Raw genomic sequence first — 60,948 nt, 5'->3', positions numbered from 1 at the left:
GGGTCTTAATAATAAAGTTCAGTGGTTACGGAAACTTGCTAATTGACTGCATTGCATAAACTATGGAATTAATCTAAACTTAAAAAAGGTTATTTTATTTGCGTAAAATATGTCAACATCATCACTTCGGTCACACCAGTAAAAGAGTGTTCTCACCCACGTCCGCAGAAGACACCTATGAAAAGCTTTCAAATTAAGCTTTTTTCTGAAATGTATATATATTGGTGGGGTGGGGACAGAGGACACGTAATAAATGCAGTGGTACCTGTTTTACATCTCATCAGAAATCTGAGAGTCAAGAAATAGCAGTCAGAACACAGACAAGAACAGAAGGATGAAGTTCAACAGCGCTTTGAGTGTTGCTGGAGTCACACTTCTCTACATAACAAGTAAGATCTTACAAAAAGCCTATAACATGACAAAAGCTGATAAAAATGTAAAAATATTTAAGTTGTTTATCTGACAAACCTTTTTTTCCCTTAGGACCTTTGTAAGCACACTTGACAACTTATGTTTCTCATGATTATAACCTTTGGATCTAAAGTGTGACAGTTAAATGCTTACATTTGGTTTTGTCTTTACAAATGCATAATGGATGAGTTTAATTCATTCCAGGATGCAGCCTGCAGTGACTGTGAAGAAGCTAAAAGATAGTCAAAAAAAAATTCACTACATTAATCCCATTCTTTTAGTTATGTTATTTACAGATTTGATGACTTTAATATTATTTTAAAATGTGGAAAATAATAATTATTGTCCAAACTTTTATGAAACAAATTACTTGTCATATACTGAAAAATACTGCAAATACGCTCTAAAACAGGGCTCCAGACTAACTGTGTTTACTAATTTTTTTAGGAGCACAAGCAGAAATTTTAAATAAGACACACCTTAAATCAGCTTGTAAATACAGCCATTCACACATTTTCCCAATTTTAACTGTATTACTGACAAATGCTCTGAAAATAAATTATATTAACTCAAAAATTATAATGTGCAGTATTCTTTTAATTTCAGAGGGATATGACAAATACATAGATACAGAGTGCACAGCACAAAGCAGTACACCCTCTCTGACTAAATATAAAAGATGTATTTTCTTAATGATCACTAATATAATTCATAGACAGATGGTGAAATTGAAATGTATTAAACATATTCTTAATTATATATATATATATATATATATATATATATATATATATATATATATATATATATGCCATTAATATCTGTAAAATAAGAAACTTTTGGCCAATTTTGTTTAAATGAAGGATTGCAGAAATGAGTACACCCTAGATTTAAATCAACAAAGTGTAATATTGAACTACTTAATATGTCCTTCATAACACTAAATACAGTGCTCTGACCCTTCTTGCCAGTGTAACTCTCGTTTAACTCCTGGAGAATGACCTTCTTAAATATTCTGAGCTGTATTTATCAAGCCTTTAAGAATTACTCTTAAGAACACTGCTAAGAATTGACTTAAGTGTAAAAAAATTCTTGGTTCAAAGCTGCGCTTAAAAGTTAGTTATCAAACATCTCAGTCCTAAATCTTAAGTGTCAGCCGCAGAGATGATTCACGACACTTTGCTGTGCCATAAACAGGATTTTGGAAGATCAAATACACACGGAATAGATGTCCATATTTAAGAATATTCTCAGATAAATTTATAATGAATGGTTAAATTCCTCATTGGAGTATACATTCTGCACGTGTTGCTCAGCTCGTCTCTACAGAATCCCCCACAGCTGCTCAAGAGCGATAAGATTGGGTGAAATACATATTCGCTGAAGGACTTTCACCATGGGAGAATGAATATCTTCATTCCCAGTCAAAAATTTGATCTCACACTGATCTCACCATAAATCTCCCAGGATAATCGTGATGTGGTCACAATGTGAGGTAACAGTGAGCTAAAAGTGTAACCTCACAGCGCCCTCAGTGTGCTCTCACACTATGATCACAATGTGAGGTCAAAGTGCACTCACTGCACACCCTTACCAAAAAGAAGTATACTTAAAGTTTCTTTTATTAAGTATACTTCAGTAAAGTTCAAGTATATTTTGAAGTATACTTTATGTAGTTAGTTTACAAATATCAGCATACGAGTAGTATACTTTTCAGTGTACTACTTTAATACTCCTTGGGACTAAATTGGCCCACTTTGTAGTATTTAAAAGTATACTTTTAAGTATACTTTAAGTACAACAGTAGTAAACTTTGAGTGCACAACTAGTTTACATCTATGTTTTAGTTTGTACTGCACGTGTACTAAAAGTGAACTTATACGTATACTGATAGTTTACTAAATAAATACTTTATGCATTTTTTAGTACACTTTGAAGTATAGTCTACTAGATTAGTAGTTTTATACTGCAAGTATAAATTTTCTTTAAGTGAACTTTATATCATACTTTGAGTATACTATTACGTCTCTGTTTAGGTATTAATTTGTATATATTTTGTTATATGAATATTTGAAGATATTCATATAATTACGGATAACTTAGTCTAATATGTAGACAACATTGTCTTTGTTTGTAAAGCATTTTACAAGATTAAGATTCCATATATGGACATAAACGGTTGAAAGTATCTAGGCCTCAAAACTGGATACACAATCCTCAAGAACGGTAGCAATCAGCAAATATTAAAAAGATGAGATCTTTATGTCACAGTACAACAAATAACTAACAATAATGACAAAACAACAACAAAAAGTTTTATGAAGTCAGCAAACAGCAAAACAATAATTCTATAACATTAACTGGATAATTTATTCATACCACAATGAATGCTGAGAACTTACAAAGCCTTGATATTTAAACAATATGAAATTCTTTGTTCAGACAACTGTGTTTGACTAGTTGGGACAATATTTGCAGTAATTTTGTTGGTCTGACAAGGGTTTTTATATAGTTTCAAGAAAATAGCAGTTTTTAGTATTTGAGACTTAAAATGTTTTGTAAAATGGAAAATATGTATTTGCATTTTTTGCAGTGTGGAAGCATCTGTTTCGGTTTCTTCTTCACTTGTGTTTTGGAAATTTTGTACAGAAGATGTGTAATAGCATCTGTCATGTATAACATTGAAAACAGATTCTCAGAGCACAAGTATAGCTTAAATATATTTAGACTTTTTCTGAGTAGAAGTCAAGTACGCTTAAATGTAATTTTAAGTATATTGCTGGTAAGTATATAAAGCACATTTCTGAGAAGAACATAAAAAGTAGACTGAAAGTATACTTTCCAATTTTTAGTTTAAAAGAAGTACACTAATAGCGCACTTGAATTAACTTCTTTTTCGTAAGGGCAGAGACTAGTTACCCAGCATGCATTGCAGCAGGAAGCTTTTGATTGTCAGCATTGTTGGGATTCATACACTGATTCTTGATGTTTCTTTTTGTTTTTACGTGACACAGCAGTTCAAAATGTTTGTGACTTATCATGAATTTAAAATCGTTCATAAATTATTACACTGTTGCATCTCACACTGTATAACCAAAGAACTATTATATTTTTAAATTTTAGATTAATAACACCTCACAAAGACTTCATACTTAATCTAGATGATGATTGTGTTGTTACCAAACAAAAACTAAAGCAAACACTAAATCACCTTGATGATAACGTCAAACAAAACAATAAAACATCTAAATCTCATTTATTGAGTTAATTCTCAATAAGCACTTTTGTAGACGTCTGACAAAGTCAGAGTGTGGTTAGTAATATTTGAAGCTGGTAATGTTGTTTGTGGAGTTGTTTAATCATTCTCTGCTGAGATCATGAGAGATTTAATGTCTTCTTTTATTTCAGTTGATTTCATCTAAGGCTGTGGCTGGAAGTCAGTTGTACAGTACTGTGCAAAAGTCTCAGGCCACTGGTATTTTCATCAGATAAAAAATGGTTTAAAGTCAGTTAAAGTCGGTCTTTTGCTGTAGGGCAGGCAGCGAATCAGGGAAAACTGGGAAACTACGCTACGATCAAGACAAGGGTAAAGAGACTATGAATAAGTATTGACAAGTCTCAGCAAACTAGTCAGAGTGGCTCCATAATGTTGCTATCGCTGAATAAGGCATAAACTCTGCAATCAGAAAGAGGAAGTCCATGGGTTATAGAGTGTGTTTGATTGGTTGCAGCTGTGTGTGTTTAATCAGAGCAGTAGATGACGGGAAATGCCTGTGTAGTGTGAGAGTCAATGTAACTAGCTACATGTTACAGAATTACGGAATTCAATTACAAAATAAATGTAACTGTAATTAGGTAAAGTTAATGGGAAAAATAAGTGTAATTAAATTACAGTTACTTTTGAAAATATTAATGATTACAAAGGGGGTTACATCTGTATTTTTTACACACCCACATATAGATTTAATTTTCTTTCAGAAATTGCATTGACTACTCTAAAATGAGACACCAATGTTTCAGGAGTTGAGGACCCAGAATAGGACACATGCTTATTTCCTGTTTGGGTTTATGCATATACTTTATTTTTTAAGATTTTCTTTTTCCAAGGCATTGTTTGATGCCAGTGTTTCCTGTCATAACTATGCAAACATTTGATTTCAAAACAATTATCACAGCTATTAAACTATTTCTTGTTATGATATGAATTTAAATCTGTATTTTACCAAAGAATGATCTCAAAGTAAGTAAGAAGTCTGAATTTGTGCTGTCTTGTGGCAGCTGCTTGCCACATAAGTCAATAATTAGACACGAAACACTGATCTGAGTTTAAATATTTGAACGCAAAGCTTCCATGAAGAAATCAATTGCTAGCAAGCGGCAAGTTCAAAAAAGTGCAGACCACTTTTATAACACAACATTTTACCACATAATTAAGTACTAGTACTTACAGTACTAGCTTGTTAGTCATCTTATAATTTATTACAGTGTACAAAACAAAATGGCAGCAGCTGTGTTTGTATGAAACAGAGCAAGTCCACGATATCAAGATGACAGAATTAAGAAATTGTACACATAATACTGAATTCAGTTTTAATATTTTATTAGCTAACCTAACGCAAAGCTTCCACCAAGAAAAGCTATCAAACGTATTGCGCTGACTTAAGTTGCCTGGATGAGTCTGTGTTATTTGCTTTTACCAGTTGTTATCGTGGAATAACATAACTTGGAATGTCATGACTGACCAATCAGAATCGAGCATTCCACAGAGCCGTGTAATAATTTAGTTTAAAGCACAGTCACCACAAATTCAGACTTAACACCTCTTATTTACTTTGAGATCATTCTGAGGTTAAATACAGATTTAAAATCATAACAAGAAATAGTTTAAAAGCTATGATACTGGTTTTGAAATTAAATATTTGCATAGTTATGACAGGAAACACTGGCATCTAGCAATGCCTTGGAAAAAAAAATCTTAAAAGATAAAGTATATGCATAAGCCCAAACTGGAAATAAAACAGTTATTGAATGAGCATGTGTCCTATTCTGTGTCCTAAACTCTTAAAAACATTGGTGTCTCATTTTAGATCAGTCAATGCAACTTATGAAAGAAGTCAATTAAATTTGTATGTGTGTGTAAAAAAATTCTGATGTAATATATATATATATATATATATCTACATATGTATAGATGGATAGATAGATAGATAAATACATGGATATAGATATACAGATACAGAAATAGCTATAGACAGATATATATACATACAGGTGCATCTAAAAAAAATAGAATATCGTAAAAAAGTTCATTTTTTGTTTGTAATTAATTTAAAAAACTGACATTTTCATATATTTTAGATTCATTAGATGTAAAGTAAAACATTAAAAAAAAATGTTTTCATTTTGATTACAGCTTACAGCTCATGAAAGTCAAAAATCCAGTATATTCAATATCTCAAAATATTAGGATATTTACATTTGCGTTTCATTAAATGTTCATCCCTACAGTATAAATTCTGGATATCTCTTGTTCTTTGAAACCACAATAAATGCTGAAAAAAACTTTCAAAATGTTTTACTTTACATGTAATGAATCTAGAATATTTGAAAGTTTCGGTTTTTGAAATAAGTTACAAACAAATGTAGGGGATCTACAGAAGTCAATTTAGCTCGAAGGGAATCATTTAAGATTGAACAGAATCTCCGTTTTACAGCGGATCAATGAACCGGCCAGTGATTCATTGAGCGAGCCGTATAACATCAATTCTGTACTGGATACTAATATCCAAAATATAGTGAAAACACTATTTCATAGCACGGTAACAAGGTCGGCAGTTTAAGACATTAATTTATAAGCACAAAACACAAGATACTTCTCTTTTCAATATGAATAGGAATTTATTGGAAAAACCTAAGACACATAAACTAATCTAACACATAGACGCACATTCACACATTCATACAAGTTGCAGAAAGAGAGAGAGAGATGAGGAAAGAATGAGTTTCGAAGAGTGAAAATGTGAAATCCCAAGTTTATAGCATAAGTATATGCAATCGCTTAGACCTGAACAACCATCAATCATTTAATTAACCCTCGCGTTGAGTTTCTCAATGAGGTTATTAAACTTTATATTAAATGCACCAGTTCAGCTAGAATCTGGAGGTTGTACTTGCGTTGCCTTTGTGTTAAGGGGTTTCCTTTGATGACGTCGTTGCAGAAAGGGGTTCCCCAAGGTTGCTGATTGGTTGGAAGTCCGTGGTCGTTGGAAGTGATGTCTTGGGCGTTGGCTGGAGGATGGAGTCGTGTACGCTGGTTGAAGTTTTGAGGCGGGCACGAAGTCTGAGACACGACTTAGCGGCAAAACTTAACTTAGAACACGAAACTCTCAACGGAAAGGAAAGATTAAAGTAAAAGAAAGAAATGTGACGATCTTCTCATGTTTTCGTTTAGAGGAGTGGCTGGCGTGCAAGCCAGAAAGCGTTCAAAGAACGCAAAAAGCAGCGGCGATTTATGGCAAAAAGCATGGCTAAAAGAGATGGCACGAAGCACAAACTAAAAGCCTGACTAAAAGCAAGGGTTAAACCAATAGCTAAAAGCTAAAAGCAACGGCTAAAAGCATGGCTAGGAGCGATGGAAATAGCTAAAAGCAAAAATTGATGGTGTCCTGTGGTTTTAAACTCAGCTTTGGACACATCCCAAAATGGTGTCTTGACCAATTAGATGTTGTCTTAACTCGGGATATTGCTATGTTTCTCCTCCCAAAACATAAATCGGCATGTTATCTTATCAGTCACATGGTCAGAATTTTCCCGCTCTTGCAGAGTATAATTTGGCCATGATTCCTATAACATGAATACAATGCATTTGACAATGAATTGATCGGTGGAAACATTCAAAGCATGAATTTTCAAACTCATACATACCAAACACGAATATAAACCCTTAAGCTATTCAATAGTTATTAAAAAGGACATACACAACGAGTGATTAGAACATAATAGACAAATGTGTGGGTGACATACATAGTAGGGAGTTATGCAATGGTCTGATGTTCATTTATAAGTCCTTTTAAGCATCGTTTTGGTGCATATTTAGGTAAAATGGACAGTCTCTGCCATTCTGTGAACTAAGGGCATGTTCCAAGGAACAAAGGAATTTAGAAGGAACTTGGTCTGGTTCTTGTCTTGGGTGGGGGAGCACCACCCAACAAAGTTTCCTCATGTGATGGTCCTGATGTGCTGCATCTTTGACCATTAATCTTGGGTTTCTCGCCCCAATATTGACAATCTCCTTCCTGAGTTGGGATTATCAATAATTGTGTTCTTTTGTTTTAATGTTGCAAGTTGTTCAAAGCTGTGAAAGTTGGTTGGTTAGGCTTACTTCAGGATGGCTGGCGCCAGGGTATCCTGGACAGATTTATGACGTGGTTCTGGGCCCCTTTGTGGAATTTGGCTCTTTGGTTTCAATCAAATGTTCTGATCGAATCTTCCATTTGTCTGATTCGTTCTGATACCCTACACAAAAGTGAACTTTTTCACAATATTCTAATTTTTTGAGATGCACCTGTGTGTACTGCCATGCAAAGGCAAAAGACTGTAACGTTGATTTTGGTCAAAAATGAGTTATTGATATTTTTGGAACATTCAATACATCCTTTATCATGTGCATAAGTATCTTGAGTCAATTTAGTTGTTTTCTGAGAAAATAATGGGTTGTCTTAACTGTAACTTCGAAATCCCCTAGAGAGACACCAAGGCAGAACACTGTATAACACCAGTTACTGCTCTTTCACTTTGTTTGGAACACTCAACAATTGAGTTACGCATTCTGCCTTTGATAAACATGCGTCAGTATGAAGTTATGGTGCCAGCTTTGAGTTATACAGTGTTCTTCCTTTGTTTTACTGTCCATTAAAGTCTGCCGCATTTTAATTATGGTGTAACTTGTATACTTCCATACATCTGATCTGTCACTGAACCAATAGACAAACAGCTCCATATAACCAAGTACTGTAAAGAGATACCTTGGCAAAAATATGTAATTGTGAATAAGATTTTTCCTTTTTATAATGCAGATTATTTCAGCAGGCAGTCACTTCTAGTTGGACGCGTGTGGACTCGAATGCCATAGCATGTAGCATGATCAATTATTAAATCAGTAGGCTACTACTAGCAGTTTGCAATTACATCCATATCCTTCCTTTTCTTGTAACCCGAAAAAATCATTGATGAACATCATCAGAGATGTTTAATCCACAAGCATTCTGAGCATTCCTGCTTGCTGGCATTCACATCAATCCACAAGTGCTTCTTTTAGGTTAGGCTATTTCATTAAAGTCAATATAAAAGCAATTATGTTATGTCTAGCATTCTCTTACGTTACTGAGCATAGCAAATAAATTGGTTGCAAAACGACATCCACTCACAAACTGTGTATTTACAATGTTAAAGTGGCTGACAACAATAAATATTCTTATTAGGAATAAAACAGCCTCATGTTTGAACTGTGCAGATCTGTAGCTGAATAGTTAGGCATACTATGCTACTGTATTTTAATGCTGGTCATTATGGTGGTACTTGGAGAGCCAATTATTTTCTGAGGTGATACTTGGTATAAACTGTTTGAGAATCACTGCAATAGCCTATGAGAGAGCTCATGGTCACTAGATTTTATACAGGTGTTACTATAACAATTTTGTAAATGGTGACCAGCAGCCAGATATTGATAATGTGGAAGTTACAGCCTTTTGCCTTGGTGTGACTTCTCACTTTTTGCAGAGTACAGTAACATCAAATTAGGAGTAAAAATCAAGTTTGATCTCACATTTGTTTAATGTAGATAATTTTCATTACTAAAACATCTAATTGCCAAATGTCCAGTGTCCTACCTATAATTAATTTGGCTGGACAAATAAAAAACTTTAAAGTAATTTTTCTCAGTTTCACACTCTAGCGAGGTAAGGTCTTTCGTCTTTTCTTGGGCAGTATGGATCAGAGGTTGTGTTAACCGAAAATTGTCTGTTGTTGACAGATTTTTTTCTTTTTTTTTAATCAGTGACGGAAAAATCTGAAGGCCGTCCGTCACTTTGACAGATTAAACTGAGGGTGATCTATTGTAAATTGCAACTGTAATTCCCACATCTGTCCAGTTGGTGGTGAGTGCTCCAGTGTAGCAGCAGAGCACTGGATCCAGAACAAAAACGAAACTGTCACGAACGTTTGCTATGTGTTTGATTACGCACAGGTGAGGTACGCAGTTTAAGCAATCTATCTTGCCACATTAAAGAGTGCCAAAACGTTTCTTTAATGAAATAGACAGAATTTGAAATCTGAGACTTTGTTTCATATCAAAAGTAACACAAACTTAGCCTAGTGCGATTTATTGTATGGGAGGCACACTATGTACTGTTCATTCATCAGCTGAAAACAGCACACCCACACACACACACGTCATGAAAAAGTTCATTTTTTATTGTAACTTACTAAAAAAAAAAAACTTTCATATATTCTAGATTCATTACATGTAAAGCTAAACATTTTAAAAGTTGTTTTTTTGTTTTAATTTTGATGATTGGAGCTTACAGCTTATGAAATTCAAAAATCCAGTATCATCCAGTAAAATCCAATTTCATTAAATGTCCATCCCTACAGTATAAATTCCAGGTATCTCTTGTTCTTTGAAACCACAATAATGGGGAAGACTGCTGACATTGCAATGGTCCAGAAGACAATCATTGACACCCTCCAAAAAGAGAGTAAGTCACAGAAGTTTTTTTTAGAAATTCTGTTTGGTTTCATAAGCTAATTTGTATTATTTGGTTGAAGCATATTAAATGCAAAGTTGACTGGAAGGAAGAAATTAGGTAGGAAAAGGTGCACGAGCAACAGGGTTGACCACAAGCTTGACAAAACTGTTAAGTAAAGCTGATCTTGGGCGAACACTTGGGAGAACTTAACAAGGAGTAAAATGAAGCTGGAGTTGGCACATCAAGAATCACTACCTTCAGACGTCTTCAGGAAAAGGGCTACCAAGCCACTTTGGAAACAGAAACAACATCAAAATCATCTTACCTGGATTAAGGAGAAAATTAACTGGACTGTTGCTTAGTGGTCCAAGGTCCTCTTTTCAGATAAAAGTAAATTTTGCATTTCATGTTGAAATCATGATCCCAGAATCTGACCCAGGAAGACTGGAGAGGCACAGAATCCAAGCTGCTTCAAGTCCAGTGTGAAGTTTCAGAAGTCAGTGATGATTTGGGGTGTCGTGTCGTCTGCTGGTGTTGGTCCACTGTGTTTTATCAAGTCCACAGCCAATGCAGCCATCTAGTTTTATGGAGATGCTGATTTCCTTTTCCAGCAGGACTTTAGCCCCTGCCCACAGTGCAAAAAAAAACACTTCCAAATGGTTTCCTGATAATGATATTACTGTGCTTGATTGGCCAGCCTGAACCCCACAGAGAATCTATGGGATATTTTCAAAAGAAATCTGAGAAACGATTCAACAATATATAGACGATCTGAAGGCTCAGTAGTGCCTCAGCAGTGCCACAGGCTGATCGCTTCCATGCCACACTTCACTGATGCTGTCATTTGTGCTAGGAGCAAGTCATTTGCTGTAATATGTGCTGACGACCAAGTATTGAGTGCATAAATTAAAATACTTTAAAGAACTTGAACATTTCTGCTTTGCAAATCCGTTTTTGATTGATCTTAGGAAATATTTTAATATTTTGAAATACTGGATTTTTGACTTTTATGAGCTGTAGGCTCTAATCATCAAAATTAAAACAAAAACACTTTAGAAATATTTTACTTTTAGAATATATAAAAGTTTCAGTTTTTAAAATAGGTTACAATAAAAAAATGAACTTTTTCATGATATTCTATTTTTTTGAGATGCACCTGTATAAATAAGTGCAGTTACTAATAATATTCCATGTTCAATTCTTGTTTATTTTTGATGTTTATGATCATTAGAAATATGTGCCTCTATATACATTTCTGCAACATTGCAATAATGTAGCTTACTGCACGTTTTGGTGAAGTTTCAATGTAGAATGTCCAGAGAGTGTCAATAAAACACACGTTTAATATGTAACCGTATCACGTTTATTATGTTGGTACGGGCACTTATTGCTGCCTTTTTATTACTCTGCTTGAGGTACATACTGCGAGTGTTCAGAATTCAAATATTAGCGGAGTGTCGCTAAAGGTTAACACTCTACCGTGTTGGAAATATCCCCTACACCAAACCCAACCCTAAACCTGCCTGATAGTGTTAACAAATACAAAAGTAATATAACAAAGTATACCGGGCAAACCTACCGAATTAGAAAACTCACGCATTTCAAGCTGTATATGTAATGACAACGTTCAAACCTGTAAGTTTTCAAGTCGTGCAGAATGTTAAATTAGTTCCCTATCTGTCGTACACTCCGAGTTGTGTCGAGTAGTGTACGACACTAGGGGTCGCTCTTGGGAGCCCAAACACCTCTGACAGTATAGAAACAGGCCAATGAAAATTGGGTGTGCAGATTTGCATAGCTGGCCACGCCCCGTTCATCTGGGTATAAATAGGGCAGCGTGTGCATCTGCTCACTCGTTCTGTTTTTCGGAGCCGAATGCAGCGTCTCTGCGTGAGAAGCGGCAACATTCACCTCTTCGTCGTTAGACCTACGGCACAGACAGCAGTCTCTCCCTTCTCTCTAGCACGCCTGGGTGTGTGAGAGTCCCCTGGGTGCGTCGACGGCGATCTTCAAGAGAAACTTCTCCTCTAAAAAGAGCAAATTTCTCTAAAAGAGCTAGCACAAACGGTTTGTGTGTTCACTATGCCTTTCCGTTTGTGCCCTTCTGGTTGCGGATTCTACCTCTCCCCTAACGATCGGCACGATCGCTGTGTTCAATGCCTGGAGCGTGGGCATGCGGAAGCAGCGTTCGCTGATGGTGGTTGCCAAGCTTGCGAGGAACTGTCATTAAGCACGCTTCGTTCGAGACTCGGTTTCTTTACGAAGAAGCCGCAGCTCACCCCAGCTGTTTCCCGCTCCGGTCCTTCTACCCCCGGGTATGAGGCCGCGGCGGGCACTGGGGATGAACGAGAGGAATCGAGCGATGTTTTGCCGGGTGCTTCCCCGAAAACCGCTCGCTCCGAGTGTTTACCGACGGAGTGTCCGGATGACTTTGAAAACTCGTCTCAGTATGGGTTGGATTTGTTATTCGGCGCTCCTGCTGGGGAAAAGGAGGATGCTGCTGCATCGGAGGGAGAGCGCGAGCCGTCAGAGGTTGACGTCATGGCTGAATTCGCCGCTCCGGCGGCCGGATCTCAGTCAATGGCGGATGCCGAAATGGCCGCTGCACTTCAGCGGGCAGCCAGAGAGATTGGGGTCGCGTGGGCTCCCCCGCCCGGCCTGGAGCCTTCTAGGCTGGATGATTGGTTCCTGGGGAAGGGGCGTGACCCCCGGCCGCGCTCCTCCCCGGTTCCGTTCTTCCCGGAAGTGCATGAGGAGTTGACGAGATCGTGGAAAGCCCCTCTGTCAGCTCGTTCACGGTATGCCAACTCCCCATCCCTCACCACCCTCGATGGCGGTCCGGCGAGGGGGTACACGGAGGTCCCCCAGGTGGAGAGAGCGATTGCGATGCACTTGTGCCCACAAAACGCCGCCTCCTGGAGGGGCCAACCGAAACTCCCGTCCAGGGCCTGTAAGTTTTCGTCTACTCTCGTAGCGAAGGCTTATTCGGCCTCTGGGCAAGCCGCGTCCGCCCTGCACGCCATGGCAATCCTGCAGGTCTACCAAGCCAAGGTTTTAAAAGATCTGCACGAGGGTGTTCCCGACCCAGAGCTGGTGCAGGAACTGCGCTCGGCGACTGACTATGCTCTACGAGCTACGAAGGTCACGGCGCAGGCTCTGGGGAGGGCGATGTCCACTATGGTGGTCCAGGAGCGCCACCTGTGGCTAAACCTGGCAGAGATGCGAGATGCCGAGAAGGTTCGCTTTCTCGACGCTCCCATTTCCCAGGCTGGTCTCTTTGGCGAAACCGTGGAGGAATTTGCACTACAATTTTCCACGGTGAAGAAGCAGACGGAGGCCATCAAGCACATCCTGCCTCGGCGTGTGGCGAGCTCCAGCCCAGCTCCGTCGAGGCAGCAACCCCCGCCTAGAACCCCGATAGAAACTGTCCCCTCAGCCGAGATGAGGAAAGGGTTTTACAGCCCCTACTTCATTGTACCCAAGAAGGGTGGTGGGCTCAGGCCAATTCTGGACCTGAGGATTTTGAATCGGACCCTACACAAGCGCCCGTTCAAAATGCTAACCCTCAAGCACCTTTTCACGTGCGTCAGGGCTCAGGATTGGTTTGTGGCGATAGACTTAAAGGACGCGTACTTTCATGTCTCGATTCTTCCAAGACACAGGCTGTTCCTGCGGTTTGCCTTCGAAGGACGGGCGTATCAGTACAGAGTTCTTCCCTTCGGCCTCTCCCTGTCTCCCCTCATCTTTACGAAGATAGCGGAGGCTGCCCTAACCCCTCTCAGGGAAATGGGCATCCGCGTCTGCAACTATCTCAATGACTGGCTAATCCTAGCTCACTCGTTGGAGTTAGTGTGCACGCAGAGGGAGGTGGTTCTCAACCACTTGGCTCAGTTGGGACTCCGGGTCAACTGGGAAAAGAGCAAACTCTCCCCAGTGCAGAGGATCTCTTTTCTCGGTGTGGAACTGGACTCAATCAGTATGTCGGCACGTCTCTCCCCGGAACGTGCACAGTCAGTGCTGAGGTGTGCGGCGACACTCAGATGCAGGTCTATGGTCCCCCTAAAACAGGTTCAGAGGCTTCTAGGGCACATGGCATCCGCAGCCGCGGTCACGCCGCTGGGTTTGATGCACATGAGACCACTGCAACACTGGCTACATACTCGAGTCCCGAGATGGGCATGGCGCAGAGGCACGCTCCGTGTGGGCATCACACCGTCGTGTCGCAAAACTCTCAGCCCTTGGACGGACCTTGCATTCCTACGGTCAGGAGTACCCTTGGAACAAGTGTCCAGACGCATCGTTGTCACCACAGATGCCTCCAAGACAGGCTGGGGCGCCGTTTGCAACGGGCAAGCAGCTTCCGGGGTCTGGATGGGCCCCCGACTGCTTTGGCACATCAACTGCCTAGAGTTGTTGGCAGTGCTCTTGGCCCTGAAGAGGTTCCGACCTTTGGTTCAGGGCAAGCATGTGTTGGTCCGGTCAGACAACACAGCGACTGTAGCCTACATCAACCACCAGGGCGGTGTACGCTCCTTTCGCATGTCACGACTCGCCCGCCATCTCTGGTTATGGAGCCAACACAGACTCAGGTCTCTTCGGGCCACTCACATTCCGGGCGAAGCCAACCGTGTGGCCGATTCTCTGTCACGCCAAGTTTCGCTCGGAGGCGAGTGGAGGCTCCACCCCCAGGCGGTCCAGCTGATTTGGGATCGATTCGGCCAGGCACAAGTAGATCTCTTTGCCTCACCGGAATCCACCCACTGCCAGTTGTGGTACGGGCTATCCGAGGCTCCCCTCGGGATAGACGCACTGGCACACAGCTGGCCAAAGAACCGGCTCAAGTATGCGTTTCCCCCAGTGAGCCTCATCGCACAGACCCTGTGCAAAGTCAGGGAGGACAGGGAACAGATTCTCTTGGTGGCTCCTTTCTGGCCCCACAGAACCTGGTTCTCAGACCTGGTGCTCCTGGCATCAGCCCCTCCCTGGCGCATTCCCCTGAGGAAGGACCTCCTCTCTCAGGGGAAGGGCACAATTTGGCACCCGCGCCCAGATCTCTGGAACCTCCATCTATGGTCCCTGGACGCGACCAAGAGGACTTCAGAGACCTTTCACCATCAGTGGTAAACACTCTCCTACAGGCAAGAGCTCCCTCCACCAGGCGGCTGTATGACCTGAAATGGCGCATATTTGTGAACTGGTGTTCCTCTCGAGGGGAGGACCCACGGAGGTGTGGCGTCGAGTCAGTGTTATCCTTCCTCCAGGGGGGCCTGGACAGGCACCTTTCTGCCTCAACACTCAAGGTTCATGTCGCCGCTATATCAGCTAATCATGACTTGATGGGGGGCAGATCGGTGGGGAAACACGATTTGATAATCAGATTTCTGAAAGGAGCCCGGAGACTGAACCCTCCCCGGCCGCATCTGATCCCCTCTTGGGATCTCGCTGTGGTTGCCTACAGCGGGATCCATTTGAGCCACTCCAATCGGTCGAGGTTGACGCCCTCTCCCTTAAGACGGCGCTCCTAACTGCGCTCACTTCTGTCAAAAGAGTGGGAGATCTCCAAGCCCTCTCCATCAACAATGCGTGCCTAGAATTCGGACCGGCAGACTCTCACGTTGTCCTGAGACCCCGGCCTGGATACGTGCCCAAGGTCCCCACCACTCCCTTCAGAGATCAGGTGGTGACCTTGCAAGCTATCTCTTCCCAGGAAGATGATCCCAACCTGACCTTGTTATGCCCAGTCCGTGCCCTGCGCATTTACTTGGAACGAACTCAACCCTTCAGATGTTCGGAACAGCTCTTTGTCTGTTATGGAGGACAGCAGAAGGGGAAGGCTGTCTCCAAACAGAGGATTTCCCACTGGTTAGTGGACGCAATCCGGATGGCCTACAAGGCCAGAGGTCTACCCTGCCCACTAGGAATAAGAGCGCATTCAACCAGGGGCGTCGCTGCTTCGGCAGCTCTTGCAAACGGGGCCTCATTAACAGACATCTGTCGAGCTGCAGGTTGGGCTACACCAAATACATTCGCCAGATTTTACAATTTGCGCATGGAGCCAGTTTCAGCTAGAGTCTTGAACGCAAGCACTTGACTTAAGCACACTGGTCGGTGTAGAGCTTGCGCAGAGCGCTTCCCCTAATTGGTGATTACGCTTCTAAGTTTCAGTAGGTTTCCTGATGTGAACCCTGGACTCCTCCCTCCATCATTGGCACTTCCAGACGTGGCAGAGTTTTGCGGAGGAACTCGCTGCTAACTCCAGCATAAGGTATGAACACTGTTTATTCATGATTGGAGTTGTGCCCCATATGTAGTGGCTCCTCAGGCGGCCCCATGTGTGTATTTTCCACCTATAGCTCAGTATGGTGCGGTGTTTCCCCTGAGATCAGGTTGGTCTCTAAGGTCCTAGGTTTGGCTGTCTCCCTTACGTGAGGCCCATCCTGGGTCCCATACCTAACAATTTTCACTTATACCGCCCCTCTGGGCAGGTTGTGATCTCCGTAGTGCCTCTTTCCCTTGGGAAACAGTCACTTCCCCAACGTCCGCCAAGACGCTCAGCCGCTCCACTGAGACAGGCCCGGCTGCAGGACACTGCTGTAACAGGTCAGTTCTTGGACGTTGGAAGGTCACGAAGAGGTGAGTCGCACTTATGTTAACATGCTGGCTTGTTACTATCTGCGCCCGGTCACTCGTGACACGGCCAGACTTGTGGCGTGATTTGACAGGGGACCCCTAGTGTCGTACACTACTCGACACAACTCGGAGTGTACGACAGATAGGGAACGTCTCGGTTACGTATGGTAACCCTCGTTCCCTGATGGAGGGAACGGAGACGTTGTGTCTCCCATGCCACAACTCTGGACCGTCTCTGAGTGAGTTGAGACGCTCGGCTCCTCACATCAGAACGAGTGAGCAGATGCACACGCTGCCCTATTTATACCCGGATGAACGGGGCGTGGCCAGCTATGCAAATCTGCACACCCAATTTTCATTGGCCTGTTTCTATACTGTCAGAGGTGTTTGGGCTCCCAAGAGCGACCCCTAGTGTCGTACACTACTCGACACAACGTCTCCGTTCCCTCCATCAGGGAACGAGGGTTACCATACGTAACCGAGACGTTTTTAAGTCATAACATAATGTCCTGCAAGTAATTGTGTGGAAATTAGCCCTTATTAATCAAAACTCTGTACCTGTAAATCATACTTTGCGTGAAAAGGAATAAAAGTCGTCAGAGTTTTACTGCCTCTAGAGTTCATTTCAACTGGAAACTGCAGTGAATCATACATAAATCGTAAAGCACTAAGCTTGAGTTGGGAAGCTTACAAAATGTATTTTATTAACAACAGTAGCATGAGCAAAATCTAATTTTTATTTATTCCATGGTCTGTCTGAATACTGGATTTTAATTGGCTGAAAGGTATACAGTAAAACCGTTTAATGCACAGGTAGTTCCAAGTCAGTTAAATCAATTCAGTTCAATTCAATTTAAGTTTATTTGTATAGCGCTTTTCACGATACAGAAAATTAAAGTCTCTACGTTATATATTTGGTAGTAGGTTGGTAGTAGTTACTATTTCAAATTGACGTACATATGGCAGAGATTTATGGTAAATATAATTTAAAGACAATCAAACAGACAATGAACACTAGTAACAGTAATGGATTATATGTTGCAATCAAAAGCTAAATTCTGTAGGTTTATAATATCGTTTCTGGGTTGGCATCATCTGAAGTCCTCTGAGGGGTTTTTATCATCTCTTCTTAAGTGTTCTGGGTCCAGACTGAAGCTTGTAATTCCTAGTTACCATGTCAATCCTGTGGAAGAAACAGAGAAACAAAAGGGGACATAGTTAGCGTGGCTGCTGTTCAGCAAAGCAAAAATGTATTTAACCCAAGCTAAAGAATAATAATGAACATTTGATCAGATATAACTGCAGTACAAGATTATGAGATGCATTATTTGAATGCTTGGCTAAAGAGATGAGTCTTTAATCTAGATTTAAACAGAGAAAGTGTGTCCGATTTCCAAATGTTAGCTGGAAGGCTGTTCCAGTGTTTGGGAGCCAAATGCGAGAAAGCTCTACCTCCTTTAGTGGACTTTGCTATCCTACGTACTACCAAAAGTCCAGAGTTTTGCGACCTTAGGGAGCGTGATGGATTGTGATTGGACTGCGTCTGATTTAAAGCAGGCATTTTTCGTCATGTTTATCCATTTGGTCAAATAACAATAATAGAACAAAAGAACAATAATAGTTTCAACTTGCCTATAACTTAGCAAATGGCCATGGAATAAGCGGGAATGACTTGCTATACATTAAAGGATTTTAAATGCACTTTGCGTCATGCATTTAAAATCCTTCAATGCAGGGCAAACTGTTAATTATCCCTTACATAGAAAAGGTATATATTGTATTCTTATTAAATGTACCATTACTCTTCTATAGCCTTATATGGAACTGACCAACAATTTCAGTGATTATGTGTCATTTAGTCACAAATTGAAGAAAAGTTTGTTGTTCAAAGCACTCTGTGACTTTTCTTACTTCATACACAAAAAAGAGTAACACAAAAATATGATTTCTTGATGATTTGATATTTTATAATAGTGATTTTATAATTGATATTTTAAAATGATAAAATAACAAAGAAAAAAATGAAGGACTAATAAGCCAATAAGTGCTCCTCTGCTGCCATCTAGACGTTATAATGGTGATATTTTTTCATTTTACATAAGTGTTTAATCACCACCAGAGTATGAGTGGAGTGGAGTGGAGTGGAGCGGCAATAATTTCCCCTCTGCGCTCCAAGCATTTAATAATCGCGCCGCCTTCGCTCCGAGGAAATTTTTGGCTAAAGTATTTCAGCATGTTTTGAAATATCACATAACATATATTACAATAAAAAAAAAATAAATAAATAAAATACTAGGAGAGAAGTTTTGTGGCTTACTGGACCACTAGTGTGCAAACTATTCCTACCACATTCCTATCAAGCTTATTATGTGGTTGTCAGCATTAAAAAGTGTCATCTGCTTTTTCAGTGCAAATTTAGTTTGTAAAGGATGAAAATAATAGTTTTAATAATAATAATTTCTGCTCATTTGAAATTGGATACAGATGAAGCAGCGCTGGAAGATTACATTTGACTGAATCCATTATTGAAATGGCAACTGTGTGTATAAATAAGGGTTGTACCTGTTTAAATCATGCTTTCATCCGAAAATATTCAGTATCTAGAAGGAGCAAACAAATTCCTCGAAAACTGTCCTCCTAAACCTCCCGCTCATGTATATTACTGTCATTATAATCTTCACATTCTTTCTGATCTCAGTGATCCATCTATATCTAGCAGACTGTTGAACATGTGAGTTCTTGCTAAATATGCGGTTATATTACGGCCCGTTGGCATGAATTGTACTCGTGATGGAGTGGTACTGGAGCGCTCTTGGAGCGAGTGAAAACCACGGCTTTTAAAAACTTGTGACTATTAAAAAAGAGAGTGTTTTTACTGTTGCTGAGAGAGAGGTTTTTACTGTTGCTAGGCAAAAACCAAATCAGCTGTCCTGTCAGTCTAATCAAAGGATTATAGCTTGAACACTCTAAAATCTTTGGTTTTTGTTTTTGTTGTTAAGAGTATTGTCATATTGGCAGAAGCCTTAAAAAAAAACCAGCTCTGGGTAACCTGCGACAGACACCACAAGTTCCTCCTCTGTTATTGGAGTCTCTGGACTTTCTAAGCAACTGTAAACTTTCGTCACCACAATGGCAGGCCCGCCTCTCCATTCATTCGATTGGACAATAAAAATGACATTGGCCGCTTTTCTACTCAGTTGCTTTTTTTTGTTTGCGCTCCTGCAACAACTCAAAAAATAACTCTACAGAAAACCAAAAGTATGATCTGATTAAGTTAATAACACCATTATTCAGCTGGAATATTTTTTTCTTGTTTTCATGTCATTATGTGCCAGCACTGATGTAACAGGTGAATATTGTGATTATAGTGATTGTGGGCCACACAAACCAGTTTACAGGTCAGTTCTTGGACGTTGGAAGGTCACGAAGAGGTGAGTCGCACTTATGTTAACATGCTGGCTTGTTACTATCTGCGCCCGGTCACTCGTGACACGGCCAGACTTGTGGCGTGATTTGACAGGGGACCCCTAGTGTCGTACACTACTCGACACAACTCGGAGTGTACGACAGATAGGGAACGTCTCGGTTACGTATGGTAACCCTCGTTCCCTGATGGAGGGAACGGAGACGTTGTGTCGAGTAGTGTACGACACTAGGGGTCGCTCTTGGGAGCCCAAACACCTCTGACAGTATAGAAACAGGCCAATGAAAATTGGGTGTGCAGATTTGCATAGCTGGCCACGCCCCGTTCATCCGGGTATAAATAGGGCAGCGTGTGCATCTGCTCACTCGTTCTGATGTGAGGAGCCGAGCGTCTCAACTCACTCAGAGACGGTCCAGAGTTGTGGCATGGGAGACACAACGTCTCCGTTCCCTCCATCAGGGAACGAGGGTTACCATACGTAACCGAGACGTTTTTAAGTCATAACATAATGTCCTGCAAGTAATTGTGTGGAAATTAGCCCTTATTAATCAAAACTCTGTACCTGTAAATCATACTTTGCGTGAAAAGGAATAAAAGTCGTCAGAGTTTTACTGCCTCTAGAGTTCATTTCAACTGGAAACTGCAGTGAATCATACATAAATCGTAAAGCACTAAGCTTGAGTTGGGAAGCTTACAAAATGTATTTTATTAACAACAGTAGCATGAGCAAAATCTAATTTTTATTTATTCCATGGTCTGTCTGAATACTGGATTTTAATTGGCTGAAAGGTATACAGTAAAACCGTTTAATGCACAGGTAGTTCCAAGTCAGTTAAATCAATTCAGTTCAATTCAATTTAAGTTTATTTGTATAGCGCTTTTCACGATACAGAAAATTAAAGTCTCTACGTTATATATTTGGTAGTAGGTTGGTAGTAGTTACTATTTCAAATTGACGTACATATGGCAGAGATTTATGGTAAATATAATTTAAAGACAATCAAACAGACAATGAACACTAGTAACAGTAATGGATTATATGTTGCAATCAAAAGCTAAATTCTGTAGGTTTATAATATCGTTTCTGGGTTGGCATCATCTGAAGTCCTCTGAGGGGTTTTTATCATCTCTTCTTAAGTGTTCTGGGTCCAGACTGAAGCTTGTAATTCCTAGTTACCATGTCAATCCTGTGGAAGAAACAGAGAAACAAAAGGGGACATAGTTAGCGTGGCTGCTGTTCAGCAAAGCAAAAATGTATTTAACCCAAGCTAAAGAATAATAATGAACATTTGATCAGATATAACTGCAGTACAAGATTATGAGATGCATTATTTGAATGCTTGGCTAAAGAGATGAGTCTTTAATCTAGATTTAAACAGAGAAAGTGTGTCCGATTTCCAAATGTTAGCTGGAAGGCTGTTCCAGTGTTTGGGAGCCAAATGCGAGAAAGCTCTACCTCCTTTAGTGGACTTTGCTATCCTACGTACTACCAAAAGTCCAGAGTTTTGCGACCTTAGGGAGCGTGATGGATTGTGATTGGACTGCGTCTGATTTAAAGCAGGCATTTTTCGTCATGTTTATCCATTTGGTCAAATAACAATAATAGAACAAAAGAACAATAATAGTTTCAACTTGCCTATAACTTAGCAAATGGCCATGGAATAAGCGGGAATGACTTGCTATACATTAAAGGATTTTAAATGCACTTTGCGTCATGCATTTAAAATCCTTCAATGCAGGGCAAACTGTTAATTATCCCTTACATAGAAAAGGTATATATTGTATTCTTATTAAATGTACCATTACTCTTCTATAGCCTTATATGGAACTGACCAACAATTTCAGTGATTATGTGTCATTTAGTCACAAATTGAAGAAAAGTTTGTTGTTCAAAGCACTCTGTGACTTTTCTTACTTCATACACAAAAAAGAGTAACACAAAAATATGATTTCTTGATGATTTGATATTTTATAATAGTGATTTTATAATTGATATTTTAAAATGATAAAATAACAAAGAAAAAATGAAGGACTAATAAGCCAATAAGTGCTCCTCTGCTGCCATCTAGACGTTATAATGGTGATATTTTTTCATTTTACATAAGTGTTTAATCACCACCAGAGTATGAGTGGAGTGGAGTGGAGTGGAGCGGCAATAATTTCCCCTCTGCGCTCCAAGCATTTAATAATCGCGCCGCCTTCGCTCCGAGGAAATTTTTGGCTAAAGTATTTCAGCATGTTTTGAAATATCACATAACATATATTACAAAAAAAAAATAAATAAATAAAATACTAGGAGAGAAGTTTTGTGGCTTACTGGACCACTAGTGTGCAAACTATTCCTACCACATTCCTATCAAGCTTATTATGTGGTTGTCAGCATTAAAAAGTGTCATCTGCTTTTTCAGTGCAAATTTAGTTTGTAAAGGATGAAAATAATAGTTTTAATAATAATAATTTCTGCTCATTTGAAATTGGATACAGATGAAGCAGCGCTGGAAGATTACATTTGACTGAATCCATTATTGAAATGGCAACTGTGTGTATAAATAAGGGTTGTACCTGTTTAAATCATGCTTTCATCCGAAAATATTCAGTATCTAGAAGGAGCAAACAAATTCCTCGAAAACTGTCCTCCTAAACCTCCCGCTCATGTATATTACTGTCATTATAATCTTCACATTCTTTCTGATCTCAGTGATCCATCTATATCTAGCAGACTGTTGAACATGTGAGTTCTTGCTAAATATGCGGTTATATTACGGCCCGTTGGCATGAATTGTACTCGTGATGGAGTGGTACTGGAGCGCTCTTGGAGCGAGTGAAAACCACGGCTTTTAAAAACTTGTGACTATTAAAAAAGAGAGTGTTTTTACTGTTGCTGAGAGAGAGGTTTTTACTGTTGCTAGGCAAAAACCAAATCAGCTGTCCTGTCAGTCTAATCAAAGGATTATAGCTTGAACACTCTAAAATCTTTGGTTTTTGTTTTTGTTGTTAAGAGTATTGTCATATTGGCAGAAGCCTTAAAAAAAAACCAGCTCTGGGTAACCTGCGACAGACACCACAAGTTCCTCCTCTGTTATTGGAGTCTCTGGACTTTCTAAGCAACTGTAAACTTTCGTCACCACAATGGCAGGCCCGCCTCTCCATTCATTCGATTGGACAATAAAAATGACATTGGCCGCTTTTCTACTCAGTTGCTTTTTTTTGTTTGCGCTCCTGCAACAACTCAAAAAATAACTCTACAGAAAACCAAAAGTATGATCTGATTAAGTTAATAACACCATTATTCAGCTGGAATATTTTTTTCTTGTTTTCATGTCATTATGTGCCAGCACTGATGTAACAGGTGAATATTGTGATTATAGTGATTGTGGGCCACACAAACCAGTTTATCAGCTCTTTCTGGATGGTTATCCGCTTACTTTGTCTTTTTCTGTCCACACAGGTTCCCTCTGCCAGCTAAATGGTAAGTTGGCAAAATGACCTCACAGAATGTGTGTGCTTTATATATATTTTGACACAGGCACAATTTTTATTATTTTAGCTTCTTATTATTTTGCCAAAACATATTGAAGTTACGTTTATATAATGAATATGTGCTTAAAGTGCTCACTCTGAGCTTTAATCTCATCTAAATTGGAGGAAAGGTTAAGGAATTACAGCTTTTTAATATGTACCTCCCCCCTTTTTCAAGGGACCATAAGTAATTGAACAGTTGACTCAAAAGCTTTTTCATGGACAGTTGTGGGCTATTACTTGATCGTTCTACATCAATTAAGCAGGTAAAAGGTCTAGATTTGATTCTAGCTGTGCAATTTGCATTGCTGTTGCTCTAAATCCACATCATGTGGTCAAAAAAGCTCTGCATGCAAGTAAAACAGACAATTGTTAGGCTTCAAAAACAAAATAAATCCATCGGAGAGATAGCAGGAACATTAGAAGTGGCCAAATCAACAGTTTGGTACATTCCGAGCTCAGCAACATAAAAAGCCTGGATGTTCACAGAGGACAACAGTGGTGGATGATTGGATGATCCTCTCCATGGTAAAGAAAAACCGTCTCGCAATCTCCAGCCAAGTGAAGAACACTCTCCAGGAGGTGGACGTGTCACTGTCAAAGTCTACAATCAAGAGAAGGCTTGGAACAGCTCATAATCCAAAGCATACAACATCATCTGTGAAACATGGTGGAGCAGTGTGATGACTTTAGCATGCATAGCTTCCAGCGGCACTGGGTTACTGGTGTTTATTGATGATGTGACAGGAAGACAGAAGCAGCCGGATGAATCGCCCATATGCACAGATGACTTCCTTGTTTTAGACAAGCCAGCTCAGTCAAGATACGTCTTAAAAGACGTAGTTTATAAGATACTTAAAATTTATATTGATTCATATTGAATGCATTATTTAATTCTTATACCATATTTAATTTACTTAATTTGTAGTGAACTATATATAAGTATTTAAAGGGGTCATCGGATGCCCATTTTCCACAAGTTGATATGATTCTTTAGGGTCTTAAAGAAAAGTCTATAATATACTTTGGTAAAAAATTCTCAGTGGTGGTGTAAAACAACACCTTTTTTACCTTGCCAAAATCAGCTCTGCAAAAATCATCATGTTCTGGTCGAGGTTGCTTTAAATGTTAATTAGCTCTGCTCACCCCGCCCCGCTCTTCTCCCTGTGGAGTGACGAGTATGTTTACTTTAGCCGCATTTAGCCACTATTATTAGGAAAAGCAATTGCGAAGACTCATAAAAAAAACCTTTATACTCACGAATGATTCGTGCAAACATAGACGGATATATGTAGATCGGGAGGCGCATTCCCTTCACAAACAAACGTAATCCACTGCATCTTCAGCAGCTCAGATGTCGGGAGTAAATGACGACCACTATGTTCATTATTACATCCAGCAACACAACACCTCAATCACTCAATCAGAGATATTCTTGTCTAACTTACATCCCTGCTCCAGCATCGAAACAAAAGAGGGCGGACTGTTACAGCTGATCTGAGGTAAGACGCTCATGTCAATCAATTATCGTGGGAGCGGCCTCTGTGGGTGTGACGCCACAACGACAGGCATCTGAGAACGGCTCGATTTAAGAAGGGGCATATTATTTTTACAGAATTAAAAACCACTGCAAGGGTAGATTTGTACATACACTGCCAACACACATTAATGTTCAAGCAACATGAAAAAGTGAACTTAGCATCCGATGACCCCTTTAAATAATTAACCCTTAGGCTATAGGCTGTTTGTGTCTGAGTGTATTTATTTATTTGTTACATTGACTTTCTGCACTTGCTATACAATATACTTAAGTGCGGTATAAAAGTACTAAAACTTCTGTTGCCATCTTCTGGTTATAAGGGTAACTTCAAATTAATTGCAGCAGCCTTTGTTGCACTACTGTGACACGGTCGGCCTTCGGAGAACCACCATGACACAATCAGCTTTCAAATACGCATTTCGAAGGACATAGCTTATAAATTGGGATGCAGCTATTGCCTACAAAGGATTGTCAACAAAATATTTAAAATGAACATTTTATTTATGACTATATTTATTTGTCCAATTACATTCGTGTCCCTAAAAATAGGGGGAACAATGTATAAAAATGGTTGTAATTCTGTATGAGGCATTTTAACAAAGAAATCCAACATCTTGCTTTCTCTCATCAGTATGTGGTAAAGCCCCCCTCAATAACAGGATTTACGGAGGGGGGGATGCGAAAGCAGGGAGTTGGCCGTGGCTGGTCAGCATTCATGTCAACGGCTTGAGCCATAACTGTGGTGGGACTCTCATTACTAAAGATTGGGTTTTATCTGCAGCTCACTGCTTCAAGACGTATGAAGTTTAAGTCTTAAATAAAGCTTAAGATACATGTGAAGTTTGATAACAGTGGCATTAAAGCAGATTTATATTCCTCTATTTGCAGATCCAGTGTGTCTGACACTGTGATGTACTTCGGTCGCCTGAGACAATCCGGCTCAAACCCTCACGAGACGTTCAGGAGAGCGAGTCGAATCATCATCCATCCTAAATACGTCGGTGCTCCTTATGACAACGATATAGCACTGATCCAGCTCTCCTCCTCTGTGACTTTCTCTAAATACATTCGGCCAGTCTGTCTGGCAGCGGATGGGAGTACATTTGGTGCAAGTACAGAGAGCTGGGTCACTGGATGGGGCAGAAAAACAGATGGAGGTGAACATTTGCTTGCCAGTCCTACTGTAAACAACAAGAATTTACTTCAAAATGCTTTTTTTAAAAGCCATAAAATCTGTCCTCTGATCTGTGTCACAGGCACAGGGTCTAACATACTGCAAGAAGTGAAGATGACAGTTGTGACCAACCGTTACTGTAATTTTCTTTATGGAGGGATAATCACAAGCAATATGATTTGTGCTGGGCAAGGGAAAAGTGCATGTCAAGTAAGATATCGGTCATTCATTTTAACCATTTTTAATCCAACATGATTTACAAAACACCAGTGTTTTAGGTGTCTTAAACGCATACACTACGACTAGGGACGCACTGAAATTTCGGCAGCTGAAAATGTCTTTCCATTTTTTTGGTCTAAAGCAGTGGTTTTCAAACTGGTCCTGGAAGCACCCCCACCCTGCACATTTGGTATAGTCTAAAGAGAAAAACATGATAAGGGTGAACAAAGAGGAACTTAAATACACAGTGACAACAAACAGAAGGGAGAACAGGTGTGCTGATCAGTGAATGTCTATGGTGATGAGTGGTGGGAAACAAGAACAAAAGCAGCAGGAAGGTGAATTGAGAAAAACTAAAAGTCCATAAAACAACCTAGCGTTGACCTCCGGCAGCATTCGGCGCTCAGGTTTCACTCTCCATCTAGTCGTCTTCACTGCGCTTCAATATTGGCTCTATGAATGTGCGTTCCATTCGGTTGCCATGTGAACGCTACACTTGCGTACCCCTCATGCTCACACAAAAGCAAAGTAAATATAGGGTAGACCAGGCACAGTTGCCACACCAAAACTAGGGACTGAAAAGAAGGGAGTTTTCATATGACATTTCCTTTACTTGTCTACTAAAATATGAATACTCTTTAACATCCATAAGTAGGTTATATTTGCCACAATTAGCTCATAAACAGTTGGAACAGTACCCGAGTATCGTAATGCTGTAAAGCTGCCTAACCAATTCTTTGCAAATGTAAAATACCTTTAAAAATGAATATTCAGCATTTTTTTTTCATTCAGTATTTTATTTGATTATTTGTTAAGTTAAAAGTAGTTCATTTGTAAAACATTGTACTGTAATGGCAAACTGCAATACACTATTTAATTTCAGTTCATCATTTTAGTAGTAACAGTTGAAAAGTTGAGTAACTTTAAAAATAAAACACAATAACAATATCCTAATAAACCATAAACACAAAACAAACGTATATTGTCTGAATGTGAATATACCTTTCATCGTGCAACTAAACTGCATGTGCCGCAGTAGTGTGGGTCCATTTGATACATTGTGTCTCAACTGTACCCCGCTGACCACCTCAAACATTTCTATACATTTTACAATGACCTTGCAAGACACAAAGTCATGCAATATGTCAGTTTTTAGAGCACAGAGTAAGGTTTACAAAAATGCAAGTTAACTTTAACAGTCATGTAACAATGATAAGCTATTGAATGTGGAAGGGACTTTCATCGATACATTCAGACTGGAAAAGCACGTTCTTCAATTTTCCCATGATTGAAGAGGGCGCTAATACGTATGTGCAAAGCAAATATCACAGATCAGATTTGTTGCACAAGCAAGTTATTTAAGCTGTTTAAAATGTAGCCTTGTACCAACTGTACCCGGTCTACCCAAATGCACCAGCAGGACATTTCAATGTAGTATTTTATTCCTTTTTGCAATAGTGTCACTGTGCTGTACTGGTAAACACTGGTAAAATAATGCTACTCTCTCATTCATCTGCTCCCAGCTATGCTCTGCTCACATGCTCTGATTTTGTAGGACTATACATTATTTGGATAATTGGTAAAAACATTAAATCTGACTCTGTTTCATGGAACTGAATACAAATAAAATAGAGATTTTTAATGTTAATATATTTTCTGTCCAATTTTATTGTTACTTCTAATGAAAGTGTGGTTATTTTAGTGGCTTTTTTAAATTGAGTATAATTTAAATAGAGTTTTATTAAAAAGTCTTGCAAAATTATTTTATATTATTTAAGAAAATGATTATTTAAAAGCATTTTCAGTTTTGGTTTTCAGCCGAGTGCATCCAGAATTTTTGATTTCTGTTTCAGCCCAGAGTTTCATTTTGGTGCGTCCTCAACTGTGACATCATTTACTTCACCTGATCTGCCAACAAAAGCCTGTAGCTGTAGACTAGAGTAATAATTTCAAATAGGACACACACACACACACAAAAAAAAATAGTTCACCCAAAAATTTAAATTTGCTGTAAATGTACTCTTCTGAAAACTCCCAACTGAATGCGCTACACAAAAATTATGTTTCTTGTATCTGGTTTCACAGTACATTTGGTTTATTAACAATTAGAAGTGGTGGAAAGAGTACTGAAAAAAAACAAAAAAAACAAGTAAAAGTATCATTACATTCCAAAAAAAATGTAGTGCAAGACTAGTAAGAACTATTTGATTAAGAGTAAAAGTGTAGCTTATTCAAAAGTACTCTGAGTACTTTTGAATAAGCTACATAGTGAGTATTGAGCAGTGAGCACTGAGGTATGGATTCTCCCCCTTAAAATAAATGCTGTACACCGCAATTTAAGCAATTAGAAAACATTGTAAATACTGTCCCAGATAGCACATGTACGTCTGCAAGATGTCTGTTAAAGATCTCTTGATCTGGAAAGCATCTGCTGTGTACAGACGTCTGGCAGACATCTGTAAAATGTCAGTTTTACATACATTCTAAATCATAAACATCCTAAAGACATCTAATACACATCTATTTGACACCTGATAGGAAACGTCCAATAAACGTATTGCAGATAAGCAAATTACATCTTGCAGATGTAAATGCAGACGTCAAATAGACATCTCCGAGATGCACATGTGCTATCAGGGCTAATTCTCATTTGTCAGAAAGAATGAAGAATATCTAACATCCAACGGTTTTAATTTTGACTGCAAATTCTTTTAAACACATCAAAACAACACAGAAAAACTGTTACATTAATAAAAAGATTTAAAGTTATTCTCCGTACAATCAGTGAACGTGATTTCACCAAGTACAACATTTTAATCAACCAATCAGAACTGAGAGTTTTAGGCTTATGATCAGAGTCAGATTCTTCTACATCCTTGTTAATCATTTCCCTCTGATATTAGGAATAAATTATGGTTAGGGTTAGGGATTAGGTTAAGTCTGTGTTTTTGGACAGTAATGTTGATCCAGGATCATCAAAAGATGTTGATCCAGAAACATGTCTTACTTGGCAAAATCATGGCGACCCAGTACAATCATCACCATTTAAATAATAAAGTTTGAAAAAATAATTTAAAATCAAGTGTAGGCCACAGAGACAGAGCATGCTGTTGTTACATTCACCATCACACACCATGAGATATACCATGACCATACAATCTAATACGTCTTCCAGATGTAAATGCAGATGTCAAATAGATGTTTCCGTGACATGCGTGTGTTATCAGGCTCACTGCAAATAATTGAAATAGGTACACTGACCTCAAACACTTTGGTGGACACACGACTGAAATACTTTTAAAATTGGGCTACACTACTGCATACTTTTGTCTATATCAGTTGTTTGCCATATACTGACAGAGATATAAATGTTGAATGTGTCTCAATACAGGGAGACTCTGGAGGTCCAATGGTCAGTAGGAACGGTTCCCTGTGGATTCAGTCCGGCATTATGAGTTTTTTAGTACGCCCGTGTGATAAACCCAGATATCCCAGTGGGTTCATCAGGGTTTCAAAGTACCAGGACTGGATCAATTCTTACACGGGCAGCAACCCACCTGGATTTGTTTTATTCAATGCAGCATCCTCCAACCTGCTCTTATCCCCCCCTTTCTCTCATATTCTCCATCATTCCTTTCACCTTCTCCAGCTTTCTTGCTTCTTAAAGAGGACAGTTCTGCTGTACATGTTCTATGAGAAAAGAGCCTTTGTATTGTTGTATTTGCCATGTATTCTTTATTACTCAATAAATGTACTATTCTGCAAAAGCATTCTTTTTGATATTGTAAAAACATACACTAATAAAGTTCTGCATGTTTCTGTGCTCTGAGATTCAGGATCTTTGCATAAATAGTAGAGACGGACCGATGTTGATTTTTTTTTCTTTTTTTTTTGTCTTGACAATGATACAGATTACTGTGCTTCATACATCTGATGGGTATGTGATGTGGGGTCTGGAGCTCTGCACTGTAATCATGGATACTGGTTGTTGAGAATATAATTAGCTTTAATCTGCTCCAGTCTTGTAGTCACACTGTCTATCTATATGTGTGTTGTTATGTGTGTTTATTTGTTTGTTGTATTAGATGTTTCTCTATTTTTAATTATTGCTTCAGCAGACGCACTTAATTATATCTTTTCAGACACCTATGTGTAATTTTCTAAAGTCAAGCAATTCATTATCTCATGTGTGGGTGTTTTCACACTTGAATCCTCTTGAGAAGAACAGAACCAAAGCGGACCAACAGGTGGACCAAGTGAAAACGGACCTAGTTTTCTTTATGTTCACACTGTTCCTGTTCCTGAAAGAGGACTCAGATCCTTTTTTGGTCCACTTATTGTTGTTAATAGTATATTACTGTTTTATAAAACAACATTACAAATATTTTTGAATGACCATATCTTTGAATGTGGAATGTTCCTCTAAGGCAGGGGTGGGAAACCTTGATCTTGGAGGGCTGGTGTTCCTGCAGAGTTTAGCTCCAGCCCTGAAAAAAAAATACCAACCTGTATCCTGAAGACCTTGATTAGCGTGTTCAGGTGTGTTTTATTAGGGCTGGAGCTAAACTCTGCAGGGACATCGGCCCTCCAGGATCAACGTTCCCCACCCCTGTTCTAAGAAATATTCGGTTAGTTCACCCAAACAAAAATTCTGTCATTAATTACTCACCCTTATGTCGTTCCAAACCTGGAAGACCTTCGTTCACCTTTGGAACACAAATGAAGATATTTTTGTTGAAATCTAAGAGCTCTCTAAACCTCCATAGAAACGTAGCAAGGACAATGAGTAAAATTGTCCATGTTGAATCAGTGGTTCAGTTGTAATTTTACAAAGCTTCAGGAATACATTTTGTGCACAAAGAAAACAATCATAATATAATTTATTCATTAATTCTTCTCACCGAGTTACCATCTTCTGCCATTTTGGAGAGTACCCCAGAAAGTAATCAACGTAATCAGCGTTGTTTACATTCGGGATAAAGCAGGCACATGTAAACAACATAAACTGATTTATGTAAACTGAACATTAAAAAGACATCTTTTCGGGTTTAATTTCAACTGTGAATTAGGGGTCCAAGCTCAGAAGGTGCTAGAACCCTAGAAAAACTTTTTCGGATAAGCATCAAAACAATGCCCTATTTTGTCATAAATCGCATACCATTCATTCTATTACTGGCAATGAAATTTGGCTACTGGTTGATATGTCCCGGTAGAGCCTTACATTTCAGCCTGAGCCCAGCAGGCCTCAACTTTTTTTACGCCCCTTAGGGCCGGGCTTTGGGCCAATTTTCGCGTCATAGTTCAGATGCGGGACAGGTTTGGGCTTGTTTTAGGCTTCTTCTTATTTTTATATTTTAAACATCCACCAAATATGGTGATGGAAAAAAAAAATCAGCGCTGGTGGAAACAACATGAGACTTAATTTTTGCTTTCACTTTTGAGACGGCTCGGAAGGCTTTTAGTGTCTCCACCAGCAGCAGCTGGAACAGTTCCGCGTTCAAGCGCACGTAATAGGCTAAAGCTTGCCGCAAAGTTGCAGTTATCTCCTCTTTGGATGCACCTTTAGAGAGAAATGCATCTTTACAGATTACGTAATGAAAGAGTTTTTGTTTTCAATTTGCTGCTATTTCGTTAAGTTATTATTTAAAGCTTTCTATAGATATATATCATGTCTGTGAGGTATATATTCGAGTTTCGGTTAATTTTTGTGAAGCGCTCCTGTTGAGACCACAGAAAGTGTGTTACAAAGGTAGTACAAAGGCGCCTTTTAGTGGCCATTGGTGGATGCGATAGAAATGATTGTGCACGTGAAATGCGCATGACAAACAGTTGTGCTTCATCAGAAGATGGTGCCAGAAGTGGCAACGCTGAGTTGGTGGTGATCATTACGAACTGTGTGCGTCCATTAGAAAGAAGTGAGTTTAAATCCTGCCTTACTTGTTTGAGATTGATTATATATGTGTAGATTTAGAAATAGTCATGTGATTGGTTCGTAATTCCACTCGAGAATTGAGTCATGGCTTGACGTTAACAAACAATGATCGTCATACAGAATGACAATGCATGATGTTTGTAGGTGATTTGAGTGCTTGTTCATGTATCTTTGAAACAGATAATTCATTATGTGTTCTGTACAAATTCATAGGTAAAGAATAGTGATTTATTACTTATAATTTGCCCGTTAGCATATTATGTTCAACTGACAAAACTGTTTAAATAATGGTGTCAGCTATGTGACATTTGGTATTTTGTCTGTTTCCAGCCACATACACCTACACTATAGCACGTAGACCCACCATACTGCAATTACTATGCTGTCTAATGTATGTCTGTGCTGCTGAAGAAACTCAGTAAACTGTTAAAACTGATTCCTGCCTCCTGTCCTACGTTCTGACGACGTTCCAGGGCGAGAACTATAGCCTTCTAAGTGTCTGCGGTCCTTTCTCTAAAACAAAGCACATTATGTTTGTTTTCATTATTTTATAGAAGCACCGTTGCAACGTTTTGTTGATATTGTGAGTGCACACAAATAAAATTATGAATGGATTATAGCCTATAAAGTGCACAAAGTTCGCTTACTTTATCATCACGTAAAATCGTCACTCATCTCGGTTCGTCGCAATCTTACAAGTTCTGTGATAATCAGTGAAGCTCTGTAAACTACACAATAAATCCCTTATTTACATTGCGCCTGTGCTTAGTCATGAGATGATTCACGAGCATGCTAAACTGCACTTTCAGAGGTGGGTGAATTCTGACGAACTAAAACGTTCCTGACTGGCCATTGTGTTCAAGAAATCAGCAGATATGTCTGCATTTCTCAGCACTGCAAAAACATGTTGCATAGTTTGCCAGATCTTCAGTTGTTGTTATTTTAGTTAAGGGTATTTAGCACCGTCTAATACCTCGGTACAACCGGGCCTGGGCATGGCAAACCGCTCCAATTGCAGCATGGCTGACAACAGGGGTGATAAATGTGATCTTACTGCACTATTTCATCTCTGTGTCTGATTTGATGCTGGCAGAATGCTAGATAATGTGCCATAACGGACGGAAATAACTGCCTCCACTTTGCGTCGGGTGGTTATTAGCCTCCACGTTGTGCATTTAAAATCCATTAATGCACCGCAAACGATTAATTATCCCTTACTAAGCACGTGATTCGTGTTCGGCCGTGTGCTTTCTTGATGCTGTCTTGTTTTGTTGCTTATGTTTTCTGTTGTTTTGTGTTGACACGTGGCTTGTGAGAGTTCTCATAAGCTACGAGTTTGTGTCTGGTTTTGCACAGGACTACTGATTTGTTTTGCTGGCCATGTGCTGGTGTTTGTTTTGTGTGAGCACGTGGCTTTTGTCTTGTTTCCTTGTGCTTGTTTCTCGTGTCTATTGTCTAACCCCACCCACCTTGTTTCCTGATTATTGGTTCATTTGCTCCACCTGTGTTTCCCTCGTTACCCTCCTCGTTTGCTCCCTATTTATTCTCCATGTGTTTGCACTCTGGTGGATGTTCGCTGTTGTGTGTCTCCTGCTGTTCTTGCTCAGCCTTGTCTTGCCAATTTGTGCCAATCTGTTTCCCTTTTTGGGATTTTTTTTTTTTTTTTTTTTTTTTTTTATTTTGTCAATTTATTCAAAACATTTTTCAGATGCAAGACATGCATGAAAGCTCTTGACACTTCTGTCAGATGCAGTTTAAGTAAAGACTGTGGGGACTGTGTGCTGTCCCGATCTGCAGTCAGATGAGAGGTTGCCAGGCTTAGACTGGGTTTACACTGTAAGTCTTTATGCACAGAGACGATCTTTTCACCATATACGATTTTTTATTTTTTTATTTTTATTTTTTGGCCTGCCTGTTTACATTCACTTTAGACATGCCTCATATCCCATATCCGTGTTTACACTAATCTCCTGCATAAAATAATTCCACTGGCTTTCACGACCATGAGTGCAACGACTGACCCTTGAATTCTGCATGGACTTTTGCTTATTCATATTTTCCAAAGTCTGCAAAAGTATACCCGGCAGCAAATAATTAAACAGAAAGAAAGTGAAAGCGGATTTTTAATGCTGCCATCATAAGGATGGCGTTAATGCTTTTACATTGGTTTCTCCAGTGCGACTGGCTGCATGAGCTTTGATGATGACCGCTAATTAACGATTTACCAGACTCACTCACTGTATTTTATCCCATGCTTTAATAGGGTTACAAGCTCTTTTTTATGATGTTAATATATATAGCGTACTGTTTATCGTAATGTTTATCAAAATCGTATACTCACCTTGCTAAACGTGTTCGTTCTAAAGTGAAAGTAAAATTGGAAATAATAGCACACATACGATAGCCAGGCAGGATTGGTGAAACCAAGTCGATTCCTTTGACGAGAAGGAAACGGTACAACATGTTTGCGTGAACAAGGCTAGCTTTGAGTTTCTATTTGAGCACTTTCACTTTCTTTGTTTAATTATTCACTGTCCGGTATACTTTTGCTGAGGCGTGTCTCGCAAATGCAGATTATGACGTTCAACACAATCTGTCGTAGAACAAATGACTTAACTGACACAGAGAATAACATATGCGTGTTTAGACGTGTCCAGATATCGGATACGTATTTGATTTAAAACCACATTTGGAAACGGCTCAGATCGGATACGAAAAAATCGGATCTCATACAGATTTGTGTGTTTACACGAGTGCATTAAATTCTGATCTGTGTCAGATGTGGGCAAAAAGTCGGGATTTCTTCTGCCAGTGTAAACACAGCCTTATTGTCAGTGTCATTATTATATTGCTATTTCCATAACTTATTAAATAAGTTGCTCACCTCAGAAAAAATGAACTAGTTAATCTTGTCCTGTCAAACTTTACACCTCAATTGCACATGCAAGTGTGTTGTCACGCGCTGTATATCACTTCACTAAAGCGCGTAAGAGACTATGAGCATGCAACGTGAGAAATTGTAAAGTGCCAATAAATCGCATAACTGCTACTTTGCATGAAGGAATGATATTTATTCTATTCAGGAGCAGTTTTCATGTTTTTAGGCGCACTTCCATTACCCTTCAAATTGCGCAAATATGCCTAATGGAAATGCGTCAATTGTGCAAAAACGTTTTTACACTTGCATGAGGTGGTTTTTCAGGCAATTCGAAAAAGGAGTATTTTGCAAAACTGCAATGGAAACTTTTTTTTTTTTTTTTTTTTTTTCGCAATTACAGGTCACATGGCACACATAAAAAGTCATATGATCATTCTTCAAAGATGGTGCGAAATACTTAGACGAAATACTTGGCCAGAGACCTATTGTAACGTCCATGAATACAGTTGTAAACAGCATAGGTAAGTGAACATTCTTTACATTTGGCATAAGCTGATATAACTTAGCCTGGTGAATTATAGTTTCACAAGATGGGTTGTTAGCCTCTGGCTGTCACGAGTCTGGCTGGCGACCTTCGGTCCGCTCACCACCAGGTGTCGCCCTCTCATTACGTTCACATTATACAAACTGTTGCACCACACCCCGGACTATGTTCCTCATCTTCCATAGCGCTGATTACATGCATCCAGTCAGACACTCTATATAAGCCTTGGACTTCCCCTTGCCATTTGCCAAGTATTGTATTGTGTTAGCAACTTTACGGAGCCATCGCCTAGTTATCTTTTGTCTAGTTTATTCTTGTCCTTGCCTTGTATTCTTAGTCTTGTCTGTTTCACCGCCCGTCTTGGATTACCCCTTGCCTTGTCGTTTTTGGACTCAGTTTTGCCCTCGCATGAACTCTCACCTGTCTTATCGGATTACCCCTTTTGTTCGCTGTTTATCAACCCTTGCCTGTTCCGGATTACTCTTTGTTTTGTTTATACATACCTGTTCGCTGATGTCTGACCCTGCCTGCTTGATGACCATGTCTCTGTCTAAAGTCAATAAAGCTCTGCAGATGGATCTGCCCGCTTCACGTCTTCCTCATTCCGTAACACTGGCTTTGTTAACTTACACCTTTTTGTGTGTTTGATTGTTTTAATCATAATTCATAAGCTAACAAGGTTATGGTTTATCATGTCCATACATTCTTTCAATTATATAATCTAGTAAGTAAGTAATCAAACCTTCCTATTTCTTTCATGTTAACAAAATAATATCAGATGAAGAGGATGAAGATTCAGAGATGGCTGGCAGTTCCAACGGTACATCGTCAGGTTCGCCAGGTAAGTGTGTGTGTGTGTAAACTACAATAACGTGAACTATCAATCAGAAGACCAAAGGCATGAAGATGATCGTGTTGATATTTCATAGATAATAGATCATTTATAGGCCTTATAAATTTGAGTATAAATTTCATTAGGGTAATACTCATATTTATTGTATATTTGTATACTATATTCTGGGGAATACAAACATTAAAGTAAAACATTTTGGGTTTTTTTGTTTTTGTTGTTGTTGTTTTTTTTTTTTTAAATCACCTTTTTTTTATTATTTGTGTCCAAATAAGATGGAAGAATAAAAATAAAAGTTTCTGATGTCTCTTTATGATCATGCCTTTTTAGGGTTAACAGCAGCATCCTTTGATAGGCCCATGACTCCAGATGATGAAGCCCCTGATACTCCAAATGTTCCAGAGGAAACAGAGAGGGAATCATCTACAACTTCAGCTCAGGAGAGCTGAAGGCAGCCGAGAAGGCGGAGATCATCTCTCCTCATGACTATATTTAAGGAGCAGGCAGACCAGGATCAAGCCATCCTCAGCACAATCACTAAGGTGCTCAACTGTGCTGTCCAATGTTTTGAGAGGCCGACAGAGGCATCAGAGGGCCATGCTTGTGCACTCGAGGCTCTGCCTGGAGCTCAGCACCCTTTTACCCGCCAGTACCCCCCTTACCTTCTACAACATCCCCCCCACATACCAGCAACAACAACCTCCATACCAACATTAAGCACAGCATCCTCCATAACTTAGTCAACCACACCACACTCCATACTACCATCACCTACAGCCACCTCCTCCCAGCTCCCAGCTCCCAACCTCAGTCACCTTGGTACCACCCCCAACATCAGTCACGTACCTCTTCCCCTGGCCAATCTCCCTCTTACCAGAATTTGTAGGTCATTACATTACATGCATGCACAACTGTGCACTATGCCTTTCTGTGCAAATCAGTTGCACACTCTAAAACAATTTGTTCCCTATTGCTATGGTTAATGGCAAGATCCTGTTGATCATTTTATTTATTGATTTATTTTACTTTTTTTATTCTGAGTGTTGTAATACAGGTTTACCAGTAAGATACATCTGTAATGTTTTTTTTATTTGGCACAGTGGCCGTTTATTTTTCTAACAATTCAAAAGGACTGACATCTTGTATAATTTGTATTCAAGAACATTTCAATAAAGAAATTATTTTAAAGAACATAAATGGCTCATAATGTACTGTTTAAATTGCAACAAAGGTAAAGACAATGGTGTTTTTAAGCAAGTTTTTTCACAAGTGGGTAACCTAATGAGGTCTGATCAGATGATTAACCAGAGCCTGCCTGATTTTAAGAGCCGAAGCATCAGGCTCATCCCAGGTGAGTCCCTGAGGCTGTTGTACTTGAAGAGCTGGTTTTAATGGTGGTAGCTGCTGGTTTTTTTTTCCACACATATTTTGTGAAGAATGCAGCATGTAACTACTGTGGGCATGAAATCATGGTCTATGTCACACACTTTGGCCAGGACACGCCATCTGGTTTTTAAATGGACGAGCCACCGGACGCATGGTCCGGATGTGAACCGCACGTGTGAGGCGGCTGCTGGCCATAATGCCGGGCTGATTTACCCACCCCAGGAAGTGTTGTGGCCAAAGTGGACGAAGCTGCTAAAAGCAGTGGACCTCGGCCGCCGGACTCCGCCTCTTACCTGGATCCTTCCCTTCTGAACACTGCCCCTCCTTCACGGAACCCCGCGAACTGGAAACACGAACTTGGCTGCATCGAGTTATTTTGAGGACACATAAGTTACATCTGGGCATTTTGAGGACACATCACATTAAACACTCACATTATAGGTAAAGGTAGTTAATCAAAAACAATAAAATAAAATGCAATATTGTGTTAAGAGAAAGTGTCCCCAACTAAGCAAGCCAGAGGCGACAGCGGCAAGGAACCAAAACTCCATCGGTGACAAATGGAGAAAAACCTTGGGAGAAACCAGGCTCAGTCGGGGGCCAGTTCTCCTCTGGCCAAAGTTCCCGTGGTCTTGTGCCGACAGCCGTCTAGGTGATGTGGTCTTTAATGTGGATCCGTCTCTGGGGCTCATCTAGTTGATGTGGACTCCGCTGACATTCAGGGCTGTAGAGGTCGTCTCTAGGTGCTGATCCACCGTCTGGGCTGGGTTCGGACTGGATCCGGGGACTGCAGTGACCATCTGATCTGGATACGGACTGGATCTGGTGGTTAATGTGACCTCGGAATAAGAGAGAAACAGACTAATATTAGCGTAGATGCCATTCTTCTGACGATGCACCGAGTACATCGGGTGTTATGGGAAGTGTTCCCGGTTCCGGTTGACCTAATTAGTGCAGCCTAACAATCCTTTAACGGATTTGAATTATAAGAATGTGGATTTGTTATGTGTAAGCAAGGTTAAAGAGATGGGTCTTTAATCTAGATTTAAACTGACAGAGTGTGTCTGCGTCCCGAACATTGTAGGGTAGATTGTTCCAGAGTTTGGGTGCTAAATAAGAAAAAGATCTGCCGCCCGCGGTTGATTTTGATATTCTCGGTATTATCAAATTGCCAGAGTTTTGAGAACGCAGCGGACGTGAGGGACTATAATGCGATAAGAGCTCACTCAGGTACTGGGGAGCTAAACCATTCAGGGCTTTATAAGTAATTAGCAAGATTTTAAAATCTATACGATGTTTAATAGGGAGCCAGTGCAGTGTAGACAGAACCGGGCTAATATGATCATACTTTTTGGTTCTAGTAAGAACTCTAGCTGCTGCATTTTGGACCAGCTGGAGTTTGTTTATTAAGCGAGCAGAACAACCACCCAATAAAGCATTACAATAATCTAACCGTGAGGTCATAAACGCATGAATTAATGTTTCAGCATTTGACATTGATAGCATAGGTCGTAGTTTAGATATATTTTTGAGATGGAAAAATGCAGTTTTGCAAATACTAGAGATGTGGTTTTCAAAGGAAAGATTACCATCAAATAGCACACCTAGGTTCCTAACTGATGACGAAGAATTGACAGAACAGCCATCAAGTATTAGACAGTGTTTTAGGTTATTACACGCTGAGGTTTTAGGCCCAATAACTAACACCTCTGTTTTTTCAGAATTTAGCAGTAAGAAATTACTTGTCATCCAATTTTTTAACTCAACTACACAATCCATTAGTTTTTCAAATTGGTACGTTTCGCCAGGCCGCGAAGAAATATAGAGCTGGGTATCATCAGCATAGCAGTGAAAGCTAACACCATATTTCCTGATGATATCACCCAAGGGTAACATGTAAAGCGTAAAGAGTAACGGCCCTAGTACTGAGCCTTGTGGTACTCCATACTGCACTTGAGATCGATATGATACCTCATCATTTACTGCCACGAATTGATGGCGGTCAGATAGATACGATTTGAACCATGCCAATGCACTACCACTAATGCCAACATAATTCTCAAGTCTATTCAAGAGAATGTTGTGGTCAACAGTATCAAACGCAGCACTAAGATCCAGTAGCACTAACAGAGAGATACAACCACGATCGGATGATAAGAGTAGATCATTTGTAACTCTAATAAGAGCAGTCTCAGTACTATGGTACGGTCTAAAACCTGACTGAAAATCCTCACAGATATCATATTTCTGTAGGAAGGAAGATAACTGTGAGGATACAACCTTTTCTAATATCTTTGACAGAAATGGGAGATTCGAGATAGGTCTGTAATTAGTTAATTCGTTGGGGTCAAGTTGTGGTTTTTTAATTAGAGGCTTAATAGCAGCCAGTTTGAAGGTTTTGGGGACATATCCTAATGACAGTGATGAATTAATAATATTTAGCAGAGGATCTATGAGATCTGGAAGCATCTCTTTTAGTAGCCTAGATGGAATAGGGTCTAGCATACAAGTTGTTGGTTTAGATGATTTAACAAGTTTATACAATTCTTCCTGACCTATAGTAGAGAATGAGTTGAATTGTTCCCCAGGAGATCTATAGCGCACTATCTGATGCAACACTGTAATTGACGGCTGCATAGTGACAATTTTGTCTCTAATTGTATCGATCTTAGAAGTAAAGTAGTTCATAAAGTCATTACTGCTATGCTGATGGGCATAGTCAGTGCCTGTTGGTTCTTTATTTTTTGTTAACTTAGCCACTGTATTGAATAAATACCTAGGGTTATGTTTGTTTTCTTCTAAAAGAGTCGAAAAGTAGTCAGATCTGGCCGATTTTAACGCTTTTCTGTACGATAGGGTACATTCCCGCCAAGCAGTACGAAAAACCTCTAATTTTGTTTTCCTCCAGCTGCGCTCCATTTTCCGGGCTGCTCTCTTTAGGGCGCGAGTGTGCTCGTTATACCACGGGGTCGGACTATTTTCCTTAATCTTCCTTAGGCGCAGAGGAGCGACCGTATCTAGAGTCCTGGAAAAGAGAGAGTCAATAGTTTCTGTTACTTCATCAAGTTTTTCTGAGCTATTGGACATGCTGAAGAATTCAGATAAGTCAGGAAGATTACTTAGAAAGCAATCTTTTGTAGTAGAAGTGATGGTTCTACCATACTTATAATAAGGAGTTGAATTTACAGTTTTAGTTATCTGAAGTATACACGAGACTAGATAATGATCAGAGATATCATCACTTTGCTGCAGAATCTCAACGGCATTGACATCAATTCCATGTGACAGTATTAAGTCTAGAGTATGATTTCGACAATGAGTGGGACCTGACACGTGTTGTCTAACTCCAATAGAATTTAGAATGTCTGTAAATGCAGCTGCCAGCGCATCATTTTCAATATCAACATGGATGTTAAAGTCACCTACTATTAAGACCTTATCTGTAGCCAACACCAGCTCAGATATAAAATCAGCAAATTCTTGAAGAAAATCTGTATGGTGCCCTGGTGGCCTGTATACAGTAGCAAGTACAAACGTCATAGGGGATTTATCATTAACAATTGTTTCTCTGGATAATGTTATATGAAGCACCATTACTTCAAATGAGTTATACTTGAAATCCGCTCTCTGTGAAACACTAAAAATATTGCTATAAATTGTAGAAACACCTCCCCCTTTACCTTTTAGACGTGGCTCATGTTTATAACAGTAATCATGAGGAGTAGACTCGTTTAAGATAATGTAATCATCTGATTTTAGCCAGGTTTCTGTCAAACATAGCACATCTAGATTATGATCAATGATCATATCATTTACAAAAAGCGCTTTTGTAGAGAGGGACCTGATATTCAAAAGGCCAAGTTTTATCATTTGTTTCTCTGTATTATGCAAGTTTTTTATTTGTTGAACGTTGATTAGATTGTTACTCTTAAATTGGTTTGGACGTCTTTTGTATTGTCTAGCTCGGGGAACAGACACAGTCTCTATAGCATGATATCTAGGTGTGTCATGTGGAGAGGGAGACGAGAGGTGAGGGGATCCATATGCAAGCTTTTATTAATGGGACGAGACAAAGGCATGGTCAGACAGGCAGGGTCAAAACAACAGCAAACAGGTATATTGGGGTGAGGCTCAAGAGTAGTCCATAGGCAGGTGTGGGTCGATCAATGGTGAACATAATCCATGGCGTGAGACAGAAGAATAATCCTTATAACGAGCTAGAGTCCAGAAAGGCAGGCGGCGAGACAGATGAAACGAGATGGCCAGGCGAGAATACTAAACTAAGGAAAACTCAGGAACACAGGAACTAGGAAACTAGGAACCAGGAAACACAGAAACTAAGAAAACTAGGAAACAGTGCTAGCACTTGGAGAGCGCTAAGTGCAACTGATACAAATCTCCACATAACACTCCACAATACTCGGTGCTTGCCGAGTGAAAGTCCAGGGCATTTATAGGGCTGCTGATTGGCCACAGGTGTCTGGCGCAATCAGCGTGGTGGATAGTAGGATATGTAGTCCGGGGTGTACTGCAACAGTCTGTGTGTAATGATAGAGCGAGAGCGACATCTGGTGGTGAGCGGACCGCAGGTCACCGACCAGATTCATGACAGTATGACAGCAAACAGATAACGTTAGCTAACGAAGTTAGCTGTCAGTTTTGTTGCTTATGTCGATCTCCAAACCCGTTGTTGGGGTTGGCGATATACCTCTAACGTTAGACACAATAAACAGGTATAAATATGACAACCAGTATTTTTTTGTATTATCGTTTACGATTGCGGTCTGACAGGCGGTTGTTTTTTGTGCACAGACACGCAAAGCGTGCAAATATTTTTTCCGCCGTTTTTTGCCCTTAGATGGACAAATACACACTAAGTTATGTAAATGTGCTAGTTTTAGCGAGTTTTCACATAAACTTAATCGTTCGTGTAAGTGAATGTAAACAGTTGGTAAAGAAATCGGATATGTCAATACATTATTGGATCCATTATTATTGGATTTTATGTGTTAAAGTGACAGCAGTCAAATTTTCCTGCTTTTGTCTATCTGTGCTGTTAATGCTAATCAAATAACAAAATAAAGTAACATCACTCATTGCTCTTGACTGAATAACATTTTTAGCCTTTACAAGAATGCATACCATGAAGACTGTTTAGTTGTACATTTGATTATTCCATTTCTGTAGTTTTTCCAGTAAAATAACTATTGCATGATATGTATCGTCATCATAAAATAATAAAAGTTTTGGTTATATCGCCCACCCCATCACACTGATTTCTGAGAAAAACAACGAGTAATGCATAATTAGTAAATGACATTAATGTTATAATAATATCTAACAATGTAACTATTTTTTAAGTTCATCATGTAAATTTAAGCTAAATTGTAATGCTTCTTAAATAACTGCTCTGTTAAGCTTACTGTCTGTAGTCTTGATTTTCAGATCATGAGCATTTTTAAGTACTTCAAGAAGAGAGAGCAAAATCTACCAACAGAGGAGGGAGAATCAGTAAAGGAGGTAGCTAACTTGGACAGATAGCATAGCTAGATGACAGTACTCAGACAGATTATTCATAGGCTTTTGTCAAGAAATAAACTTGAGTAAGTGGAATTGTAACATTACTAGTTTCTTTGCAGCAGAAAAGACAGTGCCTGGACGGACAGTCAGAAAGTGGCATCACAGGGCAAGTACTTCCCATAGGGGCAGCAAAGGAAACAACCTCTGTTGAGGGAGGGACAGCAGGTGACTTTGATAGCAAAGAAAAAGCAAAGTACTGTCAGTCAAAGGTAGTTTCAATAGTTAATTATTTTGTTTATGCCATCTAGGTGAAGACAAACACCGGAAATCAGGGTGGAATCCTGAATGGCTGCAGTTGCCATAATTTAAACAATGGCTTTATCTTACTCCACATGGTAAGTTTAATATATGTATTAGATAGTAGGGTATTCCATGTGAATTCAGGCTCTTTTCCGACATGACTTCTCAGATCTTTCAAATGTGTGTACATCAAGGCTATATAGAACAACATGAAAAATTATTCAAATTGAATAGAGGAGTTCTTAGATATTTTTAAATTGAATTATTAATAAATATGTAGGGTAGATTATGGATATAAAAAATTGAGAGATCTAGTCGGAAAATGGGTCCAAATTTACAAAGAATTCCCCATTATAAATACCATTGTTGCACAGGTTAGCAAACCTAATGGATTGTTTTTCGACTTTGTAGGAATGTTTTGTCGTGTTTGCAGGCAGCACAGGCCTCCTTTAAAAAATGGTCCTAAAATGAGACCCTTTGTGGAGGTTGGCGCTGTCCATTACAGAAAGGATTATATTGAGCGCCATATCAATACTGAACACCACCAACACAGCATTAAATGCCACAAATCATTTGAATCAGGTCAATTCTAACTACTCTTGTTAACTCATTCAAATCATAATCCCAAACGTTTCAGATGCAGTTATATAGTTAGTGCTTAGGGAGGTTAGAATTAATTCTCAGTTCTTTTTTATGCAGGAAACTCTGTCATGAATGCCTTTGATCCGGTCATCATTATGGAGCAGAAGCTGTAATTGGGGGGGTTCAAGTGCCTTTATTGGTTGGTCAAAAATGAGATAGCTCATCACACCAACTACGGCAAGCTGCTAAGCTTGGCCCAGCTTTTGGGCTGTGACTATTTCCACAAGCTTAAAGTAAATACTAATACAAAATTACAAACTTAAATTAATTTAGCCCTTATACATTAATGTAAAGTTTTTTAAACAATGGCATTGTTTCATTTTCTGATTTCAAGGTTGATCGCAGGAACAACTACTGCTCTCATCGCATCATTGATGAAATGCTCGAAATAATTTCCAAGGTCATTGAGGAGCCTATTTTTAACTGTCCAAAATGGGCAAAAATGTTGTTTTTACTCTCTGATAGTCAAAACATGTTCAAAAAATATGTGTGCATGTGTTATTAATGCATTAAAAACAGTCAGGAAAAAACTGCTGTGTTCAAGGCAGAAATAAAGAGTTTTTCATTCAATGAAGGTGACTTCATTGTGTTTTATGGAAATTCGGACCATGAATCCACATATATGGACATTATTTTTCTCTAAAAGTACATCATATCAAAAGATGATACTTAGGTTTTATTCTAATTAGGTTCCAATAAGCCCAAATAGCAAAGAGAAATAAAAAATGCATGTAAAAAAACAGTTTGGGCCTTAAGAGGTTAATATTAAATAGGGGTGTGACGAGACACTTATCTCACGAGACAAGACGAGACGAGACGAGACGAGACACGAGACTGGGTTCACGAGAACGAGACAAGTTTTTTGAACTTTTTTTTTTAAAGAAGTCCTCAATAATGACATATATAGGGACTAAAAAACACAAAATGCAAAAAAATATGCATTTTGATATGAACTTGTACTTCTATTTTAATTAATTATATGCAGTAATAAACATGTAAACTAAAGTTGCATGATTCTTGATAAATTATAAAAACTATTTAAATAAAAAACAATGTTCTTTTAAAAACTGGAGATCACGATTCTGAAGAAAAAAATAATCAGAAATCTAAGCAAAATTACATAATTTACTAGTGTTTCTAACAGAATGTTCATTGCTTAAGTCTATATTTGAACAAAATGTAAAAAAATGAAGGAGTCATTGTCTCAATTAATAAAGACTTGTTTCACTATTGGAATCTTTTGAATGTATAATTCAATGATAAATACTTTTTTAAACGTGCAGTTGTCACCACCTCCTGGTGGAAGAGGATAAGCGTTAAAATACATACCTGTTAAGATGCTTTCGTTTTAATACTGTAGACAGTAATTGTTTATACCCAAACTATAAGCTTTTATCCCAGTACTTATGTTATTTAAATGTCTGTAACAAAGAAATAATGATGATTATGTGGTTAAAAAGACTGTTTGTGTTGCTCTTTCTGAATCAGCAGCAGCAAGAATGCAGATTTGAATGTCTTTAATACCTGTTTCACATCGTAAGTGTCAGTGGAGTGTGTGAAACAGTTGTAATAGACACCGCTGAATCGTTGCCATTCAGGAATAAGATCGCGTGGGTGTTTGAATAGAGATCCTGATATTTTAACGATTAATCATGCAGCTATAATGTAAACACTGCAAAATGTTTTGCCATGATATCATCACGTTCTCACGAGACCAGTCAGATCTCGTGGGACACATCGGATCTCATGCATTCCTAATATTAAATTCACTAATTTTATGATTAGTATATTATTAAATTTGTTTAAAAAAATAACAGCACCACCTCTACGTACGTGATATTCTGTGTTTTGGAGCAGCTCAAGCAATTTTTTAACGTGCTGTGTGAAATACAGTCTGAACGGCAGCTCAAAACACCTGACCGCTGCATGATCACATGATGTGCAAACTACAGCTCTCGACTCGATAAAGTCAGTGTTGTGCTACTAAAGTTTTGATGGATGATGATTGTAATCAAGGTAAAAGAAATTTACTGTGACGTACAGGAGTCGTACATTATGCGTGTGTATCCATTATTATTAATGTGAAACAGCAAGTGTTTTATAATTGCAGTATTGATTTGGAGAGGAGGGGGGTCTTGGAGTAAAAGAGGTTGAGAACCACTGATATAAGTCATTGCACTTACAGTACACAATGAACTGCATAATCATCTTAAAGGAGTAGTTCACTTTCAGAACAAAAATTTACAGATAATGTACTCACCCCCTTGTCATCAAAGATGTTCATGTCTTTCTCTCTTCAGTCATAAGGAAATTGTTTTTTTTGAGGAAAACATTTCAGGATATCTCTCCATATAATGGACTTCTATGGTGCCCTCGAGTTTGAACTTCCAAAATGCAGCTTCAAATGGCTCTAAATGATCACAGTCGAGGAAAGAAGGGTATTATCTAGCAAAACGATCAGTTATTTTCTGAAAAAAATTGCAATGTATATACTTTTTAACCTCAAATGCTCGTCTTGTCTAGCTCTGTGTGTACTCTGTGTAGAGATTAAAAAGTATATAAATTGTAAATGTTTTTAGAAAATAACCGATTGTTTCACTAGATAAGACCCTTCATTTAGAGCCCTTTGAAGCTGCATTTAAACTGCATTTTGGAAGTTCAAACTCGGGGGCATCATTGACGTCCACTATATCGAGAGAAATCCTGAAATGTTTTCCTCAAAAAACATCATTTCTTTACGACTGAAGAAAGAAAGACATGAACATTTTGGACGACAAGGGGGTGAGTACATTATCTGTAAATTTTTGTTCTGAATGTGAACTACTCGTTTAACTAAAAGTAGAGTACAAACAGTGTGCTTTAAATGCAGTTTGTGTTTAAATTCAGTTTGTGTTGAAATTCATTTTGGTAATTGTAGATATGCTTATTCCTTATTATATCCTTAATATCCTTATTTTTAGGTTAAATCGGAACTTCGTAACAGAGCATCTGGCAGCCTGCTTGAGGGTCTCCATCAATGGACCAAACCCAGAGAAATTCCATTACAAAAGGGCAATAGAACTATTTTTCTCCAAGCCCAGGAAAATAAGATGTTCAGATTCAGGGTGCCAAGTTTGCCAGTAGGCTAATCAGTAATCAGTCTTCCACCAAATATTTTAACCACAAAATTCTTTCATAGATCTAGTCACTTAATTTGCTCTCAAAATGCCCCAGATTTATGCATTTAACTTTAAAATGTGCAAAATTTTCTTATATGTATATGTATATGTATATGTATATGTATATGTATATGTATATGTGTATGTATATATGTATATGTGTGTGTATGTATATATACACACATATACATATATGTGGGGCAGGGGGGCAGTTGCCCCCCCAGATGGTTAGTCATCCCCGTTGTTAGCCACGCTGCAATTGGAGCAGTTAGCCATGCCCAGGTCCGGTTGTATGGAGACTATGCTAAATACCCTCAAACGAAAGCAAAAGCAATTGAAGATCTGGCAAACTAATTTCGGCCCGTGTCTGGCCCGAGCCCATCTTTTTGAGCCCTTCTCCCTAAACAGCTTATACTACTGTTTCATTTATTGAAATAGTTCAGTTTTGTATGCAATGGCAAAGTGATTGTCTTTTTTATCAAGATAATTTAGAAAAAAAAAATTGTTTTTTGTTAAATATAACTTCTTGTTTTTTAAAGTAACAACAAAGCGGCCAGCGTAAGACTGATCATAGTCTGATAAACTTTGCATTCTCAAATCATCACGACTTGCCTAAAATAAAGTCTGTAGATATAAAACAGTTCAAGTATAAAACAATGTTAGTTTAAACGTTAAACCTAGATAAATGTGTGCTATTTGGCGCATCTCCAGTCATTTGTGTAGAGAGTGGAAGCTAAAGCCGCTTTGCAGGACATGGAGGCGCCAGCGTGATCACATTTTCAATGGAAACAATTTGAAATATTTCGTCATTTTTGCTGATAAAAGTAAGAATAATACATCATTCCAAACTGTAAAGGGTCTACTTTTATTTGTGTGCACTCACAATATCAACAAAACGTTGCAAATGGTGCTTCTATAAAATGAAACCAAACATGACATGCTTTCTGTTGTCTCAACAAAAAACTGAACGAAATAAAGCAAACAAAAACTTTTTCATTATGTAATCTGTAAAGATGCATTTCTCTCTAAAGGCGCATCTAAAGAGATTCACTTCATCCTTGTGACTGACTCAAAAAACACTAGTTTATTAATAATTAATTAAAAATCTCCTTACTGTTTCCCTCGACACATTCATTGTAGTCACTTTTGTCGGTGCTTTGCAGCAAGCTTTAGCCTATTCTATTGCATGCGCTTGAACATAAAACTGTTCCAGCTGCGCTGAAGGCGTGCTCGCTGCTGCTGATAGAGACACTGAAAGCCTTTCAAGTTGGTCTCGAAAGTGAAAGCAAAAGTGAAGTCTTGTGTTGTTTCCACCAACGCAGATTTTTTTTTTTTAAATCACCATAATTGGTGGATGTCTAAAATATAAAAATAAGGAGAAGCCTAAAACCGAAGCCTAAAAACTATGTTGTGAAAATTGGCCCGAAGCCCGGCCCTATAGGGGCGTAAAAAAGTCAAGGCCCATCGGGCTCGCTCTGAAATGCAGGGCTCTACCGAGACACATCAGCCAGTGGCCTAATTTCATTGCCATTAAGTGTTTCACCTTTGGTAATAACGAATCAAAACGAATACATTTCAAGTGACACAGGGAAAAGACACAGAAAATGTATATATATATATATATATATGTATATGTATATATATATATATATATATATACACGGTATTGTAATAAATTTCGCTTTCGCCAACCTAGGGAGGTGAAATACGGTAGTAATGGGTACTCATGTCACAGCTGACGTTATGATTCTTGGATCACGTGTTAATTAATGTGTGGTTATGAGTACATCACATAAGAAAGATTGGTGGGATTTCTAACTTGTAGAACCTCTTCTGTATTATCAACACAAGAAAGTCACAAGTTGTAATAAAATACATTTTATTAACATAGACAAGAGCAATCAACAACTACTAATTGAATACCATGAATGAAAAAGGAATAAAGTGCATAAGATGCATAAAATGCAAGTGATTATGTTGGGCGTTGCTATGTCAGAGCTACGTTATCTGGAAAGATAAACTGTTGCTACTCTGAAACAAATAAGGTGAATAACCTTACTATGCATCAAACAAATAGGTGTAAGATTTATCAACTGCCGTCAGCTATATAATACCTAATGTAAATTAGAAAATCATATACTGATAATATACAACAATGCCAAGGTCTCTGCAAGAGGTTTGGAAGTGATATTTACATTCGCTGTGGTTGAGTGAGCAGTCCGGTGGCGGCGACTTCTTCCACTGGTTGCGCTGGTGGCAGTACAGTGGGGAGAGGAGCAGGAATCCGTTTCCACAGCCTTGAAGATGAAGAGCTGCAGGATGCTGATCTCCTGGAGCACCAAGGGTCCTAACATCTAGAACACGTAGATGTGGCCCTGGAGTAGGTGCTGAAGGTCCTTAGCTTGGGACACGCTAGCAGAATTACCTGAATTAAAGGTTTGCTCGCTGGAGCTTAACCTTGTTGCAAATGTCTGTGTGTCTTCTGCCTCTCTGGGTCTAGCCAGAACTTAGACTCAGAACTTGGTCAGTGCACTTTGTCTCTCTGGGATGGAGACTCAGGATGCTGCATCTGTTGTTGTCTTGCTGGACGAAGACTCTGAACGTAGATGCCTCAAAAGCTGGAGACTCGGACTTGGTATCTGTTGTTGTCTCACCCTTGCAGGTTGCAGACTCAGACCTGTGTATCTGTTACTATCTCTCTGAACGGGAGACTCAGAACAAAGGTTTCTGTTAACGTCCCCTGGTCGTGCCGGAGACTCAGAATGAAGGTTTGTTCTGTTTGTGTCTTTTCCTTCACAGGACTCAGAACGAGGTATTCTGTTTGTCCCTTCCCTCGCGGGTAGCAGACTCAGAACTGATTGTCCTGTTGCAGTCTCTTCCCTTAACGGACGGCAGACTCAGAACGCGTGTTTCCTCGACCGGCCGCAGACTCAGAACAAGGAGTGTCTTTTGGATGGGTACCTTTATCCCTTTCCGATGAGGAGGAGATTACAATTTGGCGCTTGTCAATTTCCGTGCTGTGATTGGCTGGTTCCATCAGAGTGGGGGGACACGTGGTGGCCCACCCTTCTTTCTTCCTGTGGAATTTATTTGCATAGTCCAAACACAAAGCTAGAAAAGTGTCACTAAAGTTTTACCGGTGCATTTCTCACTTCTCAAACCATAACCAGAATGCATTTGGCAATGTTACGAACACATTAAGTCCAAACATAATGGGAAAAGATTGAACTGTCATGCATGCATTCATTTGTCCATTAACAGCTAAGTTTGTGTAAGAGGCTGGACTACACATTGCTGTCACAAGGAATACTTATTTCTCTGAATAAGTATAAGATGCGTGTGTTGTAGTGTGCATCAGTTTTAAGGTTTGAAAAGAGTGATGAATGGATTTGGATGGATCTCCATGATCTCTCTTAGTTTCACCCACTGCTGCTGCATCTGGAGGTCCTAAGGAATTTTTATGGTCGGTCACAGGCCAAACCCTTAGGAATCAGTCTCAAGGTGGGTTAAGGGCACAAACTGCAGGAAGTTCTGTCCTTTCCGGGCTTTGTACCAAAGGTGGTCTTGCGGTCTAAGAGATGTCTGATGGCGTTGGACAGTTTGCCTATGTTAGTTCACTAAGATCTGATCAAAATGTAGCAAACCTCTGTCCAGTATTGTGGTCAGGGAGGGCCCCTGCCATAAACTGGGCCCTGGAATGTGCTGTCCACTACAGTATATATATATATATATATATATATATATATATATATATATATATATATATATTATATAATATAATATAATATAATATAATATAATATATGTACACATATACATACAGTGGGGCAAATAAGTATTTGATACACTGCCGAATTTTCAAGTTTTCCCACTTGAAAAGAGTGGAGAGATCTGTAATTTTCATCGTAGGTACACCTCAACTGTGAGAGACAGAATCTATAAAAAAAAAAAATAAAATCCAGAAAATCACATTGTATGATTTTTAAATAATTAATTTACATTTTATTGCATGAAATAAGTATTTGATACAATAGAAAAATAGAACGTAATATCTGGTACAGAAACCTTTGTTTACAATTACGGAGGTCAGACGTTTCCTGTAGTTCTTGACCAGGTTTGTACACACTGCAGCAGGGATTTTGGCCCACTCCTCCATACCGGTCTTCTCCAGATCTTTCAGGTTTTGGGGCTGTTGCTGGACAACACGTTGTTTCAGCTCCCTCCATAGATTTTCTATTGGGTTCAGGTCTGGAGACTGGCTAGGCCACTCCAGGACCTTGAAATGCTTCTTACGGAGCCCTGGCTGTGTGTTTGGGGTCATTGTCATGCTGGAAGCCCCAGCCACGACCCATCTTCAATGCTCTTACTGAGGGAAGGAGGTTGTTGCCCAAAATCTCGCGATACATGGCCCCATCCATCTGCAGTGCAGTCGTCCTGTCCCCTTTGCAGAAAAGCACCCCCAAAGCATGATGTTTCCACCCCTATGCTTCACGGTTGGGATGGTGTTTTTGGGATTGTACTCATCCTTCTTCCTCCAAACACGGCGAGTGGAGTTCATACCAAAAAGGTTCTATTTTGGTCTCATCTGACCACATGACCTTCTCCCATGCCTCCTCTGGATCATCCAGATGGTCTTTGGCAAACTTCTGACAGGCCTGGGCATGTGCTGGCTTGAGCAGGGGGACATTGCGCGCACTGCAGGATTTAAATCTGTGACGGTGTAGTGTGTTACTAATGGTAATCATTGAGACTGTGGTCCCAGCTCTCTTCAGGTCATTGACCAGGTCCTCCCGTGTAGTTCTAGGCTGATCCCTCACCTGTCTCAGGATCATTAATACTCCACAAGGTGAGATCTTGCATGGAGCCCCAGTCAGAGGGAGATTGATAGTCATCTAGAATTTCTTCCATTTTCTAATAATTGCGCCAACAGTTGTTGCCTTCTCACCAAGCTGTTTGCCTATTGTCCTGTAGCCCATCCCAGCCTTGTGCAGGTCTACAATTTTGTCCCTAGTGTCCTTAGACAGCTCTTTGGTCGAGTCTGATTGATTGAGTGTGTGGACAGGTGTCTTTTATACAGATAATGAGTTAAAATAGGTGCAATTAATACAGGCAATGAGTGGAGGATAGGAGGGCTTCTTAAAGACAAACTAACAGGTCTGTGAGAGCCAGAATTCTTGCTGGCTGGCTGGTGATCAAATATTTATGTCATGCAATAAAATGGAAATTAATTATTTAAAAATCATACGATGTGATTTTTTGGATTTTTTTAGATTCTGTCTCTCACAGTTGAGGTGTACCCATGATGAAAATTACAGATCTCTCCACTCTTTGTAAGTGGGAAAACTTGAAAAATCAGCAGTGTATCAAATACTTATTTGCCCCACTGTATATATATAGTATATATGTATATATACATATATATATATATATATATATATATATATATATATATATCAAGGATCTTGGATCAATAATATAACAAAAGAACTGCAAAAAACAAAAATAAAATAAGACTTTGCAGTTGTCAACACAAAGATAAATATATAAACCACTCTAGAACATAAAGTGCATTTAGAAATAGAGATATAATGAAAAAGGTTCTTCAGTTATCATAGTGTCTTAGGCCTACCTAAAAAGCCAAAATGTCCCTTCTGTACTTCACCATATCATTACCATAATCTCAAGAGTTAGTCACGTGTAGCAAACCACCGATCATAAAAAAAAGGCACTTCCTCAGGCGTACTGAAAAGGAATGTCTTGTCCTCATGATGAACTCGTAGCCGTGTGGGATGGAGCAGCTAGAATCCCACATTCTTCTGATACAGCAGCTGTTTGACATTTTTAAATGTGGCGCATTTTCTGGCGAGATCGGCGGAAATGTTATTGAAGCTCATTGCTTTGTTAACTCTTTTACCAGCTGGCTCATAGAGACACCGTCCTTATCTGCAGGGGTTTCTTCGGATTTCCCTGTGGTAGACATCACAGCTAACTTGCTAGCTATGTTGGTTCTCGTTGTTGGCGGGGCATTTACTGCTGATTTATTCTTGCTCATCTTGCTGTATCAGTACACTTCTTGTAAGCACATATTTAACACTTAGAAAAAAATGTTTAAGATTACTTAAATGGGAGTGTTAACATATGTATTATCAGAAACTATCGGGAGCTCTGCAAACACGCGTCCTCACCTCACATTGCCTCATTCACCTCATTTAAGATTTTCTATCAATTTTGAGCTCCTAAAAGGATTTTGACAGACCAAGGGTCCGTTCTTCGTACCTCGCTTACTATATCCAAGATCAAATGACACATCCAAGATCAAATCATCGCGCTAACTATGAGCTCGCTATTCCGGTTCTCCGAACGCACCTGTTGTTGATGATTAGTATAGCTGGATGAAGTAATTTGAGATCACTGGGTGGCTTAAAAGGGGCTACGTATCGATAGTAGAAACACTGATCGGCAACTCTTTGATTGGTCGGTGAAAATGTCGAAGGAGCGCGCTCAGTATTTTTCTGCAGCAGAGCAAGAACTCTTGATTGAGGGATTTCAGGAGTTTCAGAGTTTAATTAAAACGCAAGGGAACACTGCAAAGGCTGCAAAAGCAAGGAGAGAGGGCTGGCAGAAAGTTGCTGACAAATTAAACTCATAAGTAATTGTAATTATATTATATTATATTATATTATATTATATTATATTATATTATATTATATCCTCTTTCACATTAGAGCCACAACAGGACCCACTAGAACATGGGAACAAGTAAAAGTGAAATATTGTGAAATATTTATGAAATATTATCAAAATAAGTCTCTTTTTCTTACCACGTTCAAATAATGTGCATAACCCTGACTCTCTGAAAATTCTTGAGTCATGCACTGATCCGGGCCATTTTGATATGGCACATACAGTCACACACCATCTAAGAGATTTCATTATATGTGAACACACTCCTTTTCATTATATATTACCATCTAAAATATTAGTATTACTCACCTGCACATTTATACTGTGAACCCCCTTTCGACTGACAAAATCCCCTTCATTGGGGCCTGGGGGGGCCTTGATGGCAATGTGTGTGCAGTCTATGGTACCAATCACATTAGGGAAGCCTGGGGACAATCAAGCTATAGTTACAGACATAGGTCATGATTGCATGACATACATTATCAAATTTAATGTACCTGCAATAGAAAAAAAGCCCTGTTTGACAACCTGTGGTCTTAAGTGGCTTGGAAAAACCACAAACACACCCAGAAAATGCTTGAGTGCCAGGTATACTTTGCGAATGGAACGGCAGACAGCACTTTTTCCTATGTTCTCTGCGTCTCCAACAGTGTACAGAAACGTGCCACTCGTAAAGAAACGCAAGGCAATGCACACAGTTTGTGCAGTTGTTAATGCCCGACTACAGCGAGTGGAACTCTTAACATAGGGATCCAACAAGTTGATTAAGTAAATAATACCCTCACGGGAAAAACGATATCTCTCTATGAGCACACTGTCGCACTGCGCTAAAGGATCCTGTCTATCCCGCAATATACGTTGAATTCTGAAAACTCTCCTTATCAACCTTGCACCTTCCGCAATGGGTTGCTCGCGTACAAACGGACAGGACATGGCTGCGACAGACTTCCCAAATCCACCTTCGCTTTTATAGCCGTGGTCTCTCATCTTGATTACACGAAGTAATTTACTATTACTACTCTAAAATATAAATTAAATCTGAAATAATCAAATATATGAAATAGAATGATTAATAGTACATTTCCCTTTTTTTAGAAAATGACCTGTATGTATCTGTATGAAATCAATAAGAGAATCAAATACTGCATTATCTTTAGTTACATTGATAATATTTATATATGGAAAAACAGTGTTACACAAACTACACGAATATGTTTAAGTGACATATGCACTTTTCAAACGACAGACTGCATTTTTTTTTTATAAAATACCCTGCATCACATATATGCGTGGTCATCTTTGACTTGTAATATTATAGTACAAAATTAATTTGGCAAATATCGCTGCTGCTTTCGTATAAATGAAGCGGACATAACTGAGTGGCCGCGATCTAATCCTGTTTACATAAAGTAAGCCTGCTCCCGAGCAGGTTTATGCTTACAGATCTGTTGCTATGACAGCAAGTCCCGGATGAGCTTCGAAGAACCGAACGATCCAAGATCACGCGAAGTCGTCAACAATCAAATCCAGCTAACTTAGTTAGCGAGGTAGGAAGAACGGACCCCAAGGCAAAGCGTTTGTTAATAACATCTTTGTCACCTAATGTGCTTTGGTTTAAAAAAAAAAAATCTAATTTTTCAGTATACTGTACACTTATTTTTTACAGATTAATTTTGGGTATTAAAAGGATACCACCCACAAACCAATGGCCTTGTGGAGAAAATGAACCATCCAAAGGTATGATGGTGACCTGGATTGTTTATAGCTGCATAACCTTACTGACAGATACTGTATAGTAACAAGGGTACAAATATTTACCTTTCAAAGTTCTAACAAAGTTGGTGGGTTTAAATGCTGAGAGCTGGGACACACACACCTTAAGCCAACCTTATTTGCACTTAGGACAAAAATCAGCTCACAAAAACCAGTTCTCTTCTTACTACCTCATGTTTGGTCAGGAGGCAAGATACCCTTCATAAGTTCCTGATAACTATGAGTTGGGTTTTTAAATATCAGATACATCTAATGGATCTGTAACTGCTGATAATGTCTGTATTTTTTGTCTTTCAGGTAAATGATGAAATGGTGGAGAGAACAGTGGCAAACCTTTACTAGTGGGCGCCAAGATCTCCCAAAAGTGCACAAAGTGGTCTTGGAGAATGTAGAAAAAGTTAGAGAAAAGGTGAGGAAGCGAAAGGCTTCCTCAAGGTGAGGACAGATTTGAAGTTGGAGACAAAGTTTTGCGCAAAAACATTCGAGAAGAACAGTGAAAGGGAGGCAAAATGGGAAGTGCCATGCTGGGCCCTTTTACAGTAGTTAACATTGAAGATAAAAATGTGGACCTAGTTTCTGAAAAAGGAAAGACCATGGTAAAAGTAAACGTGGACCACCTTACCCACTACACTGAGCCAAAACCAAGGTTGCCGCACAAATGGCCTAAAACTGGCACTACCATGGTCATTCCTGTCCAGTGTCCTGTTGAGCCTGAAGAGACACCAACAGACACCCCTCTCCAGTCCCCACCTGCATGCCCTGAGTCTGAAGAGACACCAACAGGCACCTCTCTTATGTAAGTCCAATATATGCTATGCCAAATATTTCCCTGAAATTCTGCACTAAATAACATTAATGGTATTTCTTCTTGTTCCACAAAGTCTCCAACTGATGCATCAGAAAAGTCTAAGTTGTGTTTTTTTCTTATAATTTTATTTTAACCTTTTCAGAGTTGATTAAATAAATGTAATTCTATAATTACTTTTTTGTAGTGGTAGAGGCTATCTGGGCTGGGAAAAAACAGGGGGTTTAATGGAGCAAGATGGGGACCTACAGTTATTTTCTTCAAATTTGAGGGATCATCTTGCACCTGGTAAGGAGCTATAAACTGAGGTAGGTTGTTTTGTTTTCTTATTACTAAACAGGTTGTATTGCTAGTATAGAGGTAATATACATAAAGATGACTACTAATTCGCTACTGTTTTTAGATAATAAATGCCCATCTCACCAGTTTGGTAAACCAGTACACCACAGACTCCAAAAGAGGTTTTGAACTAGACTCATACCAAATGGTCGCCATGTGGCAAGGAAGTCCTGCTTTATTGACCATGGGAAAAGGTCTATATCTTAACAGCCACCTGCTTTCTTGTAGCTGGATCCACTGGAATATGATATGCTAGTTGGTGTCTTGTGTGTAAATCACTACTGGACACTCATTGTAAGTTTCTCAGAGCATCCTAAGATCAACTATTCCTTATTAAAATCAATACTTTTTACATGTGTGGTCTTGCATTGTCAAGTTCGTTTATCCAAAGGAAACGTGATCCCTTCTACATAGATCCATTTAGGGCAAAGCAAGTGGATATAGGAAAATGCACAGATGTAACTAGTTAAGTGCAGATAAAGCAAGTTGTGTGTGTGTTTATATATTTGATTAGTGGATTAATGTAAATTAATGATTTGCATGTAATTTAAAGAGCCTTCATGGGACAGAGTGGGGTTAATGCTTCACAGTGGACATGTGAAACAAAGCATTCACTTCAGGTGGGTGGCACATCTTGTGGGGATTTGGTGTGCAGAGTAAGTTTAACTGCATATTTTGTACTTTTTGTCAGCTATATCCTTTTAAATTGTGAATAACACACTTCTCTCCTAACAGCTAGCTGAAAGTGTGCTTTTAAATAAGCCTGCAACGTTTGAAACTGTGGGATTACAAATATAAGTGAAATGAACCACTTCTGTGTATACTGTCTTTTGTAGCAGGATTTGATTTGAGCATTAACATACTTTATTTTATGCATTTATTAACATTTTTAATTATTTGTTGTATTTTTGTCAAATGTCCAGTACATCAAGACAAATTCCTTGTACATGTAAACCCACTGTATCTGGCAATAAAAGGGATTGTGATTGTGGGAAAAAAAAAAAAAAAAAAAAAAAAAAAAAGTTGTGGAGCATTGATTGACAGTGTTTGGAAATTTGTCCTTTACCTATTTAAACATTGTGGCTAAGAGGTTGCATGAGGAAAATGTCTCATCAGATATTTGTCCCTTTGAAATCCTGACTATTGCTAGTACTGGTTTTGGTGTGCTTTAAAAAAAATGTTGGATTTTAAAATGTCATTTAAACTCTTTAAATAGTTGCACTTTAACGGTTGTCTTGGAAAGTTATATGTTAGAGCAGGGCTCTAGAGTGCGACCAGCCGTTTGAGGGCAAAAAAAAACAAAAAAAACACGTGACTGTGGTTCAACAGACACACATTAGGCCCATATCGTTGTCTAAACCAATCAGAAAGAGCTTGACCAGTTTCCCTGGCTAAGATACAGTAAAGCCGATAATATAATGCACTGCATTTATTGTAAAGAGTGTGGGAAGACCATGGCCGGCAATTAGTGATGCAATTAGTGAACCGGATGGCGGTTATATCCGCGGGCGCTGTGGATAATCCACGGGTTGTGTTGGTCGGGTAATAAAAAAATGCAATCTGATTATTTGCGGGTGGATGAGATAAATTAATAATGACTCAAATATTAACTACATTTTCTAAAATGTGAACCTGTTTTAAATACTTTGTAACACTTCCTGTGTTACCAGAGTAATTTCTTTGTTTTTACTGAATTAAAGAAACAACCACCGAGCTGATTCTGTGTGATCCTTGATTATTTTAATGCTCAAATTTAACTTAAACCCTCTTATTAACCCAACAGAAACTCCAGAAACTTAAAGCAATTAACTTCAGAAACAGGAAAAAAAATAAAAATAAAAAAAAATACAATAATGAACAGTTAAGTGTCTTTGAGGTAGTAAAAAAATAATAGCACTTCCCCAAACGTTGCAGTCCAGTCCAGTATGCAGAAAAAACATTGAGTACGCTGAAATAAAGTGGTTTTGAGGCACCCATCCAACTCCAACTTTCCTCCTTTTCAAGTCAGCATACGAAGTCTTTTTTGTGCATAAATATCTAGCTGTTATGAACACTCCCTTATGTTAGGGCAGTGTAAAAACAAGCTTAAAGATATTTAAAGAGTCCTTTAGACTGAGCTAAAAACACAAGGTTTCTCAATCAGGACTGAGATTTTCTGGAAGCTAAAGGTAGCACAACCACATGCTCCCTCTACCAAACGAATCTACTTCACCGTAGCAGCTACCTCTATATCCTGTATGGAAGCTCTCTAGAGCACCCTCTAGTGCCCTGTAGGATTACTACAACCACTCAAGTATAGGAAAATAAAATACAAGTAACTTGGAACATGTTACAACTTTTTTTAATCAGGCAAACAATTTCATTTGTGTGTTTGTGTCTGTTCGCCTGTTCGAAAAGATAAAGTTTGAAGGGAGTTACGCCTGTGTTAATGCTGTAGAGTAGGGTAATATGCAGTGGTGTAGTGCAGAACCTGCTTATACCCATTTCTTTATCAGTCGGCTTTACGTATACCCACTTCTAAATCCCCTCTGATGCGCATCATTCAGTAGTGTCCTGCATTAGCCAAAGTAATATAATATGTTTGATGATTGCGCCCGCTCCGTTTGCGCCAGCACCAGATTTGCTGCCTGTTCATACGCGAGAGCATGTCAAGGGAGGCAGGCAGAGTATTAAAATAGAAATTATTATTGATTACTAATTTGAATCAGTACATTATAACGAAAACAATACATTAAAAATGTAAATAATTGGATTTTTTACGATCGGAAATTTCTTAAACTGGGTGAACCCCTGTAGGCGTTCAAACACCCAACCGATTTCATCAGAGATTGCAGAAAGTCACGTCCAGAAAGGAAGTCTAGAGCCCTGCAGAGCACTGGTTTTCGAACCGGTCCCGAATGATCAAACTCATATTGCTCATTGGCAAAATGGCTATTCAACATTTTCTATCAGATGTCAAATAGACGTGTATTAGATGACTGTAAGATGTTTATGATTTAGAATGTATGAAAAACTGACATTTTATAGGCACCTGTCAGACTTTTGTACACAGCAGATGCTTTCCAGATCAAGAGATCTGGAAACCCGTGCCAAACTGACTTGTTTTTGCAAATTATGCAATGAGTAAGTCTGCGTTTATTAGACAGCTTAATATCACGTTAGTTTGTGCTTTCAGAATCAGCAAATCTGCTGCAGTTGTTTCATTACATCTGGAGCAGAGGATCTGAACCACCAAGTTGGTCACCAGTTAAACCATAACACCGGCTTTAGCGGGAAAAGAGAAAAACAAAATAAAACACACAAACACGCACACAGCAAAACAGCAGCGCCGTCTTATAGGACAGAATCCTGTTCTATGCAGGAAGCAATCAACCCCAACCCCCAAAATGGATGGAGCACTCCTAAAGAATTGTTTGTCCTGCTAAAAACAAACCATTAATTAACTTAATCCAGTCAATTATTAATAATAATTAA

General features: G+C 39.1%; 2 protein-coding genes across 2 annotated transcripts; one reads left to right on the top strand and one right to left on the bottom strand.

Moving 5' to 3' along the window:
- The first annotated feature begins 334 nt into the window (after positions 1 to 334).
- On the top strand, positions 335 to 30,492 carry LOC127171291 (chymotrypsin-like protease CTRL-1). The gene is made up of 6 exons (XM_051119834.1): positions 335 to 389; positions 23,660 to 23,680; positions 25,902 to 26,067; positions 26,159 to 26,427; positions 26,527 to 26,654; positions 30,055 to 30,492. The coding sequence occupies exons 1-6, from the start codon at positions 335 to 337 to the stop codon at positions 30,490 to 30,492; spliced, it is 1,077 nt and encodes a 358-aa protein (XP_050975791.1).
- A 22,273-nt stretch (positions 30,493 to 52,765) lies between these two features.
- LOC127171290 (putative nuclease HARBI1) lies at positions 52,766 to 55,544 on the bottom strand. Its single transcript, XM_051119833.1, has 4 exons — positions 55,055 to 55,544; positions 54,842 to 54,982; positions 53,788 to 53,840; positions 52,766 to 52,939 (listed from the first exon to the last, which is right to left on the bottom strand). The coding sequence occupies exons 1-4, from the start codon at positions 55,542 to 55,544 to the stop codon at positions 52,766 to 52,768; spliced, it is 858 nt and encodes a 285-aa protein (XP_050975790.1).
- Positions 55,545 to 60,948: the final 5,404 nt, after the last annotated feature.

The sequence above is a fragment of the Labeo rohita genome, chromosome 9 (genome assembly GCF_022985175.1).
Source record: "Labeo rohita strain BAU-BD-2019 chromosome 9, IGBB_LRoh.1.0, whole genome shotgun sequence".
NCBI classification, from domain to species: Eukaryota; Metazoa; Chordata; class Actinopteri; order Cypriniformes; family Cyprinidae; genus Labeo; species Labeo rohita.
The sequence above is the reverse complement of the archived record's forward strand: the minus strand, read 5'-3'. Positions and strand labels throughout refer to the sequence as shown.

Bases quoted from the DNA above. Each gene is read 5' to 3' on its own strand.
- LOC127171291 (XM_051119834.1), top strand. From the start codon at position 335: ATGAAGTTCAACAGCGCTTTGAGTGTTGCTGGAGTCACACTTCTCTAC. The intron at 26,068-26,158 runs GTATGAAGTTTA...CTCTATTTGCAG, and splicing joins GCAGCTCACTGCTTCAAGAC to ATCCAGTGTGTCTGACACTG. The intron at 26,655-30,054 runs GTAAGATATCGG...GTCTCAATACAG, and splicing joins AAGGGAAAAGTGCATGTCAA to GGAGACTCTGGAGGTCCAAT.
- LOC127171290 (XM_051119833.1), bottom strand. From the start codon at position 55,544: ATGAGAGACCACGGCTATAAAAGCGAAGGTGGATTTGGGAAGTCTGTC. The intron at 54,983-55,054 runs GTACATTAAATT...GATTGTCCCCAG, and splicing joins GGGCTTTTTTTCTATTGCAG to GCTTCCCTAATGTGATTGGT. The intron at 53,841-54,841 runs GTAATATATAAT...TGTCTACCACAG, and splicing joins TAATACTAATATTTTAGATG to GGAAATCCGAAGAAACCCCT.